The 51,589-nt window shown below is 43.5% G+C and overlaps 1 protein-coding gene across 3 annotated transcripts; it reads right to left on the reverse strand.

The window, feature by feature from the left end:
* Positions 1-280: 280 nt before the first annotated feature.
* SYTL4 (synaptotagmin like 4) lies at positions 281-36,570 on the reverse strand. Of its 3 annotated transcripts, XM_051968133.1 has the most exons (16): positions 33,968-36,563; positions 33,429-33,644; positions 33,154-33,263; positions 29,873-29,975; positions 26,181-26,285; positions 25,497-25,617; positions 22,544-22,634; positions 22,271-22,374; positions 19,644-19,742; positions 13,266-13,444; positions 12,929-13,031; positions 12,224-12,385; positions 2,307-2,415; positions 1,947-2,046; positions 1,357-1,565; positions 281-560 (listed from the first exon to the last, which is right to left on the reverse strand). In XM_051968133.1, exons 1-16 carry the CDS (start codon positions 34,075-34,077, stop codon positions 412-414), a joined length of 2,070 nt encoding a protein of 689 aa, XP_051824093.1. In that variant the 5' UTR covers positions 34,078-36,563; the 3' UTR covers positions 281-411. The 3 variants fall into 3 exon arrangements, with proteins under 3 accessions (XP_051824093.1, XP_051824094.1, XP_051824095.1); XM_051968134.1 differs by lacking the exon at positions 33,429-33,644 and having other exon boundaries at positions 33,968-36,561; XM_051968135.1 differs by lacking the exons at positions 12,224-12,385; positions 12,929-13,031; positions 13,266-13,444 and having other exon boundaries at positions 33,968-36,570.
* Between the last annotated feature and the right edge of the window lie 15,019 nt (positions 36,571-51,589).

Raw genomic sequence — 51,589 nt, forward strand, 5'->3', positions numbered from 1 at the left:
ATGAACTCCGGGAGCAGGGAGAGAGGCTGAAAAACTTGGTTTCGAGCTCTCAAACACTACGTTTAACCCTTAGCCAAAATGAATGGGTCAGGGTGGAATCTGCAGGGAGAAAAACAGACGAGGTCAGACTAAACACAAGCACAAACACTGACCAGAATAAACCCATAGCACTGGGCTTGCTTTCAGAGACAACAACGGTCCCCCTTTGCTGCAGGACGACGAGCTTTGCAGAGAGCACATCTATATACACACGTGCACAGGAACATACACACACACACACACACACACACACACACATACACACATGCACGAGTGTGCGTCTGCATAGGGAGCGAGGCAGTACGAATACCGGCCCCGCTTCCCATAGCTTGGCCCGCCTGGTGGTCCTGCAGCTCCAGGGCCAGCGACAGCTCAGGATCCCAGCTTCTGCCTGGCCATGGTGGGACGCAGCGGCAGGGTCCCTTCTGCCCAGGAGCCCGGGTACTGACGCATCTTCTGCCACAGATTCACTTCTTCACCAGCAGAGTCCATCCACTCAACCATCTCCCCATTGCTGATGCCTGAGAAGAGAGACCGGCCAGTGTGAGAGACCTCACCCTCTACCCCGGGGACCCCGGAGAGAGAGAGGCCCTCTTACTACGAGAGACCAATAGGGACAGTTACTTGGAGTGGGCAAAGAGAGCGCGTCTGTGCTTTCAGCTCAGGAGAAAGGGACTCCCAAACTGACATCAGGACTCTGATGCCCACTGCAAAACGGGAGGCTAGCTAGCTCAGAGGCTGTCGTTCCAGATGCCCAGCCATGAGGAGGTGCTGCACGGGGTGGTGGAGAGCGAGATCCGTGCCCCACCTCTGCCACACGCTAGCCATGTGGCCACGGGCAAATCACAGTGTCCGAGTGTGCCGGACTCTACGACTATAGATCAACTGCCAACCTGCCTCAATGGACAGAGTTTCTACGGCAGGGGATCCCCCACTCCAGTGCAACTAGGCAGAAAAACTAAGCCAAAGCAAACACAATGAGCCACAGACACTACGCCACAACAACAACTCTCCTACAAGGGCCAGCTTGGCTCAAGGGAAAGAATTCCCCCTTGCTCTAAGCTGAGGATTCTGGGGCCAGATGGGAAGAAGCTGGGAGGCACAGTTATTACTGCTCAAGTATAGCAGAGATTCAGCTTACTCTTCCCATAAGCCTCTCCTGACCCCTTGACCCTTGGGGGAAAAATTATAGGAAAGAGAGAGCAGAAACCCAAGCTGAGGAAGGAAGAATCTCTAAAGCCATCTCATATATGGATGTTGGTCTTCGGAAAGTGCAAAAGGTTGGGGGGCAGAGGTGGAGGGGCACAGTGAGCTTACCGGTACCCACACCCAGCCTGATCCCTCCCAGGAAATCATTGCTGGCCAAGGGCTCCCGGTCCCACACGGTCAGCTCCAGGCACACATGCTGCAGGTCCTCAGGCTTCACTCCATAGTAAACAAAGGTGTGATTGTAGTGAGGGTTCAAGCTCTTCTTCACTACCGGAGTTTTGCGTTTGCTGGCCTTGTTCCTCATGGGAAGGAGGTATCTGAACAACAAGAAGGGGAGTGAGAGGGGGAAACGGCCACTATCTCCAAGCTGGCCGTACTGACTAAGCCAAGATCCTGTTGCCCACTGGTCCAGCCTGAAAAGTGGCACCCCCTTCTAGTGGAGCCCAAAATAATGATGACAATGTCAATTATCAACTGTCCGATTCCACTCTGCCAGGATCCTGCGGCCAAATCCAAGCTGGACAGAGTCTCAAGAGAGGAGCTCAATGCAATGAAATCTCTCCTCCATTTCCCCAGATAAAGGCCAGGGGAAACCAAGCAGGGGCTCATGGTCAAGGAGCAAGTGGAATTCCAGGGAACGTCTTCTCTCGACCTTCTCAACCTGCCCCTAGTCAGGGCAAATTTGCCTGAAGACTCACCCTTTGACAAAGCTGTCTGAGGTGCCTCCAGATTTGGCAGCAGTCAGGTTTTTGGCTTCTTTGATCCATACCTGGAGCTCTCCTCCATTTCCACCTTTGCCTAGAAAGAAGGCTAGCCACAGTGAGCATGCTCTCTAGCAGCCAGCAGTGGCCACGATGGCCACAATTGAACCAAAACCAAATTTGGTTTAGGCAACAGGCATTCTCACAGGCAGGACAAGGACTATAGTCTCTCCCGGGAGGTCTAGTAGCTCCCCTGTAGCAGGACCATCCCTCCCCTGAACCTCCCTTCCGAGAGGCCAAGCAAGGCACTCGGTGTTCCGGCCCGAACTGAGAACAACAGCTTCAGAGGACACGTACCTTTTTTGTGGTCTCCAGCAACAAGCAGTTTGGAGGCCGGGATGTACTTCAGTGAAACCACCAACTCGCCCTTCTGTGGCAGGATGCTAGCCAGGGTCTCAGCACTGATCTGAAATGCAAAGAAGCCTCCCAAGTCACTCGGGACTCAGCGGATGGTGCTTCAGGACAGCCGGGAGCTGCTTATCACAGTACGGGAACCTCCTTCAACATCCCATGATCTACAACCTGCTTTAGGCGGCAATCAAGTGTTCTTTAGAGAAAGCAGTCACAGTAACCAAGGGCCCTTCCACTCTGCCCACAACCCATGCTGCCACGGGCCAGATTCTGAACAGTTCAATTTGGTTTAATCCAACCAACATTCATTAAGGGAGACAGCATGGTGTGGTGGAAAGGAAATCGGACAACTGGAGATCGTATACCAGCTCTGTTACTTGTTACCCATGTGACCTTCTTGGCCAAGTCCATTCCTCCCCCTCCGGGCCTCAGTTTACTCATCTGAAAAAAGAAAGGTGCATTAGATGACCTCTAAGAACGCTTTTAGCTCTGAATTTGTGGCCATATGATCCAAGGTACCTGCTCCATGCTCCAATATCCTCAAGCAGAGAGGTCCAATATCTAAGCCCCCAAAAGCTGAGGCTTCTGTTGGCACTCGAGGAGTTGATTGCTGCACAAGCTACTTATTTAAGAAGTTCTTTGGAGTCCAAAAGAAAGGTGATTGTTAAAAAGCCAGAAAAAAACTTAATAAAAACCCTTCAGTCGGCTAGAGGTCTGTGTCCCTCCCCACCTCATCGGCCATCAACAGTCACCAAAAAAAAAAAAAAAAAAACAAATTTGTTTCCCATTTCTACTCAATTTGGGGCTAGGGTCAGAGTTAGAGAGAAAACTTCAGCAGGAGCTCTCTGTCAGCTCTCCTTCCTATTCACCTACCAATGAGACTTCAAGAGGCAAAGGGACAGAGTTTTTTGGATGGCACAGGATTAGCTGCCAATTCATTTCCTTCTTGTTTCTGTGTTCTGAATATCACTAAGAGCAAAGAAAATGGTCATTTTTACTTGTATGTGAGAACAAAAAAAAAAAAAGAGTCTCATACATGAAACTACGAAACACGATTCTTTCAAAACTATGCTATTTGTCTGTGAATTCTTCTGGTATTTCTTGGGTCCTCTTCTGTGTATTTCAAAGTAACTCAATGGTTCGCTTTTCTTTCCTACCTTTCCTCTCCTTTTTGGCAGCCAATCTATTGTTCCCTTCTCCCTCTCACCACTTCTCCCATCTTATGGAAAAAAAGAAGAAAAACAAAGCCCTTGAGCCACACACTCTATAGTTCCACAGAACAAATTTCCAATTGACAATGTTCAAAAAACATAAAGCTTATTCTGCATTTGGACGCTATCACCTCACTGTCAGGAGGTGGCTACCTCGCTCTGTCACGGATTCTCAGGAATCAAGGTGGGTCACTGCCTCATTAAGCCTTTCAAAATACAACTCTGCTCAATGGTCTCTCTGAAACCATCCTTCCTTCCATCATTTCTTATGATCCATTCGCATTATCATCGTAACTACAAGGAGTCATGAGGCGTTTAAAGGTTAGCAAAGTGTTTTAGGTATTGATCCTCACAACGGTCTTGTGTTATAGATACTCCACTCATGAGGAAACTGAGGCTGAAAGAGATTAAACGACTTGCCAAGATCACACAGCTGGTGTCCAAGACATTCAATATACTGTAATTTATTCACCATTCCCCAGTGGATGACGTCTATTTAATTTCCAGGTTTTTGCTGCACCAAAGTGAGCTGCTATAAAGATTTCTGTATATATGAATCTTCTTCTTTCTTTGATCTTGTTGGAGTAGAGGCTTAATAGAGGTGTCTCTGGGTCAAAGGGTAGGCACAGTTCAGGGACATGGGATAGCCTCATTTCAGACTGACTGGACCAATCAGCACCTCTCCTAACACGACATTCACATGCCTTTCTTTCCAAAGTCCCTCTAACATTTGTCATTTTCCTCATATGGCATCTTTGCCCATGTGGCGGGTACGAGCTAGAATTTCTGAATTGCTTTAGCTTGATCTCTCTAATTATTAGTGATTTGGAATATGTTTTAATATAGTTGTTCAGACTTTATATTTCTTCCTTTGATAATTTCTCGTCCTTTGACTATTTATCTACTGGGGAACAGTACCAACTCATTGCAACAAATTTTATTTCTTAAGTAGCAGCTCTATTTCAGATCCTGGGTGAGAAGCCAGTTATATAAAGACAAGCCAAATAGTCCCTGCCTCCAAGGGGAAGAAAAATAGTGAAAGACCTTTAGATAATCACTTATCAGCACACCATCTAGGTAGATATCATACAAGGCAGTGAGAGAATCTAATTGTCTCCCTAGGAATTAAAGTTCTGCATAATTTTTAATTATTAGAAGACCCTGAAGAAAGCCAAAGAGGAGTAATCAATGGTACGGTTAGCTAGAGACCTAAAGATAGCGAAATGACCCTTGCACAGTAGACAGGCGTGTCCACAGTAGGCCTATGACAGACTCGGAAAATATCGTGGATGTAAATACCCCAAAGCACTTCAAATAGCTAAATCTGAAACAACAATTAATATGAAGGAGATAACATGATTCCTTCCAACTGAGCAATGGATGCACACTGAAGACTTGTGCAGGGAGCAAACTCAAAATTCTGATAGCATCATAGCTGAACTCTATGACCTAAGACATCAAATCATGTCCGCAGAAGCTTTCCCAACCTCCAGAAGACAATACACGGCAATTCATTTTTAAGAGAGCTCAATCTCACCTCAAATCAATAATAACTTTCTACTAAGGTTAATGTCCTGATTAAATATCACAATGCAAAATGAAAACAGTAAAAGAATCCCAGCTGATATACATGATGTGGACATTGGTAAGGATATATTTGCTTTGTTTTATTAACATACTATTTTCAACATAAGAGTTTCTTTCTCTTATCAAGGCACTATCTGGAGTATCCCAAGCAGGATTCGATCTTTACACAATCAAAACACGACAAGAAGCATTCAGTTACTATCCAGGAAAATATATTTTGAAAATCCAATTTCCCAAGATGGAAAAGGCATGCTCTAGCCATCTTGCCTAGGGAAAGAGCTACAATTTCAATCGGAGCAGTATACAGTTACAATATTTACTGTTGCTAACTTTGTTTTGAAGAGATATGGGCGCCAACTGCTAATAGTATCAAAAATGTTCAAGATTGTTTTGATACTTATGTTTATAATAAACGGGAAAGAGGACGGGGAAATAGGAGGAGTTCTATTTAAAGTGGCACTTGCGGATTACATGTAACAGATATAGTAAATACATATTTACTGTTTTACTGCGGTGTTTTCAGTCATGTCCAACTCTTTGTGAAATCATTTCTGGAGATTTTTTTTTGGCAAAAATACTGGAGTGGTTTGCCATTTCCTTCTCCAGATCATTTCACAGATGAGGAATTGGAGACAAATGGAGTGAAGTGACTTGCTCAGGGTCCCACAGCTAGTAAGTATTTGAGGCTGGATTTAAACTCAGGTCTTCTTGATTTGAGCCTAGCATTCTAACCAATTGTCCATCTACGCTTATAGGCTATTCTGATATAATAGGACTTTTGGTTTAAGGGAAAAAATGAAAAGAAAGGATTTTTATAGAATTTTTAAAATCATGAAATTTATCTAGACGAACAAAAAATTAAGAATCTCAAGGGAATTAATGAAATCAGTACATTAAAAAATTCCATAATCATCAAAATAATTTGGTAGTGGTTAAAAAAGAGAGAGTTCAGATCTGTGCAGGAAGAAGGAATTTGTGACGAAAGAAAAACTGCAGATCATTATTGATCACAAAATAGATAATTTTGATCATATTAAGTTAAAAAGTTTTTGTACAAACAAAACCAATGCAGACAAGATTAGAAGAGAAACAATAAATTGGAAAATTTTTACATTCAAAATTTCTGATAAAGGCCTCATTTCTAAAATACATAGAGAAATTCAAGCCATTCTCCAATTGATAAATGGTCAAAGGACATGAACAGACAATTTTCAGATGAAGAAATTGAAACTATTTCTAGTCATATGAAAAGGTGCTCCAGATCACTTTTGATCAGAGAAATGCAAATTAAGACAATGCTGAGATACCACTACACACCTGTCAGATTGGCTAAGATGACAGGAAAAGAAAATGACAAATGTTGGAGGGGATGTGGGAAAATTGAGACACTAATACATTATTGGCAAAGTTGTGAACTGATCCAGCCATTCTGGAGAACAATTTGGAACTATGCTCAAAAAGTTATCAAACCGTGCATTCCCTTTGATCCAGCAGTCTTACTACTGGGCTTATATCCCAAAGAGATTTTAAAGAACAGAAAGGGACCCACATGTGCCAAAATGTTTGTGGCAGCCCTGTTTGTAGTGGCAAGAAACTGGAAACTGAGTGGCTGTCCATCAATTGAAGAATGGCTGAATAAGTTATGGTATATGAATGTGATGGAATATCATTGTTCTGTAAGAAACGACCGGCAGGATGATTTCAGAGAGGCCTGGGGGGACTTACATGAACTGATGCTTAAGCAACATGAGCAAAATCAGGAGATCATCATACATGGCAACAACAAGACTATATGATGATCAATTCTGATGGAGGTGGCTCTTTTCAACAGTGAGGTGATTCAAACCAGTCCCAATTATTCAGTAAGGAAGAAAATCAACTACACCCAGAGAGAAAACTATGGAAAATGAGTGTGGTTCATAACACAGCATTCTCACTCTTTTTGTTGTTTGCTTGTATTTTATTTTGCTTCTCTTTTTTTCTTGTGCAGTACGATAACTGTATAAATATGTATATATATATGTATATATATATATATATATATATATACACATATATATATATATTGGATTTAATATATATTTCTACCACGTTTAACATATATTGGACTACTTGCCATCTGGGGAGGGCATGGGGGAAGGGAGGTGGAAATTGGAACACAGGTTTTTGCAAGGGCTAATGTTGAAGAATTGTCCATGCATATGTTTTGAAAGATTAAAAAGCTTTCATAAAAATAAATAAATAAATGAATGAAAGAGAATTAAATCCATGGAACAGATTAGTTAGACAACATACAAAAGCAAACAACTCTAGCAGCCAAATTTGATTAAACACAAAGACGCTACCTACTAGAATGAAGATTCAGTTTAACAAAAACTGCTGGGAAAACTAGGAGGCAGTTTGGCAGAAATGAGGGATAGACCTACATTTAATACTATATACCAAGATAAGCTCCAAATGAACAAAAGGGCTAGATAGAGAAGCAAGGGGAAAAAAATTACCTTAAAAAATTTATAGAGAGAGGAGGAGTTCACAACCAATTAAGGATTAAAGAGGATCACATAAGAAAAAAATCAACAATTTTGATAACATAAAATTAAAAAGGTTTTCCATAAACAAATTGAGTACAGCTAAGAATGGAATGGAAAGGAAATAGCTACCTAGGCCCAGATTGGGGGGGAAGGGAGTGCAGGGAGAATTCCATCAAATTTCTCCCTTAAAGGTCTCATTTCCATGGAGAATATAATAAATTGATTCAAACTTTATAAGAATAAAAGCATTCCCCAATCAATAAACGGTCAAAGGATTTGAACAGGTAAACCTCAAGGGAAAAAATCCAAGCTATTTATAACCATGTGAAAAATTACTCCAAATCACTAATAGACAAATGTAAATTAAAGCAACTCTGAAGCTCCAGCCCGCACCCATCAGATTGACAAAGCTGACCCAAAAAAAAGAAAGAAAGAAAGAAAAGAAAAAATGTTGTAGATGTGGGTAAATAAGTACACTGATACTGTGGGTAGAGCTGCAAATTGTTCTAATCATTCTAGAAAGCAATTTGGAGCCATGCCCCCCAAATCATTTCTAAACTGTGCATTCCCTTTGACCCAGCGATGTTGCTACTAGGTTTACGTCTCAGAGTGATCAAAGAAAAAAGAAAAGGTCTCATATCTATAAATATATTTATACAGAGGTCCTTGTTGAAGAGGCAAAACTCCCTGAAAACGAAGAAGTACCCACCTATTGGGAAATGGCTAGGCAAACTATGATTCATTAATATAATGGAATATTACTGTAGGGCAATAAGAAATGACAATATGGACAGTTTCAGAGGAAAACTGGGGAAATTTATATGACAGAACGCAGAGTGAAGCGAATAGAAGCAGGAGAATGATTGTCTTTGTGTGTTAAAAAAAATAGTGGAATAAGATGACATGGAAGGCTTCTGTCAGCTCTGGAGTTATATTACAGACTGTGACAATAGACTTAGTAAAGCTAATAAAGTAAGAGCAAACTCAAATGCCTTGAATCTTATAATAATCTACAGAGGAATCTGAATTGCTACCTACAATTAATGCAAACTTGGTTGGTTTGTAAATTTTTTTTTAAAATAGTACTTTAGGGGCAGCTAGGTGGCCCAGTGGATAGAACACCAGCTCTGAAGCCAGGAGGACCCGAATTCTGCTTAACACTTCCTAGCTGTATGAGACTGGGCAAGTTACTTAACCCCAATTGCCTCAGTAAAAAAAAAAAAAAAAACACTTTTTAAAAATTACAAGGAAATATGTATATGGATATATGATTCTGAAATTAAAATTATTTTTAACTTGTGGAAAGTTTTTAAAAATTGCCCAGACCTGGATCCTACTGCCTGATAAAACCCTACCAGCCAATTCCCTTCCCCATCTCTTCATCCCAACCTCATTATTTTATAGTAGAAATATGGGGATGGTATGAAGGGAAAAAGAAAATGGGAATCTTGTATCAAGATTCCAAAAAAAGCTACCCAAAATAAGCTTTTTTTTAAAAAGAGGTAAATTACACCATCAGGAAAAACTCAGTTCAAGGTAAACTTGGCAAAGCTTCTTTGGATAAAAATCAATATAGTTATAAATCCAAAGTTGGATTTCCAAAGCATCACCAATCAGTTAGATAATTCTTATAATTAAATTAAGGAGCATCATGATATACTATAATTTTGGAGAAAGGAAAACCTGTGTTAAAGTCCTGCCTTTGAAATATACTGGCTGTGTGTCTCTGAACAAGTCATACAAGCTCTCTGAGCCTGAAATAGCTCTCTTAAGACCCTAAGTTACTTTAAGATGAAAGAAAATATAGAGAGCAAGACAAAATATAAAATAGATCATTTTGATTATATAAAATAAAAAAGGTTTTATACAAAGAAAACCAATGCAACCAAAAAAACAGAAAATGGGGGGAAGGGAAATTTTGCAACAAGTATCTCCAGTAAAGACCTGATTTTTCAAATATATACAGAACTGAGCCAAATTTATAAAAATATAAGTCATTCCCCAACTGATAAATGGTCCAAGTATATGAAAGGGCAGTTTTAGACAAAGCAATCAAATCTCTCCATAGTCATAAGAAAAAATATTCTAAATCACTATTGATTAGAGAAATGCAAATTAAAATAACTCTGAGGTACTCCTTCACACCCATCAGATCGGCTAAGATGACAAAAAAAAAGGAAAATGTTGAGTTTTGGAGGAGATGTGGGAAAACTGGGACACTCATGTATTGGTTTCTTTAATATATCTTTTTATTTACAAAACATATGCATGGGGAATTTTTCAGCATTGATAATTGCAAAACCTTTTGTTCCAACTTTTCCCTTTGTTCCCCCCACTCCCCTAGCTCACAGGTAGTCTAATACATGTTAAATATGTTAAAGTATATGTTAAATCCAATCTATGTATACATATCTATACGCTAATGTATTGTTGATAAAGTTGTGAACTAATCCAACCATTCTGGGGAGCAGTCTGGAACTATGCCCCAAGGGCAATCAAACTGTGTATACCCAGCATTACTACTATTAGATCTATATCTCAAATACATCTAAGAGAAGGAAAAAGGATCTATTTGTACCAAAAGTATTTACAGCAGCTCTTTTTGTCATGGTTAAGAAACAGAAATCCAAGAGATGTCCATCAATTGGGAAATGGATAGATGAGCTGGGTTATTGGATTGTAATGGGATGCTACTGTGCTATAAGAAATGACAAAGAAGATGATTTCAGAAAAACCCAGAAAGAATTATACGAACTGATGCAGAATGAAGTGAACAGAATTGGGAGAACACCGTACCCTGTAACAGCAATATTGTTTCATGGAGAACTGTGAGTGACTTGGCCATTCTCAGCAATATTATGATCCAAGACAATCCCAAAGGACTAATGAGGAAGCATACTATCTGCCTCCAGAGGAACAATTAATAATGTTTGAATACAGACTGAGGCATTTTTTACTTTTTTCTTTCATTTTTCTTTTAAGTATTCTTTGTACAAAATGATTAATTTAGAAATGTTTTACATATTCTCACATGTATAATCTATATGCGATTGCTTACCTTGGGGAAGAGGAAGGTTTAGAATTCAGAACTTAAAACTTTCAATTAAAATGTTAAAAAATTGGAAAAAAAAAAAAAAGACTGTAAATTATAGCCAATCTGCCTAAGCAGAGGGCATCATGGATCTGAGCCAAAAAATTAATTCCTTCCTTTTTCCTTCCTTCTCTTCCTTCTTAAATAATGTCAGCCATTATAGTCTAACAGAAAATCCAATTTGTATAATATAAACCCAAGAAAAAATGTCACTAGGAACAAGGTCTTTGCTATCAAATATTTTAAGCCAAATTCTAAGGCTTTTCAAAGCCCAATTCCATGCCTTAAGAGATAAGTAGACCTCAAACACAAGTACATCTAGACACCGGAAGGGGGCAGTAGAATCCTGCCAACTGCATTCAAAATAATGAGCAACAAGTGGCCCCCCTGGAAGTTCCCAATGGAGACCTAAGTGACTTGAGATACAAGCAGTGCTTATTGAGTTTATTTTCACACAGATGAAAAACAAGTGAGCAACCACTGCTTGGGGAAGAACTAATGGATTGTGGGCCCGGAATGTCACGGAATATGTGTGGCAAGAAATAACCAATTCAAGGAAATCAGAGAATAATGAGAAACCCCATATGAACTGATATAGAAGGAAGGGAAAGAGAAGCCCAGTATGAATGTATATAGAAGGAAGGGAAAGAGAAGCCCAGTATGAACTGATAAAGAAGGAAGGGAAAGAGAAGCCCAGTGTGAACATATATAGAAGGAAAGGAAAGTCCCGTATGAACTGATAAAGAAGGAAGGGAAAGAGAAGCCTAGTATGAACATATATAGAAGGAAGGGAAAGAAAAGTCCCGTATGAACTGATATAGAAGGAAGGGAAAGAGAAGCCACTTATGAACTGATATAGAAAGAAGGGAAAGAGAAGCCCAGTATGAATGTATATAGAAGGAAGGGAAAGAAAAGTCCCGTATGAACTGATAAAGAAGGGAGGGAAAGAGAAGACCAGTATAAATGTATAGAGAAGGAAGGGAAAGAAAAGTCCTGTATGAACTGAGAAAGAAGGAAGGGAAAGAGAAGCCCAGTATGAGCTGATACAGAAGGAAGGCAGTGGGAAAAGGAACAAGAAATGGAAAGATGACCGCAGTGGTTCCCTATGTGACTTCAGCAATGCAGATGAGAAGGACACGATGATGAATCTTTGTGCCATGAAATTAGAATGCTCAGGCCTGGCCCTGAAGAAACCATGAGCAAGGGTGCCTCATTGCACCCTGGAGTGGAGAGGTGTGGGATGAGTGGGGAGAGAAGCTGTGGGTGAAGGACGTCTCCACTCTACATAAGGCTGCTGTGGCTGCTGGTTTTGCATTTCTCTTGGTTCCAAGGGATGGATGGGAGGTGGGAGGAGTATATGAATATGATATAGAAAGAAAAGGTTTCAAGAAAATTTTCATCTCAAAAAGCAAAGCTGCTATTGAGAATGGGAAGACGCCATACCTTTCCATGCAAGGGGAGCCACTGATCAAAAGGCTTGTCAAGTTTCCAGGAGTTCATGTTGACTTCAGCCTCTCCCAGGAAAGTGTTGCGGCCCAAGCGGCCATGGTGCCAGACAGAAAACTGTAAAATCCTCTGAGACAGTAGGGATTTGGGGATCTCATACTGTGGAAAACAGCATAGATGTCAAGGATCAAGGGAGGCACAATATGGAGCCCTGCCCCCATAGGGCAAGGATTCTAGAACTGGTCGCCCCGGGGAGCCTCGGTCCTGGACAATCCAAAAAGGCAATGATCGGCCTCTCCTTTCCACCCAGACCTGGGTTACTAATTATAAGTGCATGCCCACCCTTTCAGTTCCTTTATGCCAAGGCCCAGCCCACCCCATCACAAAGCTACCACATCCTCAAGGGAGGATCCAGAACAGAATTGATTCTTTCTCTTCGAGTTGGGAAGCAGGTCTCTGGACCTTCAAGAGGGATGGTGAGGCGCCCATTCCCCCAAATGACCGATCAAATGAAAGTCATTACTTCCCAACAGCCCCAAGCATCTGGAAGGTGTTTTTTCCTCCCTCTCAGGCAAAGGTCTGGGCAGGCATGTGGCCTCCCTCGGTGTCTGTGTAGGCACAGGGGTGACCCATCGGCTACAAGTGAGATGCCACAGAAAAGAGCCTGACTTGCCATCTGGCCCAAGGGGAGGGGGTACTCACTTGGAAAACCTCATCAAACACTGGGTTGATAGTGCCTTGTTTGACACTGGTTTTACGCTTCCCCTGTCGGGATTTATCAGGCAAGAGGTAAGTCTTCACATACCTAGAGAACATTGTAAATGCCAATTGCTTCAGAGGATCTCCTCCAAACCCCTATAACATCCTGTTTTCCACTCTGCCCCCCACCAATGCACCAATGTTCCAAACATGAAATATCCCCTTACTAGCACAGCTGACCCTTTACCCCTGAGCATTGTTGAGCTGGCCCTCCTCAGCCCTCCCTAGGCCTAGGTACCCTGTCTGTCTTCTCAGAGTGTCAGTTTTGGGCAGCACTCACGGGTTTGAGCGCTTCTTGATGTCATCGGCAAATGCCAGCTGGCGGCACTCCTTTACACGGACCAGCAGGGTCTGGGAGGATTGCTCATACTTCAAGGAGACAGCAATCTCCCCCGTTATCAAGATGTTACTGACTTCACCAGCTTCACTGTAGATGCTCACCATGCTGCCAAGTGTGTTCTGGAGAGAATAAAGCCCAAATATGCCATGGAGTTCCTGTCTGGGGAGCCTCAATGCTCTCCTACGGGTCTTTCTAGACCAAAGCCGACAGGAACTATCCAGAGAGCATGGCAGTCAACCTCGTCATTAGCCCTCTGAATCAAGACCAAGGAATGGTGTACATATGCTATAGGCAGCTCTCTCTGAAATTGCTTCTTGACCTGAAAGTCACAGGAAAAAATCATTGGAGGAGGGGAAGTTGTCAAACTTGCATGAGGGAAAAAAATTACATTTTGAGTTTCACTATATTCTCCCTAAAATCAAGCATTTCTTTCGATTGCTTCAAAAGATTTGAAAAAGCCAATGTACTCTGTAGATGACCTAGGGATTTTGTTTTTTTTAGAGAATCCCAGGTTTTGAGATGAAAGAGACCTAAGAGACCGTATCAGTTCCCTCCTTTGAAAGATGAAGAAAGTGAGGGCCACAGAGAGAAAATGATAAAATCCCAATTTGAACCAAAGAATTCTCCATGTGTAGCCATCCTGTGTGCCTCTAGTCTTCCTGGGAGATCCTCATAAAGTGGGGGTAGAGGAGGGGTCCATTCAACATATGGAAAGTGTCTTTGTAGATCTCGACACTATGTAGAGACTATGGAACGCATGCTATGGGCCACTATGCATGGCTTTCCTTTCCCTGGTAGGCTTTTATGCATTTCATTACTTACCTCCACTTTGACTGCAGAAGGGAGGGAGGTGGTGCAGAAAGATGGAAAGAAGTTCCAACTCCTGTTTGTGCTACATGCAAGAGCTGGACTCTCGTTCTTGAGTCACCACAGCCAAAGTGGCGGCCTCTTGCTGCTGGGCCTCTCTGTGCTTGCATGAGCTGGTCATGAGCAGACACAGGCCACTATCTAGATTGTACATTCTCACCTCGTAGAAAGAGTTGCCCATTGCCGGCACACCCCATGTGAACTCACAGCGCCCAAAGGGCAGGCCACAGGGGTCTGAGCTCTGGGAGTTTCTACTATGTTTAACCTAACTCCATCCTTTTGATTTTTTTATGGTATTTTGTTTTTCCAAATACACACAAAGATAGTTTTCAACATTCACCCTTGTAAAACCTTGAGTTCCAAATTTTTCCCCTTCTCTTTCCGTATTCCATACGGAAACAAATTTCCATATTCATCATACTTGGCAATAAAAATCAGGTGAAAAAAATATGAGAAATAAAAAAATAAGCAAACAAAAAACAAAAAAGGTGAAAAAACTATGCTTTGATCCACATTCAATCTCCATAGTTCTCACCCTGGTTGCAGATGGCACTCTCCATCACTTCTATCGGAATTGTAAGGTCATCTTTTGAACTTCAGTGTTCTTCTGACAAGGCTCTATGACTGGGAGTCGTAAAACACTACTTTCTTCAAGGACTCAAATTTGTAAGGCACCCAAAAAGTAAGGGAAAGTCCCACGAAAGGCAAAAAGAAAATGAATCATATCGGGAGCAAAGAACTATATTCCCAATGCAACACGTGAGATTTGATTAAAAAGGCCCCAAAAAGAGGCCAACTGATCCCACGACTGAAGCACTTGCTGCCCAGGATCACATGACTAGTAGATAATGAATTTCAACCTAACTCCAAGACCAGCATTCTATCAACTATATATCACATTGCCTCTCAAAAGCAAATGGGCAAAAAAAATTTTTTTTGGAAGCCAAAATCTCATAAAAGTGAAGGGTAAAAATTATCTTTACATGTAATTGGAAAAAATAAAATACTATTAAGTGTGTGGGGGGGGAAGGCTAATAAACCCATTCAGAATTAAGAGACCCATGAAAAACTTAGGTAAATAAAATTACAAAATACTCTTTCAAGGTTGCCAAAATAAAAATGATACGACAGAGAAAATGCTACACTAAACTAACAAGAAGCTTACATTATAGAACCAGATAAAATAATAATAGAACTCATTTGGAGAAACAAAAGGTAGGAAGGAAGGGATGAATAAGCCTTCCAGACTTCAAAATATGTGACACAATAGTAAGTACCAAAATCGTTTGGTTCTGGTTAAAAAATAGAATAGGGCAGCTGGGTGGTGCAGTGGGTAGAGAGCCAAGCCTGAAGTCAGGAAGACTCAAATTCATGAATTCAAATCTGGTCTTAGACACTTCCTAGCTGTGTGACCTTGGGCTTGTAACTTAATTCTGTCTGCCTCAGTTTCTTCACCTGCAAAATGAGCTGGAGAAGGAAAAGGCAAATGATACTCCGATATCTTTGCCAAGAAAATTCCAAATGAGGTCTCAGAGAATCAGACATGATTGAAAAATGGCTCATCCAAAAACTAGAAAAATATATCACTGAAAGAAAGCATTTATGGAAGAGAATAGAAGAAAGTTCAGAAGGCCAGATAAATAAACAGGGCAGCTTTGGAACTAATGTGTTGAATTATGTCCTTTTTGTTTTTAATCCAAGTTGTATCTAATAAAAATGCATGTTCTCTCCCCTTGTTCTTCTTTATATGGAAATTTTAAAATTAAAATGTAAAATTAATTTATTGTTTTTATTATTAAATAATATATTAAATAAATAAAATGAAATTAATATTAAATTAATTATTTAATTTATTAATATTAATTAATTATATTTTAATATTAAAATTGAAAAATAAACTAAATTAAAATTAAATATAAAATATAAAATTAAAATAAATTTAATTTAATTTAATTTAAATTTAAAAAGATTTAAATTTTAAAAGATTTAAATTTAAAAAGAGAAAGATTTGAATTTGCCTCTCATCAGAACATTAAGGTCCTCGTCTGTAGGAATTGTTTCATTTTTTTTATACTTGTAGTCTCAGTGCCTAGCACAATGTTTATCTGGTGCACAGTAGGCACATAATAAGTAGGCTTGTTGATTAAGCGATTGTTGAAAACTAGAAAGTGCCTTGGCAGAAATTAGCTTTAAACCAGTTTGGAATACCACATACCACAATAATCCCCAAATGGATCTTTACAAAAAAGGTCAACATTATGATAAAGTTAGATAATGGAAGGAGGCATCTTGCACAACTATAGCTAGGGGGAGAATTCTACACCAACCTAGGGATAAAGATGAGTATAAAAGAGAAAATGAAAAAAGATGATTTTGTAAAACTAAAAATCTTTTGCACAAATAAAATCAATGCAGTTGCCCATTTGGTGAAAATACTTTCATCAAATACTTCTGATAAAAATCTGTTTCCAACAATATGGTGGGAAAACTCACAGAGATAACATAAAACATTCCCCAACAGACAAGTGGGGGAAAAAAGTATCTTTTTCAAAATACCAACAATCATAAGGCCATTTACAAATCACTAATAAGAAAATAACAAGAATAAATTAAAAAGTAAATTTCTTAAGAAAAGTAAAATTTAAAAATAATTCTGAGGTTTCACTGCACACCTCTAAAAATGGCAAACATCACAAAAGACTGAAATAGTCAGTATTGGTAGGGATTCAGAAGGACAAGCGTACTAATACAATGTTGGGAGAGCTATGAATCGGTTGACTTAACTATTTAGGAAAACGTTCTGGCATCTTGCTTTTTAAAAAGCCACTAAACCATTTATGTCCTTTGACTCAGAGATCCCGTGCTGGCCATATGTTCCCAAGGAAATCAAAGACAGAATGAAAGAGCCCACATACATCAAAATATTCACAGTAGCATTGTGTGTGGGTACAAACAAAACAGAACGCATGTGGCAGTGAATCTATTGATTGGAGAATGACTGAACAAACTATATATGTGAATTTAATTTAGACGTGATTTCTTATTTTAAAAAAACAGCTATAAGGAAGTCACTGAATCACGAGAAGATGTGCTTAAACTGAAACAGAGCAAAGGTGGCAAAGCCAGGAAAATAACTTACACCAAGAGGAGACTTTATACCACAAATGGAAATGATAGCCAAGTTCAGCCTTAGAGGAAAGCTAAAGAGATGCACCTCCCTTCTTTTGCCGGACAGTGAGGGGACCACAGATACAGAATGGTGTATATCTGGTCACACATAAAATAGAAGCTATAGTGTGGGATCAGTGGTAAAGAGAAAATGAGTTGGCCAAGATCCTGATAAAGAGGAGATACTCGATAACCTCAGCAGCACACTACAGGCTGTGTGTGTGTGTGTGTGTGTGTGTGTGTGTGTGTAAACTGATATATTCATCACGTATATTAGTTATGATTAGGAAATCATATGAAAAAAATTGAGAGAAGGGACAAATAGGGAAGGGTTAGTATTTTGAAGGCCCCTCAGGCTGGCAATACAGATTTCACTCTCCCTTCTCCTGGGGGTGCCCTCTGCTCTTCTCCATAAACTCTATTATTTACTCTTAGAAGAGAAAATTAGGATGATATTGGAGGGGAGGGGTTGGCAGAGAGTCAGAGGGAAAATGAACTATAATGTACATAATTAGCAGCACAGGAGTGTACGTGTAATTGATAAAGAAGTAAATAGACCCACATTAGGGAGACATCCTTGAATTTTTTTCCTAAGAGAGCACACAGTCAAAAAGGTTTGATGCCTCTTGGTCTGATAACAATTAATAATAACAACTAGCTTTTCTCTAGTGCTTTAAGATTTGTAGAGCACTCTTTTGACACAGTATCTTATAATAGCTTCAATAGCTTTCTGTGAGGTAGATGTTATAAAGAAACTGAGGCTGAGAGAGAATAAGTGCTATTAGGTGTCTTGAGACAGAATTTGAACTCAGGTTTGGACACCGAGTCCAGAGCCTTACCCACTGAACCATCAAGTTGTCCAGAGAACAACATGGAAAATTTGATTCAAATGGCTTGCTGAAATTGAGGCAAACTCTGAACTGTTTCTCATAAAGTCTTGCTGGCTCTTGGCAGTCACAACTTCTCTTTCTAGGTGTTCTCCAGCTAGTCCTTTCATAAGCTGCTCTAGAATTTTAATCAACGATCTCAGTCAGGCAACTTGGTATATAGTTGACAGACTCTTCTTTTCCCCTTTTTAAAAATCAGGACATTTATTATTATTGCTATTATCATTATTAATGACTAGCATTCGTTGAGCGCTTTCAGGTAGGCAGTGGCCCTTTCTCCAATCCCGTGGGCTCTTCCACTGTCTCTCGAATCTTTTAAAAACAATGGCCAGAGGCTCAGCAATAATACCTGCCAGTTCTTCAGATTCTCAAAAATGGAGTCATCGGAACTAGAGGGCTTCAATCTGCCAAGAGCAAGCTAAGGGTTTGTTTGATTATCACTCTCCTGATCTTGGGGATCAAGTCCTTGCTTATGCTATTTTCTTCTGTCCTTTCTAGGCCAACTGACCTTCAAGAAGAGTTCTGGGGGAACAGCTCGAGCCCTTCCGAAAACATGGGAGATCAAGCACTGACTAAATATTTGGGTCTTTTTTGGGGTTTTGTTTTGGTTTTGGTTTTTGGTTTGTTTTTTTTATTTGTACCAGAAGGGAGAATTTGGTTAATGCTTTCAAGGCTATGGTACTAAATGGCACCAGACTCAATTACATAAGACAAGAGGCTCCCTTCTAGTCTCACCCAGGGATACAATATAAAGAAGCTCAGGAACCTGCCCAGGCCTGTCCCAAGCAGCTAAACTAAAGTCCCAGAATCCCTCAAGTTCAGGGTTAGCAATGGCTTCAGGAGCCACATCATCCAAACTGTACTTGAACAGGAAATTCCCTCCACCAGACTCCTAAAAAGTAGGCATTTAGCCTTTGCCTAAAGACCTCCCAGGAGGAAAAAGACAATCCGTGGTCTGAAGCAGACCATGTCACTTCTGGACAGCTGTGTATCAAGCCTGACTTTGTCTCTCTGTAGCCTTCATGTTTTGTTCCTAGCTCTGTCCCTTGGGGCCAAGTAGATATGGCTAATCCCTCTTCCGCAAGACAGTCCTTTAATCCTTTAGCGCAGCTATCATTTCCTATCTTCCCCTGACCCAAAGCCATCTCTTCTCCAGGCAACTATCTCTAACCAATTCTCTTTCTGCATGAGCCTGAGACCCTTCACCAACCTGGTCACCCCTCCTTTGGAAGCTCTCTTAACTCATCCTTCAATAAAATGTGACCCCCAAGTATCAGTGAGCTTATACATCAGCCTTCCCTTCACAGAACGGGGTGGGTTCCCCGGAACTCTCCTCAGTCCTAGGAAGGAAATCTCTTCCTCCCTGAAGTGCAGTTATGAAACCAAGCTGACTCACCAAGGAAGAGCCACTACGCAGACTGTTTCTTGCTGTTTTCTGCCGATGGATCTCTACCAGGCTATCGATGTCTTCTTCCTCCTCCTCCTCTTCCTCCTCCTGGAAGTATAAAGAGACCATCATGCTCTGGGACAATGGCAAGGTTCTGAAATATCAGGGGTCAAGTTTTTTCTCTATAGAAACCTCAGTCATCACAGAGCTGTGACAATCACATATAGCCATTTCAACTACATCACAGGTTACCCAAGAGGTCACCTCTCCAGGCTTCTGAGGGGAAGAACAAAAAGGCAATAGGCCAGATGTGTCCATGAGTTATAAATCCCTTCTTCTGAAGTACACCTCTCTGCTTTCCTTGAAGATGCAGGAAATTTACTTTTAGTTTTATATTTCTATTTTTAAATTTTTATTTATTGTTTATATTTAATTTATATGTAACTAATTATAGATACATTATATTATAAATTTATTTATATATAATTAATATAATATAGTTATATTAACTATATTAATTGAATTATATTCAATTGTAATGAAACAATTAATTTTTGTTATGCAAGGGTGCCATACTCCAAATGACCATAACTGTAAAAATCAAAAGGCATCAATAGAAAAAGAAAATCTCTTTCCCCAATTGGTGGAATTTCAATCAATCAACATGTATCTGAGGTAAGTATTAGAAAGACAAGATCTCTCTCTCTCTCTCACATACACACACACACACGCGCACACATACACACACACACACACACACACACACACACACACACAGTAATCTAGTTCACATAATCATAGATTGAAAGCTGAAATGAAATCTAGATATCATCTAGTCCACCTTTCCTTCATTTTATAGATGAGTAAACTGAGGCTCAGAAAGGTAAAGTGTCTTATGGAAGAGACGGGACTTGATGTAAAAACATGCCCAGAGGAGGCAAAGATTACTGTTGCCTAGGAAATTGGGGAAGGTCAGGAGCTGAAGGTAGGTGGACAGGTGGTTGTTTCCAAAGCCCCCAAAACAGGTGGTACAAAGGCAGGAGACAAGATGTTCGAATACAAAATGAGAATAATATCTGAGATGATGTATGATTCATTGTGAGATTAGTACATCTGCAGTGATAGGAATTAGGAGCTAGCTTTCCCTCCACTGTCTCAAGCATACGCAAAGCTGTCTCACATATGCCAATCAGCAACTGGACTTAGGAGATTTGCAGGAACACAGAACTAGCTGGGTTTTGTCTTTCATCGAGGATTAATAAGTCTGGGAAATCTGAGAACTCTGAGCTCACAGAGTACTAATCGCTAAAGGTCAACTCCACATACAAAACAAAAGCCCAAATGTCACCCAGCAGGAGTAAAAAACTGGAAACCGAGTGGGTGCCCATCGATGGGGGAATGACTGAATGCACTGTGGTACCTTAATATAATGGAATAGCACCATGTTGTGAGATGTTATGAGAAACATGATGGTTAAAGTCTTAGTGGGCTGAGGAGCACACATCTGGAAATGACCGAGCTGATGATCAGAGGCTGCAGTAAAACTCAGGGTTGGGTTTTTGTACATCCCCGGCACCTCCCATGAGGCTTGGCACCTAGTATACCAGAGGGACTTAATAAATTCTTGTTGAATTGTATCTGCGTGCCTGCCTTCCCACAGCTTATCCATCGATATTTTGTCCTTGTCATTTTTGCTAATATTTTGTGTATGAGTTGAAACCTAAAAGTTCTTTTAATTTGCATTTGTATTGGTGATTTCCATCATTTCTACAAGGTTGGAGAGAGTTTCCGATTCTTCTGGAGACTTTCGTCATAATCTATTATTATTATTGGAGAATTGCCTCAGGTCAGATATTTTCATAAACTTCCCAGATAGCTTAAACAATCACGTTTCATACAGATTTCCCCCTCCACATTGTGATTTCTCTTCATATTTTACCTGGATTGATTTTGTTGATGCGAAAGGTTTTAAAGTTTTGTTCAACTGGGAACTTGTTAATTTTTGTCATGGCCAAACGTCATTTTGTTGACGATCCTCTCCCCGACCATGAGACTTCCTCTCATCTCCCCGGTTTTTTCAGATGTACTCTACCCCATCACATTCACATACGCTTATATGATTGATGTTTACTGCGCTGTACAAAGCGAGACTCTGGAATAAAAGTCATTTCTGCTAAATGTTTTCCTAGTTTCTCCAACAATTAATTAAAATCTTTTTGGATTTTTTGAATACTGGGCCACTACGTTCTATGGCTTCCAGGCCTGTTTTCCATGAACTAATTCCATTTTTTAAACAGTACCAAAGAGTTCTAATGATGACTATTTTTTAAATACATGGACAGGTAGGGGGAGTCAGAATTCACAGAGCACTGGGTCTGGAGTCAGGAGGACTCAGCTTTGTGAGTTCAAATCTGGCCTCAGACACTTCCCAGGCAAGTCCCTTTACCCTGTTTACCTCAGTTTCCTGATCTGTAAAATAGCTAGAGAAAGAAATAACCAACCACTCCAGTAACTCTACCAAGAAAACCCCCAACAGAGTCATAGAGAGTCGAAGGTGCCTGAAATGATTGAAAAGCAACAACAACAACAAGAAAAACATCACATAGTCATCAGACCTAGTGCAGAAGGGCTCTTACCATGTCTGCAATGAGGCCCGGGACAGACCTGCTTCTGTCTCCCAAGGAGCCATTACCAGGGCTTAATTCTCCTGGGCGAAGATCCATGACAGACTTAGTATACTCTGAAGAAGAGATCAAAAATCCATATTTTAAAAAAGCCCTACTGTGCTCCAGGCTGCTCAGACCCATCCCATCCCCAACCCTTGGGGGGGAGGACGAGGAGAAAGAGGAAGAAGAGGAGGAGATGAAGGAGGAGGAAGAAAAGAAGGAAGAGAAGGAGGAGGAGACTACCTGAAGGCCTCAGGGCTCTCCTGGGATTCTTCTTGAATATCATTTCAGTCTCTTCCGCAAACCCCAAAGTCTGCCCCGAAGGCTGGACCTCCTAAGGAGGGGAGTAGGCACCAAGTTTATGGAAGGAAGGACACAGCTATGTGGCCAATATAGAAACATGTTTTACATAGCTTCACATGTATCATCAAAAGTATACTGTCGAAGTTCTCAAGGGGTGGGGGAAAGTGGGAAGGAGGAAGAGAATTTAGAACTCAAATTTTTAAAAAATTAATGTAAAAATCTTTTAAATCTAATTGTAAATATGAACAAATATAAATGTAATATATGTGTGTATATATACACATATATACTTATACATACATATATATATATATATATATATATTTTTTAAAGGGAGATTGAAGCCTGGGAGGGAAGAGAAATGTATAAAGTCCATATATGAACTTCCATTTGAATGAACTCTCTTTGTTGGCTCACTCCCATGATATAGACACAAATTCTATACGTTTATTCACGTTGATTCAAATCCTTCTTTTTTAACAGTTATTTAATTTTATTCTGTGTTGAAAATTCTTTGTTTTGTTTTTTCCTGCATATTTATTCCAAAATAAGGCAAATATATTTCATGCTTTCTATACTAGTTCCATATCAACTTTCAATTTTGAAAGGTAACAAAGTAGTAAACCAAAGGACATACACTAGCATACTGAACTTATGTACAATTTAAAGTTGTGCTCAAACCAAGTTGTTCTGAATAAGGTTTTTAAAAGAAAAAGTTCCTAAAGAATAAATGTGATTAAAGAGTCAAGCGGTACTCGATTTAGGTTATCACTTGTGGTAGTTCTAAGTTTTTATTTTAGTAAACTATGGCAGCCATTTTACTGATTTTGGTTTTTAAGGTTAGATCACATTTGACCTCAGAACTTGATTGTGGAATCTCTAGCAACCTTTGGCCTTGATCTTAATACCTAACATTTGGGGAAGACTAAGCTCTACACAGTTCTATGGGTGAAATCTATATTAACTTTTCTCGAGAGGCTATTTGTTCTAAATAGAATTTTGCTGAGCAGAGATCCCAAATTTTTGGTAATGCTTATTTGGGATCCCTAAGTTTGATGACTGAGGATGGGACAATGATTTGCTTTTTTTCATGGTATGTCAGATTTTTCTCAGTCTCTGAAGTTAGTTCATTTCCAAGTACACTAAAAACCCTATCTCAACTACTGGGCTGAAACATGACAGGAAATGTTTTTGCTTTTTCCTATTGCTTCAGAAACCAATCTCTGTGTCAAATAAGTATGAAATGAGTATCACAATAAGAAGCCATCAAAATCATTGGACCAGAATAAATCTGAGACCATTAGGAAGACCCACAACAAGTACATTTCTTCCACTGGATTCTCATAAAATGGTGCCTGTGGATTAATTTTTTTTCCTACCTAACATACAAATCCAATGGATTTATTAAACGTCTTAAATGCACAGTGAGTTAGGCAGTTTAGGGGACAGCAAATTGAGAGGCACAATCGATTTAGGTTATCACTTGTGGTAGTTCTAAGTTTTTATTTTAGTAAACTATGGCAGCCATTTTACTGGCTCTCAAAATCAAAGGTTTCTGATGAGTAATTTATTTCCCTTTATTTCAAGATTTGTTTATGTAGTTTATGTTATGTAGTTCCTTTTCTTTTTTTTTTTTTTTAGCTTATTTATTTTCAAAATATATGCACAGTTTTTAGCATTCATCCTTTCAAAATCTTGTGTTCCAAATCTTTCTCCCTCCCTTCCCCCACTCCCTTGACTAGACAGCAAGTAATCCAAAATATGTTAAGCATGTGTAATTCTTCCATACATATTTGCACATTTATCACGCAGCACAAAGAAAATCAGATCAAAAAGGAAAAAAAGCAAGCAAACAACAACAAAAAGAGTGAAAATGCTATGTTGTGATCCCCACTCCTCACAGTCCTCTCTCTGGATAGATGACTCTCTCCATCACAAGACCATTGGAACCCACCTGAGTCACCTCATTGGTGAAAAGAGCCACATCCATCAATATTGAAATCTTATTGTTGTGTACAATGTTCTCTGATTCAAACCCTTCTTAAGAGAAATAGTTATGCCTTCTCAAAGGGGAGGTGTAAGTGGGAAAAGAAGAAAGGAGAGAATTTGGAACTCTAAGTTTTGAAAACAAATTTTATTTATTTTAAAATTTTTTATTTTCCACAGTTACACAGAGAAACAACATTTTTTTCTGGTTATATATGTACATTTTTAAAAAATAATTTTTTAAAACTTGTTTTTCCATATAACTGGGGAAAAATAAAATACTAAACAAATTTCAGTTTTTAAAAAGAGAAATAGAAGCTGAATGACGTTCTGATACCAGTTATCACATACAGCCCTTTCAAAGTGAAGATCATGGATTCTTGTGCAGCAAGATAATTGTATAAATACATATGCATAAATTGGATTTATTTTATATTATTATTATATATTATATTTCTATCATGTTTAACATATATTGGACTACTTGCCATCTAGGAGAGGGGGTAGAGGAAAGGGGGGGAATTGGAACCCAAGGTTTTACAAGAGTCAATGGTGGGGAAATTTTTCTTGCATATGTTTTGAAAATAAAAAGCTTCAATTAAAAAAACAACAAAAGAACATGTAAATACCTTGGGAAAAAAAGTGAAGATCAACAATATAGATGCATCATAATTTTCACCAAAATGCTTTGAACTGAACCATGAACTAAAGTGTGAACTTATTCCCAGAAACACATATTATATGTAGAACTTTCAACTAAAATTTTAAACCTGCATGTTTTCTAGACTCACTAGACCGACTGTCAACTGGATTTCCCACAAGGGCACGAACCAAACTCCATTCAGTCAAATCCCTCACTGGAACTGTGTGGGCCACCCCAGTTTGTCTGAGTCAAACCCCAACTTACATCATCCGCTTCGGCCTTGCCAGCTTCGGCCTTGCCGGCAACGGCCACAGAAGTGCTGCACTCTGGGCCCTCAGAGCTTTTCTTGCTTTCTCGCAAGGTTCCAATTTTCTCCAGAGGGTTTCTCCAGGAGACAGACAGACAGATACACATGTTAGAAGCAGAGCCTGGCCAACCCCAAGAGGAAACACAGTGCTGGAAAATCTAAAGTCGCTGGCCTCGAGTCATAGTTAGTTAGCAAACCCAGACCCTGGGCTCCAAACTCGATTTGAGGTAAGGGAATGCAGAAGGTTAATTTCTAAACAAGCTGGGGCCCCTAGCACGCAAACACCCAGAAGTAAGCATCCTTGCCCAGGGGCGGCTAGGCAGCACACTCCTCGAGCAGTCCAGCCTGAGAAAGCTAATCCACTCCAGCTGCCCTGGGCTCCAGGGCCACTTACTGAAAAGAAGCGATATTAGAAGGGCCAAAGCAAATGATCCAATAGTGAGAGATTTCAGGACAGATCTAGTAAGTGAGGCTGGCACCCCACAGGAAGAGGAAGCCTGCATCCTAACACTGAGATAGAGAGGAAACTTGCTGAGAATTCAGATTGGGGAGTGCGCGAGAGTGTGTGTGTGTGCACACACATACATGTGGGTATGCACATGTGCATACGTGCATGCTCAGGAGGGAGGCAGCGCGCTCACCTCCAAGTGTCGCCTACGGCATCCACTTGGCTATTGTCCGTGCTCGTGCTCTCGGGCTCCAGAGAATCCTTTCCATCTCTGGGCTCTGAAGCAGCAAATGACAAGCTACAGGGGGAAAAACCCAAAACAAATGAGTGCTCGGCAGGAATCCGGTCACCCCAGGCGAAGTCTCCTCTTCTGTGACGAGGACTGGCACAGGCTCACTGGCCGACAAGCCGAGTCGCTTACCATCTCTCTTGAATCCTTCCCTATGCTCCTTTGGGCCCCTCAAAGGGCCAGGTGAAGGGACAGGTGATGGAAAAGAAACTCTCTAGTCATTCTTCTATTATCTCAGAATCCTTCATGGGAGGAAGTAGTTTCATAGCTATCATTCAACAAGGACTTTTTAATGGCATGTTTCAGGTGTGGGGAAATTCTCCAGTCTACAGATAAGGTGCAACTGAAATCCCAGGCACCAGGGGCAGCAGTAGCCACCGGGAGACAGTGAGCTGCTTTGTAGCCAACAAAGGCCTTCATCTTGGGTCTAGTGGTCCCCCCAAACTTCCCCTCTCCTATAAAAAGAAAAAGATCCAACTGTTCACATGGTGTGCTGGAAACAGGAGCGAACTGAGAATCTGGAGACCTGTGGACCGGAGTCAGCTTTACCCTGAGTGAGTTGGATAAGCTTGATGAGGCCTGAAGCCTGTTCTGCACAATTAGGGAGTCAGCCCTGTTGTTCAATCATGGCCAGCTCTTCATGATCCCATGGACCATACCACACCAATACTGTCCAACAGGTTTTTTCTTGGCAAAGACACTGGAGCAGTTTGCCATTTCTTTCTCTGATCAATTAAGATAAGTTGTTTAAGTGACTTGCCCAGAGTCACTCAGCTAGTAAGTGAATAAGGCTGGGCCTGAATTCGGGTCTTCCTGACTCCAGGCTCAGCGTTCTATCCACTGAGCGCTCGGGCTGCCCCTAACCGCCCCTAGATCAAAGTTTCTTCTTGGCTAATTAACATTCTGTGATTCTATAACTCTATGGATTCTCAGAGAAGTAGTATGGACTTGCAATCACATGGACCTGGGTTCCAATTGTGGTTCTGCTGCTTAGTCCTGAGGGGCTCTAATTAAGCTGCTACCTCTCTGGGCCATATTCTCCTTCTGTGTTAAATGAAGAGACTGGAGTAAATGGAGAAGGGGATCAATGACTTCCTAGTTCCTTAACAGCTGTAATTCCATGATCTGCTTTTGTTTCCCAGCTAAAAAGAAAAGGGCCATCTGTGTGTGCTTGAAGACTTTCCAGAACATTTGTGGAACTACTCAGAACAGCGCATGTCAGATGTGTTCATTAGGCCTCTGGTTCTCAGGTCACCCAAAGCCAGAGAAAAGCCGAGAGAAGCCCTTCACCTCCCCTCTTATCGCTCTCAGCATGCCAGAAAGGGGCATGAGGGGAAAGATAGATGAGAGAGGGCCGCAAGGAACATGGCACGCTAGCCATAAAGGAACCAGACTCATCACCGGGCTCATCAGAGCCAGGCCTGGAAGGAGCATCAGAAATTGTGTAGGCCACGGCTTCCTAACCTGGGATCTCTATAGTTGGGGGTTTTATACTTTGATCACTCTATTTTAATACAACTAGTTTCCTTTGTAATTCAGTATATATATATATATATATATATATATATATATATATATATATATATATATATATATATATATATATATATATTACATTTAAAAATAGAATTCTGCAAAGGGGTCCCTTAGCTTCCCCAGATGATGACCACAGGGGCCCAGGACAAAAAAAAAATTATATGAGCCCCTGGATTAGATCTATCCCCTCTCCTTCAAATGATAAGTGAGGGCCAAGCTTAGCCAAAGCTATCAAAGCTAAGCATCTTGCCAGAAGGCCTCATCCATTCTCCTCCTATCTTTTGTGGGAGCAGACAAAATCCCAGTTCTACCTATTCCCACCACTACACACACACACACACACACACACACACACACACACACACACACCCTCTTTTAGAAATATTAAGAAACCTTTTGGAGATTAGTCTGCAGCCTTTGAACTAATCTGAAAGAGAAACCTTATCAATATTTCTTTGTCCCCCCCCCCAAGTCCCTCTCTCTAATCAGTCCAGGAAGGACTCCTCCCTTGAAGTAATTAGAGCGATGGCTAGGCAACGGCAAGGGGTCTTCCATGGACCCACCTAAGCTAAGGGTTCTTTCTCAGACACCTAGGGGACAGCAGTCCACGGAAGCCTATAGATTCTTGCCCAGAGAGGTGGTTTTAAATGCATAAAATACAAATATAAGATTACGGTGGAAACCAACTATTTTGCAATAGAGTTATCAAAATATTTTAAAACTAAGTTCATAGACCCCAGGCCAAGAACCTCTGCTCGGTGAATAGCAGCCTCTTTTCCAGGACTCAGAGAGTTAGAACAAAGCTCATTCAAGAAGAGTCCCCCTCTCTTTCCCCACTTCCTGGGGGTATTAAGATATTGATCAGAGGGAGGAGGTCCCATTGATTGCTTCAGGTCACCAGATCCCTCGATGGGAGCGATCGCAGAGGGAATGAAGGGTTTTAGGGAAATGATTATCCAAGCGTATACCCAACAGATTAAATGGTTTCAGATACTGTCTGATGAAGCAAGATGGTGACTGTTATCTTCCCCACCAGATTGCATAACTATGTTTTACCACCGTATAGCACCATGGTATCCTTGTGCAAGATTCCTATAAATGGGACTTCCAAAATATTTTGTGGGGGACACATGCTAAGGGTATGAGGATTTCTTTCTCAAGGAGCACAATGTCGGCCTTTAGAATAATCAGTCATAAACAACTGGCTCTGGGAGGCTTGGGCCTATAACACTGAACACAGAATCAATACGCTTTCTTTTCTTGAGGTCATTTCCTCTCCCTCCAGCTTCCCGCTCTCTGGAGATCAGCAGGGCAGAGGAAGTTAAAGTCCTGCCCAGGGAAACAACATGACACGGTGGGCAAGGCACTGGACCTGGAGGTAGGAAGACCCAAGTTCTAATCCCATCTCAGTCACTTACTAGCTATGTGACACTTCTGGACCTCAAGTTTCCTTCTCTGTAAAATGAAAGGGTTGACCTTGATGGCAATTTCTGCCACTATAAAATGCAGGGGTTGGACTTGAAGGCCTCTCAGAGCTTCTTCAGTTTCTGAAACTATGAGCCCATGAAATTACAAACAAACAGCCTCGCCAATCAGAAGCAACACAGTGTGGAGCTCAGAGCACAGGCCTGGCAGGCTCAGGTAGCAAGCTGGGCACAGAGCTGAGGGCCTGCAGTGGCATCTTGGGCTATTTTCTCTGTAGAATTCTTTTGTGAGGGAGTGAGATCCCTTCTTCTGAAGAGTGCTTTCATTACTTGACTGGCCACGTTTCTTATTGATGTGAGTGGTCAGGGGCAGAGGGGGGAAGAGGAAGGAGGAGACACAAACTCACCAATCATCAATCATTTGGCCCGAACCAAAGAATCAACGGCCCGGGGTTCTAAGCCCGTTGCTCTATTAGTTAGCCGTGAAACCCTAGCCAAAGAACCCAGTTTCTCTCATTTTTGTGGACTAATGCCACAAGGTCACATGTGTCTATTTCACGAGGCCACCGAGAGATTCGAATGATAAACAAGAACCTGTCCTCAAAAACCAAAAGCTGGAAATGATCTGGGTATTACCTGAACTCCTTTAGTGGCTCCTGGGTGCTCTTCATCCCAGTCCGGGCCTCACTTAGGTGGGACTGCTGGAGAAGAGACTGTCCCACTGTGTCCCTTTTACTAGCTTCAAGGGTCATTCCCAAATGGGAAGGGCCAAAAGGGAGAAGAGAAGAAGAATTAATCCTAAGAAGTAGGAGGCAGCATGGTACAGTGGAATGGAACAAACACTGATTCCAAGGCAGAGAATCATGGGTCAAATCTTGGCCCCATCATTTACTAGAAAAGTGGATTTGGGAAAGTCAACCTCCCTGGGCCTCAGTTTCCCCCACTAGAACTTGATGACATTTCAAGTCCTTTCTAGTTCTAAATGTATGATCCATGCAGATGGTACCATTCCATTTCAACCAACCTTCTTGTTCTTATGATGTCTCCCTGGAGACCATTTTTTACATTCATGGAAATTAATCCTGTATCCCCAGTACTTAGCACAAGGCCTGACACATAGTAGGTAGTCAGGCAGTCAATAAACATCTACTGAGTGCCTATGTGCCAGATGCCGTGTTAAGTTCCAGAGACATAAAAAAAATGCAAAAGCCAGTCTCGGCTCTGAGGAACTCATAGTCTAATGGGTGAGAAAACAAGATATAAGCAGGGGAAAATGGAACTCATCAACAGATGGAAGACAGTAAGCTACTGAGAAGGGCTTCTTATAGAAGGTGGCAGGTTAACAAAGACTTGAAGGAAGCCAGAAGACAGATATGGAAGGAGAAAACATTTCAGTTATGGGGGATGGCCACTGAAAAGGCACAGGGTCAGGAGTCAAAGTGTCTTGTTCAAGGAGACTGTATTACTGGAATGAAGAGTACATGGGAGGGAGGGGACAGAGTAGAATGTAAAGATGTAAAAAGAATGGAAAGGTGTGAGACTGGGCCCTGCCAAATAGAGCATTTTGTATTTGATCCTAGAGGTGATAGGAAGCCATTAGGGTTTATCGAGCAAGAGGGTGATATGATCACAATTGCATTTGAAGAAAATCACTTTGATAGCTGAGCGGAGGATGGCCTGGCACGGAAAGAGACTCGAGGCAGAAGGACCCATTAGCAATACACTGCAATGGTTTGGGTGTGAAATGATGAGAACTTGCAGCAGGTCAATAGTAATGTTAGAGGAGGCAGGAGGGTATACATGAGAGATCATAAAGGTAAAATCAATAATTAGTCAATAAACGTTTATTAAGTTCCTACTATGTGCTAGGCTCTATGCTAAGTGATATTTTTTAAAAAGAGGCAAAAAACAATTCAACAGGCCAGTGAGAGATCGGATATAAGTGGTAAGAGGAAGTGAGGCGATGAGGATGAGGACTGGGTCTTGAGCCTGAGTGACTGGGATGACGATCACACCCTCGCCAGTTAGGAAGAGGGATGATGGGGGAGGGGGGGTGAGACGATGAGGAGTTCAGTTTGGGACATGGGGAGTTTAAGATGTCTACGGGACATCTAGTTTGAGATATTCAATAGATAGTTGGAGATGCCAATCTGGAGGTCAACAGAGAAGTCAGGGCTGGACAAGTAGGTTTGAGAATCACCAGGAGAGACACAGTCATTGAATCCATGGGAGCTGATGAAATTATCAAGTGAAATAGTATAGAGAAAGAAGACAAGAGAGCCTGGAACAGAGCCATGTGGGACAGTCACAGTTAAAAGGGTGACTTGGATGAAGATCCAGCAAAGGAGATGGAGAAGGAGCAGTTAAATAAGGTAGGAAGAGAAGCAGGAGATAGTAGTGTCATGAAAATCTAGAGCGAAGAGAGTATTAAGGAGAAGAGAATGCTCAGCAGTGTCAAAGGCTACAGAGGGGCCAAGAAGGATGAAGACTGAAAGAAGACCATTGGATTTGGCCATTAAAAGACCAATGATATGGAGGCAGCTAGATGGTGCAGTGGACAGAGCACCAGCCCTTAAGTCAGGAGAACCTGAGTTCAAATCCGGCCTCAGACACTTAACACTGCCTAGCTATGTGACCCTGGGCAAGTCAATTCACCCCAATTGCCTCAGTAAAAAAAAAAAAATAGCAACGATAACTTTGGAAAGAGTGGTTTAAGTTGAACAATGAGATCAGAGGCCAGACAAAAGTGAGATAAAAGGTAGCAGAGTAGCAGTTGTAGACAGCCTTCTCATGGAGTTTAGCCACAAAAGAAAGGAAAGATATGAGATGATAACCAGCAGGGACGGATGGGTCAAATGTATTTTTAGGGTGGAAGAGATATGGGCATGCTTGAGGCCAGTACACAAGGAAAGATTCAAGAAAGGTGAGAGAGTGGAGACAGAAAAGATTTAATCTCGTGGAGAAGATGAGATGGAATGAGTTTACAGATACAGACCAGATCTGCTTTAGCAAGGAGAAGTACCCACAGAAGTGGGGGAGGACGCAGTGGTAGATGGCATCTGAGTGACATGGGATAAGGAGGAGGGGAAAAGAGGGGCTCAATGCTTTCAGGAAAATAAGACGCGAGATTCTTAGCTGAGAGGGGAGAGGGAGGAGGAGTCACGGGAAGTTGGAGGAAGAATGAAAAAATTTGGAAGAGCTGCTGTGGTGAGTGGCGTGGTTAATTAAAGAGTTACCAAAAGACTCCATCGCAGCAGGGAAGCCCAGTTGAGAATGTGCAGCATCAATGCGTAGTGGTCCCTGTTGGTGTTATTTTGTGATTTTTTTTTCAATCTTCTTTCAAGCAGTGTGTGTTTAGAAGAGAAAGCAGAGATGGTGGGAGTGATGCAAGGCAGAGGCCTGGCAGGGCAAGAGTAGAGATACTCTAAGAGGGCAAGGAGCTCAAGAGAAGAGAGAAATGGAGAGTAGAGCTGGCTCACTTGAACGTCAAGATAGGAAAGGGAAGAGAATCTAGCTAGTGTCAGGGTGATTGCCTAGGAAGGTTCTGAGAGGTTGAGGGACTGAAGGTTATCGTGGGGATGAAAACCAGAGCAGAGACTGGGATCAGATAAGGGGATTTCAGAGCTCTTGAACTTGGATGTGATACATTGATGGGCTGTGGCAAGATCAAGGCTATGATCGTGTAGGTAGTGGGAAATCAATAAGTTGAGGAACTGTGAGATTTTGAGGTGTCTGCGTATCAACGTGTTTGTTGAAGTCCCTGATATAAGTGCTCAAGAAACATCTTTTGAATGAATGAACGAATGGTTGGTGGTAGAACAGAGCCCCCTATTTCCTACAGCGGGCAAGAACCCAAGTGGTCCTGGTTACGCCAGGACGGGGTTGCCCCGGATGCGTTCTCTCTAGAAATGCAGTACCTGTTGGCTTCTTGCGCAGTGACATTCTCACTAAGTCACTGGCCAGATGATTAGCAAAGCGATTCACTTTCTGGTCGTAAAACCAGTCACCAGTTGTCTTCTTCAGCTCTCTAGGATGGAAGCAGAGGAAGCAACATTTGGCTAAAGGAAGTTTGTTGGGTTTTTTTGTTTTTTTTTGTTTTTCAGGCAGGCGTGCAGGTTGACACTTTTGCCACATGCAAGGCCTCACTTCCCTCTCTGCTCACTCCTCCCCCTGGTTCCGGAACAACACTCACGCTTCCTTGACGCACACCTTGCACCTCCAGGTGCCATGGGCGCCAGGGGTGCGGCAGTCCCGACACACCAGGTGATTACAGCCTCGGCAAGTGCTGCTCTTGGGGTATACTCTCCCCAGGCTCTGCTGGCACCGGGCACAAGTCCGCTCACCATACCGCTGGCTGCCCCGCTTGGCCCCTTTCCTCCGGATCTCCAGCAGCTCATTCTTTAGTCTCCTGCTCAGACCAGAGAGAGTCGTTCACCTGGAGTCAGGGTCTCAGTGGGTTGAGCAGGATTTTTGGCTGGTGCTGATTTTTGTTTTTTCAGGGTAGTGAGGTGAAAAGAGAGTGAGGCCGTTGGCTTTTTACGAAGTTCACCACGACACAGAGCCAACGTGAAGGCCCGAGGACGTCACGTGGCAAACATGCAGGAGGCACACAGCGCACGTGCAGCCAGGACAAGATCTCTCTAAATTCTCAAGCAAGAAACACAAGCAAAAACACCAAACCTTGCCAGGCCAGGCCTGAGGACTCCCCGAGGCCTCTCCCGATACGCTCACCTGATCCGCTTCTCTTCGGCTTTTCGGAGCTCCTCGTCTCGCTGGAGAACTTTCAAGATCAAGTCCCTCTCTGTCTCAGAGAGAAAGGAGAGATCAACCGCCTCCGACATGACTCAACTTCAATTTATCCTCAGCTCTTTTTTGCTTAAAAAGTGTCCAAACAAGCAGAGCTGCCTGAAGGAGGACAAGGACTCATATCAAAGATCAGGCCCACAATACCAGACCCTTTCACCAGGTTGCTTTCCCCAGTCGAGTGGATGACTCCCTAAGGAGGCCAGGGAGGCCAATTCCCTACTTCACAGAGAGGTGTCCTTTCTGCTTGCCACTCAAACCGTCACCTTCTGAACTCTGTCCCGAGAGCCTCGAGAGGAGTCGTTCTAAGACTACTCCACTACCCAGCTTATGATTCAAGTGACAGCGACAAGCCCAAAGCTCTCCTAGAATCATCCCTACTAGAGATTTGAGCAATCCGCCTCTTAGTATCTTTAGAGAAAACAGGGGCTAGTTGGACCACTCTAAACAAAAAGGGCCTCACACGTGACCAACAATCTAACATTTCAAGAATCGTTTGCTCAGCTCTTAGCTATAGATTCAAACCACTAAGCCATATGACTTGTCCTTGATACCTACTATGCCTTGTCCCTTAACGGGACTGGGTTCATAAGACTACCATTTTGGAAGAGTTGATTTCATCTAAAAAGGCCCTGGATCTACAACTCACATAACTGGTGAGCCGACCAGTGAGCCAAAGGTCGGCTTATGGCTGCGTTGGCCAATGAGCTAGGCTTTTCCCAGGCACAAACAATAATCAAAGAATACTGGATGATAAATTTTATTCACTGAGTCTTCCTCTACCAGAGATAAAATGCTATCAAACTAGTGATCAATAAACCTTAATTAATCAGCAAAGACTGATATGTACCTAAATATATACCTAAAGAACACAAATAAATCCATGCTACTCCCCAGGCTTCAGAGACTCCATTCTTCCTGGATCTCCTTTATCGGGTGATCCTCCTCTAATCCACTAAGGGCCAGAATTTCTCAAGTCTTTCTCTTTTCTGTTCTTTTTTTCTACATCCCCTCTCTTCTCTCCCTTGCTGATCTTAGCACTCAAATGTTTATATTCGGGCCCAATTTCTCTCCCAAACTCCAGTCCCACATCACCAAATGTTTGCCGGACATCTTCACCGATTGTCTCAGAGGCATCTCAAACAGAAGACATCCAAAATGGAATTTGTCTTATTCTTCCATAGCACCATTACTACCCCAAATCACGACTCACTTTGGAGCCTCAAAGTCACCCTTGACTCTTCCCTCTCCCTCAATGCCCAGATCCAATCAGTTACCCATTCTATGTCCACATTTCCAGTCCGGTTGCTCCCTCTCGCTTTGCTGGATCTTTACTAATGTCATGCTTACTAATCATGAGTGCCCCCCAGCACTCTGACCTGTTCGATTATCAACTCTACACAAATGGTTCCCAGATTTATAAATCCACTCTTAGTCTTTCTCCTGAGTTCCAAATTCACAACACCAAAGGCTTTTGGACACCTTGAACCGGATGATCCGCAGGCATCTTAAACTCACTATATCCAAACAGAACTCATTATCTTTACCCCAAAAGCTAACGTCACCCTTGTCCCCTTACTCTAACTCACCTGACACATGTGTTCCCCTGTCCAGTTTTCTCATTCACTTCACATCATCTCTCCAACATGTCACCTTCTAACCACCCAGTCTACCCACTCTCACAGCCCTTACCCCTTCTCGGCTACCCTGTTGTGATATCGGCCTTCTAATTGGTCTCTGGGCCTCCAGTCTCTCTTCTTCCCAATTCAGCCTCCATATAGCCACCAACTCACCGATCCTAAAACACAGATCTGACAATGTCACTCGATTGCCTCTAAGAGAAAAGACAGCAGAGTTCTAAGGCTGGTTCCAAAAGCCCTCCATGACATGGCTCCCAGCTACCTTTCTAGTTGGATTTTCTGCTTCTATATTTCACACTCTCGATTCCAGTCACATTGGCTTATTCACTGTTCCCGGTCCATAACAGTCCATACTCCTCCTCCATGTCTTCACTCCCGCGGTCTCCCAGATCTGAAATTTGTCCCCTCTTACTTCCAGCTCATAGAATCCCCCTCCCTTCCGCCCAAGGCCAGCTCAGGTGCTGCCTCCTACACAGAGTCTTCGGCACCGAGGTGGGTAATGAATGTTATGTATGAGGAACAGCATGTAATCCATTTGTGTGGAACACAGAGCGAATTAGGAGGAATAATGTGAAATTTGTCTAGAAAAATAGGTAGGAACCAGACTGGAAAGGCTTTTAAATGTCACATACTGGGATTACAATAGGAGAATACTAAAGATTTTTGAGCAAGAGAGTGGCACAGTCAGATATGTGGTTCCATTTGGCCAGGCCCAGTGGCACCCTCCGCCAAATCCTGCTACGGGGAAACTGAGGTCAGTACATCATTTGAGCTCAGCAGTTTTAAGCTGTGATCAGGCTAAAGGTGATCCGGCGTCTTCACTGAGTCTAACACTGATAGGTGAGTCCCTGGCAGCAGAAAGTTACCAGTCGACTTAAGGAAAGACAAACCAGCCCAGGTTGGAATTGGAGCAGATTAAAGCTTCCATGCTGATCAGCAATGGGATGGGACCCAGAAATGGCCCCTGCACATCCAGCCTGGTCAAGATAGAGACCATTGCTCTCCTCCCTTCATCAGTTTAGTTTGGAGTCTGCCTTGGATCTTTTCTAGCTCCAATAGAGCTTTTGGAGGCACAATAGCTAGAACTACACAATGTATCCCAAGGACACCCACTATGCCTTTGTACCAGGTGTGATGGCAGTCTCCATTTGGTTTCCAATGCCTTTTCCACAGAATGGAAACTTCTGGTGGGCAGGAATGATTTTTCCTTTTTGTTTTTGTAGCCCTAATACCTAGAGCTGCTCCCGAAACATAGTAGGTGCTTCATAAATACCTGTTAGATTGGATCTCTTTCTCTAACTCTGTTCCAGTATTTTTTTTTTGGGGGGGGGGTGAAGTAGAGGAAGGGCTTCTTAGTTAATGGGAGTACAGCCCACTGATACCTTCAGGAGAAGAGACTTCCAAGCCCCTGGCATCAGTCAGAACTCTTGGCTAGAAGTCCAACATCCTTTTTTTGCTCTCAACCCTACCTCACGTCACTGTTGGCCCATTCACATTGCCTAGAGCTTTAACATTTTGTTACTCCCGAGTTCTCAGAAAAATCTGAGGTCAGTGACTGTGTCCAAGTGGGTGACACAGACCTCCACCTTGGAGGGGTGACTTGGGGGAAGGCTAGCCCTAGGTTGTTTATTTCCTCTTAGGCATTAGGCCACATTCAAAGAAACCAGCTGTTGAAAAAGCTAATCAGGTACTGTTCCACGTCAAAGAGAGAAAAAGATCTTTAGAGAGGCATTCTGAGAATAAGTCCAGGTTACAGGTACGGTGGACCTACAACGGGGCCGGCCCAACATGGAGGTAAAGCCCAGATGCCCATCTCCCCATTGCCACTTGCTAACCCTAGCAAATCAAACCAGAGAACGAAAGCAAAGGCATCCACATCAGCAGAGAGGAGACGAAGCCCTTCCCTGTTTGCAGGTAGCCCAATGACGATTTGCTCAGAAAATCCTAGGCACTCAACAAAGAAACTGATGAAGGCAAGAGCTTCATCTGAGTATCAGAATGCAAAATAAATGCACCAAAAAACTCAGCATTTGCACAGAGCCATGACGAGAATCGGGAGGAAATGATTTTAGAAAAAAATCCAATTCAGAATAGCTCTAAACCAAATGAAATATCTGGGAGTCAGCCTACCAGGCAACGCTTAAGACTTAAGGAAATGCAATTACCAAACACTCCATACAGATCCAAGGGAAGCCTAGGAAGAACTGGAAGGCTGTACTCACAGCTCTGGGTTGGGCCACTCCCAAACAATAAAAAGAACAAGACAATCTAAATTAATTTATAGACTTAGTGCAATGCCAATCAAATGACCAAGCAATTACTTTATTGAACTAGGAAAACTAATAAGAAAATTCATCTGAAAGAACCAAGGGTCCAGAATCTCAAGGAAAATCAGGACAAACAGAGGACAAATAATGGTTTTGGCCCTCAGACTTTGTTATAAAGTAGAAATCATAAAAATGATTTGCTACCGGGGCAAAAATAGAAACGCTAGTGAGTGGAACTATCCACATAAGCAGGAATGAGAAACAATCGTCTGAACTCAGTGTCTGATAAATCCAAGAACAATAACCACTGGGGTGAAGGACACAATATGCAACAAGAACTAATGGGGAAATTGGAAAGTGATTTGACAGAAAATCATGGTTATGTAACTGAAATAGAAAAAAGTGACTGTAAAAAATGAGAGCGCAATGGAAGAAGGTACTTCTCACAGTGGTGTTAGGGAATGGGAGGGGCAACCTTTGTCTGGGTCCCCCTCAGACAGGGTCGGAGGAGATCAAAAAAGAGAAAATAGACAATTTCAACTATGTGAAGTTTAATGTTTTTGCAGGAACGAAATCAATATGATTAAGATAAGAGGGGAAACTGTCAATTGGGAAAAAAATATCTCTTGACAAAAGTCAGACATAGAAGCTCTAAAGGATATTTACACAAACATATGACACCCTAGGAGGCCAGCTCCAATAGTTTAGTGGTTAAAGGCCACAAATCGTTCTCAAGCAAAGAACCGCAGACAATCAAGTGAGCTATTTGAAAGATTGCTCCAAATCACGAATAAGAGAGTTGCAAATCAAAATCAGTTTTGGCTGAATAAAATCAAGTTAGAATAAGAGAAGCTGAAGAGTAGGAAAAAAAGAGTCTCGGTATCAAATCCAGCTGATGGAAGTCTAATTACAAAATATACAGGGAATTAGCACAAATATATAAGAGCAGGAACTATTCTGCATATGTCAGGACCTAAAGAGTTTTCAAAAGAAGAAAATCAAACTATCAACAACCATGCTGAAAAATGCTCCAAAACCTTACTGAGAGAAATACAAGTCAAAACAATTCTGAGGTTACTCATTGTACCCAGCAAGTTAGCAAAGACAAAAGATGCAAATGGTCTTTTAAAAAGCTGTCAAGTCAGGCCCTATGCTTTTGGAGGAGCCAACTAGTTCAGTCATTCTGAAAAAAAAAATTGGAATTAATGACTTAAGAAAAATGACTGAAGTATTTATATACTGGGATCTAGAAGTCTCATTCCTGGGTATGTCTCAAAGAGATCAAAGGTAGGAAAAAAAAATTAAAGGACCCCATATCCACCAAAATATTCATAGCTACACTTTTTATGGTGGTTTAAAAAAAAGGAAACAAAGCAAGTGCCCATTCATTATGAAATGCCTGAACAAATTGCAGTAAATGAATGTAGTCGATTTTTAATGTGCCATAAAAAATAACGACTAGAAAGAATTCAGAAAACCATGTATAAAGTGCTACAGAGTAAAGCAAGCAAAGCCAGGAAGACAAAAACAATTCTCAAATCAGAATAAATACAAGGAACACTATGGAATTCAGAGGTTAGATGACTCTGGCTGATGAATATGGCAGTCACAGACAAAACAGTTGCTGTGCTGGATGGACAATCATGCTTGATCCTTAAATTTTTTTTTTTGTTGTTACTTAAAAATTCATCTCATGAAAATTTTATCTCATATGCAGGAATCGAGGAAAGACGGGTCCAGTAATAAATGACTGTTGATAGGGCTGTGACTCAGTGACTTCCAAGTATTCTGGAAACTAATTTGGAATCATGTGAGAAAAGTCACTAAATTGTTTCTACCTTTTGACCAGAAAATCCCACTACTGAGCCTGCCTAAAAAAAAGTCAAAGGCAGAAAATAAAAAAAGGCAAAAGTGTGTATGTGTGTGTGTGTGTGTGTGTGTGTATGTAATAAAGTGGTACCCATCAATGAGAGAATGACTGAACAAAATTGTGGCTTATGAATACCATGAGAAATGACCAATATGAAGAGCCTGAAGAAACAGAGGAATACTTGTATGAACTATTGCAGAGAAAAACAGGCAGAATCAAGATTATAGTAAAGGAAATAAAATGAGCACTCAAATGAAATTTTTGCAAAAAAAAAAAAATGACCTCCCTCTTTCAGCAGAAGGGGAGAAAAAATATATGGATATGGCCATTGCATACACTGACAGACATGGGATGCTTTTGACACAAGCAAGGTCTGAGAGAGAAGTGTGCTACCTGGAAATAAGTGACATAAAGTAAAAGACAACAACATCTATTTGGTTAAAATTAGGGTAGTTGTCACCTTTTAGATTCGTTTATGGTACCCAAGAACCATGAGGTGGGAAGCTCTTGCAGTGGGGATAACAGAGAGTAGAGATCAGTAATTTAGAACAACATGAACAAAACAATCAGCCAGCCAGAGACCCCTAGAAAATAATAGCTGCTACTTGGAGTGTGAAAATACTTTAAATACAATATCTCATTGGATCCTCACAACTATCTCATGGTCTCACCTAAGGAAAGCTGGCAGGAGCCTCAGAAAGCCATCTAGGCCAAGCCCTTTATTCTACAGTGAGCCGTTTGGTTCAGAGGAGCTCCCAAATTTGCCTGCTTTCAGAGCTGACTCATGGCAGTCTTCTGATTCCTAGCTCACTAACTTTCTGTCCTCTGCTTCCATCAGCTTTTGCATACAAGTCTGCAAATATTGTTGGGTTCAGCATCTACTATGCACAAGGCAGGGCCAAGTAAAGCCCTTTTGTTTTTAAAGGGTGGAGAAACGTGGCCATGTTTATAGGCAGTGGAGAAAGAGCCAGCAGATAAGAGATGAGGGAGGGGGGGAAGGAAGGGAGGGATGGAGGGGGAGAGGAAGGAAGGGAGAGATGGAGGGGGAGAGGGGGTGGAAGAGGGAAGGAAGGGAGGGATGGAGGGGGAGAGAGAGGGAGGGGGACAGAGACAGAGACAGAGGGGGGAGGGGGGAGGAAAAAGGGAGAGGGGGAAAATGGAGAGAGCAAGGGAAGGAGAAGGAGAGAGAACAGAAGAGAAACTAAGTCAGAAAAAGAATAAAGATCCAAAAGCACAAGATACTGGAAAAAATGGGAGGAAGTGGGATGGATCAAAGGTCCACACAGAATCTAAACAGAGAAAAGACCACCTCTTCATCTTAGTTGAAATAAGGAGAAGATGGGGCTAGGAGTGAGGAGGTGGGGAGCTTTTCCAGATAGGGAAGAACAGGGAAGCCTTGATTCCATGGCTTGGATTTTTTTCATGAGCACCTCTGATGAAAGGGTGAGAGGAGGAAAAGGCTGGAAAAGGCACGATGAGAAAGGCAAGAGAAAAGATTGGCAAGCAGTACCACGGCCTCAGCTGAGATCAGACAAGCAAAATTTGGAGTGAGCCTGCTCCAAAATCCCAGGCTGAAGTTAATTCAGAGAGAGAGAGAGAGAGAGAGAGAGAGAGAGAGAGAGAGAGAGAGAGTGTGTGTGTGTGTGTGTGTGTCTTTCTCCCTCTCTACCTCTCCTTGTTCTTCCTCCTCCTCCTCCTCCTCTTCTTCCCTCCCTCCCTCTCTATCTCTATGTCTGTCTCTCTTCTCTGTCTCTCTCTGGAATCCTTCAAAAAGAAGGCTTGCAGTTTGAATCTGTCGACTCTGGAGGAGCTCTGCAGTCTCTGCTGCCCCTTTACTCCCACCCCAGGGTGTCAGGGCAGAAACAGTAATGTGGAGCTGCAACAGATCCCCCCCCCCCCTCCTCAAATATATGACTTGAAGTCACTGTACATTTTCAATGTAGAACAAGAAAAAATAAGCAGACTCCTGAACCTAATCAAGCCATTAAATCATCTTTAACATGATAAGTCTGAGAGTAACTGGTCTGTATGGCACAGGCAGTTCCCAATTTACTATCAGATCATATTCCAAAAATGGACTTTATAAGGCAACTGCTTGGAACTGGGACGACATTTTCCTATAAGAACAAAATTATAAAAGGCAGTTTAAAAGTCCCAGGCTAACCCACAAAAACCTAACTCATAATATGGCTCAACAAGAATACTAATATTAGTTCAACTATACCAAACTACCATTTCATAAAAGTATTTCTATTGAAAAAAAAAAAAGGATTTTTAATTCCATTCAGGACTTGGGAGACAGTGGAAAATGCACTTGGATTCAGAGTCAGAAAATCTGCTTCTGTCACTTAGCACCTCTGTGGACTTAGCCAACTTGGTTCATCAGATTGAGACTCAGTTTCCCTATCTGTAAAATGAGGGAGGGAGACGGCCTAGATGGAATCTGAGGATCTCCCTACTAGCTTAGCTTCAGTGAAGCTTCAGACCTCTAATAGACGACACAATAGCATTTCCTGTGAGCCCACTTATAGCCACAGGTATTTCTTTCTCATCAGGAACAAGATGTCCCATGTTTTCAGACTTTTTCAGTGTCTCAATCGGCTATGTGCCTTTTTTTTCCTTTTCTCTCCCAAAAACTGTTATTTGGCGAACGGGATGGCTCTCTGGGAGAGAGAGAAAGAAAGATGCATGGGATATTCTAGTGGTGATGGAAGAAATAGAAGATATCAAGAAAAACTTATTTTAAAAAGTGGGGGGAAATGTCCCTGCAATCATCCTCCTAAGTTACTCAGTCCGCTTTCATCTTTCCTCCCCTTGGAAGTTCAAGCTTGTGTCCAAATAACTTTGCACTAAATGAGACTACACATCACCAGTCTTAACAAGCACATTAAGCAGATACCTAATAAGACCTAAGCTTTTTTTCCTCTCCCCATTTTTATTTTGGATTTGTTTTGAGGGAGGGAGGTGGATTTTAGCATATTTTTATTTATTTCGTTAAATATTTCCCAATTACATTTCAATTTTTAAAATATTCATTTTTTAATTTTAAGTTTCAAATTCTCTCTCTTACCCTCCCCCACCCTTAAAAAGGCAAACAAAAGGATATTGACTATATATATGAAGTCTCACAAAACATATTTCCATATTAGCTATTCTGCGCAAGAAAAAACACATACCAAAAAATCCAAGAAAAATTTAAACCGTAAATAATGTATTGAGCATCATATCTCAAAATTCTCTCTCTCTCTCTCTCTCTCTCTCTCTCTCTCTCTCTCTCTCTCTCTCTGGATAGTATTTTTTCATCATGGGTCCTTTGATAATTAAACCATTTTCTTAATGGGCTATTTCTCCCGGCTTGGAAATGTAGCTCATAGCCAAATACTTGTACTAAGCCAAAATAATCAGAAGCAAGTGGCTTGGGTGGCCAGAAGACTGATTCATTGTGGTTTTCGCTGCCTTTGGAGTTACTCAGACAGTCAGTATCTGGCACCCAGAAGAATAAGCATTAAAAAAAATGCTTGTGGACAGTTCAAAAGTTTTGTTGGGTTTTTGGTTTTGTTGATTTTGTTTCTTTGGTCGTTTGCTTGCTTTTTTAATGGTCAAGAAACCTGGTTGGAAAGAAAAGACCAGAAACGGTATCTTTTTCCAGTCTTCTACCTAATTTTCCAAATGCTCACTGAAGAGAGAGAACAAGCCTTGGGAGACCCTACATCTCCTACTTCAACCCTTCCTGTCACTAAGAATCGAAGGCTCCCAAAGGCTTGGAGTTCCAGCCAAAAAGAACCTTAGAAATCAAGTCCAAGTCCCCTTCCCCATTTAGCAGATGTGGGAGGAATAGAAGTCCCAAAGAGGTTGAACGGAGCTCCCCCACGGGGAGTAAATGGGACATCAGGAAGTCCAAATCGAGCCCTCTCAGTCCACATCCTGCCCCTTTCTCCAGTGTCTCTCTGTTTGTAGACCACTCAAAGGTACTCCCGTCCCTTCTCATGCATCATCTTGAGTTTTTATCCCATGAGGAAAGCCTTTAAAGCCAACTGCCAGGCCCCTGAGGACAGAAGTTCTGGCTTGGGTGTATTCTGGGAAAATGCCCAATCTTCAATTACACAGAAGAGTTTCTAGGAAGAAACTAACTTTCTAAGGAAAAAACAAACACCATCACAACACAAGTGTGTGCTTCCCACTGGTCAGAGTATCACAAGAGTGCCCAGAAGTTCAATCAGTACCAGCCCAGTGAAGATTTGTGGAGAAAAACCAGAATGTTAATGCTACCTTACAGAGAGGGCAGGACAGCCCCGATGAAGCCCAGAATTGTCCCCAGGGACAAGCCGAGACTCAAAAGAATGGAGGCTGGGCAGGAGGGGGGAGATATTTCAGGGGCCCCAAGGTCCTGCCTATAGTGCTTCAGATGTCTCCCCCCTCCCCTCAAGAGAGACCTTCTCGGCTGTCACAGCACCTCCAAATCCTGGAACAGGCGACACAGCCAACACGTCACAACCAGAGAGATTGGGTGCAAAGTACCAATGGCCCTGGGAGGGGAAAGCTGTTGACTTTTTTCTCTCCACCCTGAGGCGTGTGGCTCAACATATCAGATCAGGAGCTGACTACAGTCTGACAGTTCCCAGTGAGGGTACACAATAAGCACTTAATAAGTGCTTAAAGCTAGGACTGACTGGCCAAGGCCAAGAGGCAAGTGTTTTGCCCAGTGCTTAGCCAAATTAAATGCTTGTTGACCGAATGAGCAATGCATTTCAAAACTGCCCCGGTTCTGGTTCTAAAAAACCCTGAGCATCCCCCACCCCCAGCAGCCATGAATAATTCCAGGAACATTTAGAAACCTCCGCCTGGCCACTCACTACCCAAGCAACCTGGGGAGAAACACTGTCTCCCCAGAACTCACTTTTCTCCTCCATAAAATGAGCCAGCCCGGCTGGAAGGCCCCCAGGGTCCCTTCCTGTCAGCTCTAATCTACCATCTCAAAGCTCTCCAAAGTCAATCTAATTAATTTCCACTAGACCAGGAATACCCATCCATAGCCCGTGGTAACTGCCAGTCCCTCCACCGTGTTCTCTCCACTCCCAAGCCTGCAAAATTGTCCCAGGACCTCGCCTGCCAAGAGCTGCCAGATGCACTTAATAACCCCAGGGAGGAAGCCTGCGCACTATCAATCTCCCCCTCCCTAACGCATCACAAATCTTGCTAGTTGGGATGCTCAGTAGTTGGCATCTGCCCCGCCATCTCTATTCTTTATTCTCAGAAAACTGGGGAGAGAGAAGGGGGGACAAGCCAGGGAGCTCATCCTAGTGGAAGAGTTCGAGTGGAACCATCCCAGCCCAATTCCTTCATTTTACAAATGGGGAAACTGAGGCATGGCTAATCGGTGACGGGGCAAGATCTGAATAATGCTCTTCATGATTCCATATGCGGCACTGCATTCGCTTCCCTCCCAACATTCAAATCACTAACATCTTCACCTAAAGGAACTGAATCCCTTTGGCCTTCCTTGAAGGAAGGGTCCAGAAAGAGAAAGCAGAGGTGGGCGAAGAAGGGACCCAGAATGAAAAAGGAGCGGAGGACATGGACATAATTTTGCCTAGGGTCCCCCGACCCAAAGGAGCACTTTTGAATCTGGGTTCACGTGATGCAACCTGCTGCCCATCTCCTGCCCACTGCTGAGCTCAGTGTTCGGAACAAGCTGTATTTGGAGACATGATTAATATGGGAATTTGTTTTGCTTGGCTATGAACAGGCAGCTCGCAGAAGGACCTGACCTCAAACCAAGCCCGAGACCCTCGGGTGCCCTGTGACATCGGCTGAGTCATCTGAGCTCCTCACCTACAAAATGGGGATGATAACAGCACCCACATCCCAGGGTTGGGAGGATCCTGAGTTATTTGTATTTGTATTTTGCAAACCTAAGCTTTTCTATTCATTCTAGCTATTATTTGTTACTAGGGGTTTGTAAGGGGGAAGGAGAAAAGACTTTTTGTTCATTGGGGAAAAAAAATACAATTTAACACAAATTTTTCAAAAACTCACGAAACTGGGATCTTTAGAACTGCTGGATCCCCACGTTCTAGGAGAACTCTAAAGCCAGACTGAACCTAATCCAAGCCCCCAATTCTACCCAATTCCCTTCTAGGCCATTCTTACAGGTGATCATCTATCCTCTGCAGGAACACATCCCGTGATGGAAAACCTGCCATTTCAAGAAGTGGCCCAAAAGAAAGCCTTTCTCCCATGGGGCAGTGGGAAGGGCTCTGGACTTGGGGTCAGAGACAATAGGTTTGGATGCTGGTGCGGGGGGTGGGGGTGGGCTGAACACCCTGGAAAATTCTGTCTCCCGACTCCAAATCAGGGGTCTTGGGATCTCCGGTGAAACCAAATGCTCTTCCCTTTAAACGATGCCCACTGATGCCGGATCTGCCCTATGGACCATAGCAAACATAAGTAGCGGCTTTTCTCTACAATGGCTCGCTGGTGCTGGAAGGGCATTGATTCCTTCCCCAGACATGCCCTGACAGAAATCTCTTCTCCTCCCTTTCTCTCTCCCATGCTCCTCTCCTGCTTAGATGTGGGGTCCTCGGCCAACCTCGGCCAACCCTCTGCCCTGGATTCTCTGATTCTGTTCTAGTGTGTGGTGCCCAGGACTGAACCAGCACTCTGACCACGGTCTGACTGGGTCTGAGGCTAGAAAAAGCATTTCCTCCCTTTGGCCGCTCCCGCAACGTATATAATTCCAGACCACATCGTGATTTGGCCTTGCGCTAAAATGCCGGGCCATTCCCCAAGAACCAGTCGGGCCACATCTCCTTTTAAAGCTCAGGCACAACTCACCCTATGGAATTGTTATGGTGATTTTTTTTTCTTGGAACCCAAGGGTTCAGGGCTTTCTATCAACTCTTTGGGGTCTGTTTCCTCATGTGTAGAATGGTGAGCTTGGAGGAGATGATCTCTAAGGTCCTTCCCAGCCCTCAGTCTAGCAATGAGACGACGACAAGGATTTATTCCAATTCAATTTCAGTTTGAGAGCTTGCTTGGAAAAAGCCTCACAGTCAGGAAGCCATGACTTTAGCCTGGTCTCTGTCTGGCATATACCAGCTCTGTACAAGCCACAACCTCTCAGTGCCCAAGACTATGGTCTGAGACTCTTAAAAGAGCAGACCAGGCGATGGCTTTGTCCCCTCTACAGATGACAGGGGGGGAAAAACCACCTTTGGATTGTAGAACTACAAGGGACTTTGGGGGTCATTCAGACTACCTCCCTCCCCACTCTGCAGATGAGGAAACTAAGGCCTGCAGACATGAAATAATGTATTCAAGGCCATGCAGGTAGCAAGTGGCAGAGCTGAGACTGTCCAGAGCTTCTGATCCCAGAGACAAGGCTCCTTCCACGACGGCCCTCTCGTGAAATGATGCCTAAGCCAAATGGCAGAACCATCTTTGAGCGTTCTGCTCCTGCCATCCCAAATGCTAGACTCTCAGTCCTTCAGAGGCTCCCGAAAAGAGCTCTTCATGTTCAAGGAGGGGCACTCACAACAACCTCTTGAGGCAGCCCGTTCCATTTGTGGACAGGTGCAGACTTAAGCTTATGAAAAACTATAATTTTCAGAAGAGGCAGTTGGAAGGCTGGGCTCAGGGCAATTAGAACATGGTTCTGAGCTGTTCCCCTCACACCTCTAAGCACTAGTCTCTTTATCTGTAAAATGGGGATGCTAATAGTACTTTTGAGGAGACAGCTAGGTGGCACAGGAGAAAAAGTGAATAGAGACTGAAGTCAGGAAGACTGAGCTTCAGCTTCTTACTGGCTATGGGATCGTAGGCAAATCACTTCACCTGTCTGCCTCGGTTTCCTCAACTGTAAATTGGGAATATGATAGCACCTAACTCCCCAGGTTATCATAAAGATGAAACGAAATCATATTTGTAAAGCTCGGGCATTTAATAAATCTCTGTTTCCTTCCTTACTTCACTGGGTTGTTGTGAGAAACAAATGAGATCACATACAAAGCACTTGGTGATTCTTCTTCTTCACCCAAAGCCATTAATAAACTCGGATAGAAATGAGCAGAGGGCAGAGCCCCACGCCACGCCACTACACTCCTCTGTAGCTTCCTATCCATCCATCAACAGCGTGCTAAATAATCCTATTCTTCTGTCTTATTCACCAAGATAGCATCGAGTCTTCCAAATGTCCTGCAAACATTCTACTGCTACCAGTCTAAGAGGTATCATGCTGCTTAGGAGCATAACAACACCCTCAAAAAGGAACTAGTTTGATTCCGGTTTGGCTCCTTCTTGGGGCTTTTGGTCTGTGCTTTTGTCATTTGATTGATGCTCTACATACACAATGAAGTCATTTCAGGATATAAACCCCACTTCCATTCCCACCTCCCATAAGCACTCACTTGCCACAAAATAAAAACAGTTAAAGCAAAATTAAGGACACATGGATGAGGAGAACAGTTCATAGGACCCAGCGCCCTCCTCTTTACTGACAGGGACAAAGCGGAGCCTGGATTGTTCTTCATGATTCTCTGATGGTTCTGGGTGGTCCCCACTTCCAGCCTTGGGTCCCCGCTCTGCCTCGGACACACAATAGCTCCGGGACTCCCGGCAAATCCCTTGCCCTGGGCGGCCGGCTTTCCGAGGTTATGACTTGCAGAACAGGAGAATTTTGCTCCCACCCCCCCCTCCCCTTTCTCCTCTCCTACCCCTCCTTTCCTGGGTTCCCTGGCTCAGCTTCTCTTTCCCTCTTCCCCCTTCAGGGTTCCTACCCTTCAGTTCTCATCTACCTGCATTTGGTAGAGTTCCCTCCCCGGGACTTCAGTATATTCTGGTCCTTCTCCCCCAAATCTGCAGGCTCCCGAATCCACATTTACTATACTCATACCCTTTTTTATCTCAAGAGATCCAAAAAAAAAAAAAAAAGAAAGAAAGAAAGCTCATATATCTATTAAACTAGGGCTTCGATGCCAAGAAAGGCGATCATTTCATTAAACAGCAGGAGTCTTTTTCTAGCGGAAATTTTCTTCTTCCCCAAGAAGCTCCCAATGCACCTCTGGGTGCTCGGATTAGGCCGGCTGGAGCTGGAATCTTGGAGATCTAGCTCTTGGCGGGAAGCCATCCCCGGTGGGTAAAAAGGCCCCCGGCCATGGCTGGCAGGCTCTGCGCCCCGGCCGCAAGACGGTCGGAGGGCAAAAAGGAGATAGAGCCTGCAGACCCCTCCCTAAGTATTTCTCAGCAACAGAGCTCAGGCAGAGGAAGAGCCTCGCACTATCCCGCTGCCCGGAAAGCCTCCCAACTTTACCTTGGCCGGGGAGAGAGGAGGATGAGGAGATGCCGTCAGCCTCTAAGGTCCTCCCGAGGGTCCGAGATCCGGAGGGGATCGGCCGGGCACAGGCACGGCGCCGGGCCAAGCTGTGCCGAACAGAAAGGAAATGCCCGAGTCAGCCGAGGTGGGGTGCTGGCCAACGCTCCCCTTCCCCTCAAAGGGCACATTCATACAGCGGAGCTGAGGGGTGGGGCCCGGAGCGGCCCAGAGAGCCCGGAAGGGGGAAGAGGGAAAGATGAGCTGAACCAGGGAGCCCTGGAAAGGGACGGGGCTGGACGGAAAGAAAGGGGAAAAAGAGCCAGGGGAGGCTGGGAACGGAACCTGGAAAAGGGCAAGGGGGTGCTCCCTCCCAGCACAGTAGGACTCTAGCTCCAGACCTGGAAGGGCCCTTTGAGGTAAACCTACTCCAAGCCCCTCATCATACAGAAAAGGAAAGTGAGACCTGGGGAGAGGGAGCCACTTATCCCAAGTTTCAGAACCAGGTCAGGGGCACAGCTGGGCTTCCTTCCGACTGACCCGACGCTCGGGGCGGGCATGGGTGGGGAAACCCAGGACTCCAAAGCTCCGGGAAGAGGGGAGAGGGAAGGACAGAGAGCGGAGAAAGAGGGAGCGGGAGGGAAGAAGTCCGACGGGGAGCGGGGGAAAAGGGCGGAGGGAGAGCGGAGCACGGAGCAGCGGGAGCGGAAGGGGAGGGCGGGCCAGCCAGGGCAGGGGCCCGGGGCCAAGCGGGGATGGAGCGGCTGGGACCGGGGCGGAGGAGGCGCCAGATCGGGGCTGCCCGCATCACCTGGCTGCAGACGCGGGGCACGGGGGCTACGACGCCAGGGGCTGGGATCGGTGGGTAGGGCTTCCTCCTCTCTGCCTCTCTTGGCTTCGGCGCGTGCAGGTGGGTCGGGTCTCTCGGCCAGGTCCGGGCTGCGGCTAACCGCCTGTAGTTAGAGTCCCAGCCTCTTGCTCCTACCAGGCGGAAAGAGACACGACTTTCCAAGGAGCGGGGCGGGGCGGCCCCTTTAAAGGAGAGCCCGGGACTCCGCCCCTTGACGCGCGGGGAGGCCCCGCCCCCGCCTCACCGCGCTCCCACACGCCATTGGACGAGCCTCGGGCCTCCTCCCCCTCCCGGCTGCGAGCAGGCTCCACCCCCGCCCCGTCCTCCGACGGCCCGGACCCACTGGATTTCAAATGCCCCCTTGTCCGTGTGCGTGTGTGCCCGTGTGTGCTCGGATAGATGTGGGAGGGTCTGCCGGGCTTCGACGGGCATCAAACCTATCCTTTCGGGAAGTGTCCCTTCTGGGTTTGCCAAAACAGACAAGCAACTGTCTCCCAGCAAGGTGCGAGACTCACACTGAAGCTAGGGTGGCAGCTCTCAGCTCCCCCCGATCTCGGGCCAGGGCCTCGGCCCTCAGCTTTTCTCCAAGCCCTGCTCCTCCTGGTACTTTGAGAGCATCCCCATACATGCACCCCCAGCCCTGTTCCCCCTGGCAATCTGAGAGTATTCCCACACACGCCGGTCCAGCTCTGCTCCTCCTGGTACCCCGAGAGCATCCCCACACGTGTACCCCCCAGCCCTGCTCCTCCTGGTACCCCGAGAGCATCCCCCAGCCCTGCTCCTCCTGGTACCCCGAGAGCATCCCCACACGTGTACCCCCCAGCCCTGCTCCTCCTGGTACCCCGAGAGCATCCCCACACGTGTACCCCCCAGCCCTGCTCCTCCTGGCACCCTGAGAGCATCCTCACACATACCCACCTAGCCCTGCTTTCCTGGCACCCTGAGAACATCCCCACACATGCCTGCCTAGCTCTGTTCCTCTTGGCACCCCGAGAGCATCTCCACACATGCACCCCTAGCCCTGCTCCTCCTGGTACCTTGAGAGCATCCCCATACACGCACCCCTAGCCCTGTTCCTCCTGGCACCTCAAGAGCATCCCTGTCCAGCCCTGCTCCTCCAGGACCTTCTTGGTGTCAGGCCAAGAAAGGGAGCCCTATTTCCTACTTCACTTCCATGTAGCTGGACTTCCAACACCACCTGCTGGGCAGGATTTTGCTTGGCTGTGTTCTCCAAAGGGCCAGGACTAGGCCCACTCACCAGAATGTCACCCCTCTGGCCCTACACAAACATACCAGGTGGTGGGGGTTAAAGGCAAGTGGAATACCTCAATGCAAAGTAGCAGAGACCTCAGAGCAACCCGACTATGCTGGGAGAGCATCCTAAAGCAGGCCTGGGTAAGAACACCGGTAAAAACTTCCCAATGAGCCGGGAGCACTTCGTTCTTCAGCCTTGATAAACTATGGCAGCGGGCCTGCCTTCTTTCTGGGAACAGAACTGGGATATCTGGTAAACAAAGGCAGGCATCCATACACTGGAACAAGCAAAGTACGGACCTAGCTCTTTAGAGTTAGCAAAGCTCTATGCAACCCTTATCTCCCAAGATCCCCATAACACC

The sequence above is a fragment of the Antechinus flavipes genome, chromosome X (assembly GCF_016432865.1).
Source record: "Antechinus flavipes isolate AdamAnt ecotype Samford, QLD, Australia chromosome X, AdamAnt_v2, whole genome shotgun sequence".
Taxonomy (NCBI): Eukaryota; Metazoa; Chordata; class Mammalia; order Dasyuromorphia; family Dasyuridae; genus Antechinus; species Antechinus flavipes.

Bases quoted from the DNA above. Each gene is read 5' to 3' on its own strand.
- SYTL4 (XM_051968133.1), bottom strand. From the start codon at position 34,077: ATGTCGGAGGCGGTTGATCTCTCCTTTCTCTCTGAGACAGAGAGGGAC. The intron at 33,645-33,967 runs GTGAGCGTATCG...TGGTCTGAGCAG, and splicing joins GCCGAAGAGAAGCGGATCAG to GAGACTAAAGAATGAGCTGC. The intron at 561-1,356 runs GTAAGCTCACTG...CTCTCTTCTCAG, and splicing joins CAGGCTGGGTGTGGGTACCG to GCATCAGCAATGGGGAGATG.